The following is a 72,089-nucleotide window of genomic DNA, read 5'->3' as shown; positions in this document are numbered from 1 at the left end:
AAGCACCTTTGGTCTACGCCAAGCAGGCTGTGGCTCCAATTTCATGCTAATGTTTGAAGTGATTTGTGCTTGGCAAATACTCATTGAAATTCCCGAGAGGTCCCATCCTCCTCTTGACTATATGTTTGGGTATTGCCTCCAAAAACCACCAATGGGATTACCAAGCATGGGAATCTTATCTGTATCTTGTTGCAACTCCCTGGTGGGTGTGCGTATTGGATTATCCAATTCTTGAAGCTCATTGATGGAATCATTAATGGTGTCTTCCATAGAAAACTCAAGGGAGATTGGAGGGACATGTGGTCTTGGAGGAGAGGAAGACGTTATCGGGGAAAAGCTTGAGGTCGAAGCAAGTAGTGAATTCGAGAAGTTAGAAGTAGGGATGTTGGAGGAAAGTAGAGGGAGAGCAGGACAAATTGACTTAGCAACTTGATAATCATGAAGGGATGGATTGTCGTGTTGGAAAAAAGTTACGTGTAACTAGATGATAGGAGTTAGATTCTTGGATTAGGCGATAGTGTTGAGAGGCATGGGCAAAGAGGCATGGCAAGGAATATGAATTAGCATGGAATTCTGGAAAGGTATGGAGGATAGTACTGGAGTTAGATAGGGATGTTAGTAGATCAGAATAGAGAGTGGCAAGATAGGGGAGATTAGATTGAAGGTATACCATATATTCCTCTGGTAGATCCCTATCGCTTCTGGTAGGCATTGACAGCTTTAATTTTGGATTTTTCTGGGAGTTGTAACCCATGGAAGTTGCTGGTGACTGTTGCAATAAAGGTAGGAGTCCAGCTATTACCCAAAGAAGGGGGCTTCCCATCAAGCATTCATAATGTAGTATTGCATCAGCCTTTACCCATATGAGATTTGCATGTACTGAGAGATAGAACACATTTCTCTCGTCTTCATCATGTGCATGCATAGATCTTGGAGATTCTTTGTGCTTACTGTTCTGGTCCAATCAAGACCGCTTCCTTCAAGGTGATCCTCTTGCTGGAGGACTGCAACAAGCTCTTGGTATAATGTAGTGATGCCTTGTATCGAAAGATCTTGTGCTGACCCCTCCACATCATCATCGGCTTGACCTAGTAGTTGAATTTCCAACTTGGAAGTTATAGCTTTTTTATTTTGCCACTCCATGCACTTATCTTTATACTTACACAATGTGGAGGTGTATGCAAGCTTACAATGTGGAGGTGTATGCAAGCTTTAAACTATTAAATTGTTGAGCTGCTTTTGGATGCCCTGGAACTTGATCATTAAGCAGGCGGAATTGGAGTATCTCTTGTTCTTGAGTGTCCAGTTCTGCTTTGGTGTGCACAAGTATCTCCCTTGATTCCATGCCTTCCTTCTCTAGAGCTTGAATTTGATGTTTACCCTCTTTGAGGCTATTTTGCAACTCATTGTTTGTGTCTAATGTGGCATGGAGCTGATCCTCTTTAAGTAATAATCTTTCATTTAATTGCACCAATTCCTTTTTGATATTATCACAAGTGGCTTGCATATGGGAGAGGGATAACTCGACCTTTTCCTTTTGGTTCAAGGCCTCTGATAAAGTTGTAGGTGTTTATCTTGGAGAGAAACCATGGCTTGTAGGGCTTCCTCTCTACTTTCTGCTAGAGCATTGTGTGCAAGGAGTTGTTGCTGCATTTGTTTTGCCATGCTTTGCTTGAGCTTCATAATTTCAATCTCGGCACTTTGCACTTTGGATTGGAGTGATGGGAGCATCTGTCTTTCCATTTCTCTTTCCTACTCATCTGACACCATTGTAGCAAATAATTGAGACCATTTTTGTAACTGTTGGCTATGATGTTGTATGATCTGGAATGTGCTATGGCCTTGCTTGTATTGGTCATATAGTTGATTCCCATGTGCCTATGTGGAATTTTAATCTATGACTTGAACAAGAGTCTATTGTATGGTGCCACTAGAGACATTTAGGGGTTGTGACTCTAGAGTTGTGTTGTCAATATTGGTGACTGGTGATTCTTGGAGAGGTATGTTATTTGGCTCTTTTGCAAAGTCATTATGTGGAATGGTATCCTCTTGGATTTCCATGTTTGAGTCCTTCTGTTGCGGGAGCAAGACTGAACTGAGTTGTAGTATTCTTTGGCAGAGTTCCACATTGTCATTTTCTGGAGTCTGCTTGGATTGTTGCCCTTCCATGCTGTCCTTATTGAGAGTAGGTAGAGGGTCTAATTCCCATTCTGGCAATAATATTAATGCTTCAAAGTCCTCTATATCTTGTGTTGAGAGGGGTGTAGAGTCATCCTCTTGCTCTATTGCAAACCCAATTATTATGGGCACTGTAGATTTTGCCATTATGGGTAGTGGATACATAATTGGTTAGCAGCAAGGATATGTGTTGAGCCCAATCTTGTAGTTTTGCTCTACCAAGGAGTGTAAGAGTTTTTACTGACATATAGTTTTCTCACTCCTGAATGATTGAAAAAGTCAGCCAAAAACTTAGCTACCTCTTTGCATATGGGGTCCAGAATCCAAATGTTTCTTAGGATATTCTTCTTGTGCATCTGGAAATGAGAAAGACTCTTGCAAGTGGATCTACTGAGGTAGATTTGTAAGGTCTTTTCTTTATATGTTACTATTCCATACTTATCTTTCTCCAACTCTCTGCTTTTATATGAAATTATGAATTGACAAATGTATTCGGTCATAGCAGTTGTTGATGAGAAGGATTTTAGCTTCTTAAAAAGACTACCTAGTCCCTTTGACTGCAAGAAGTTGTAAGCATTAGGTGACATGGTGAATGTTGAGACTCATGGCCATACAAGCTGTATTGTTCCATCTGTTGCTAGTTCTTTGTTGGTCTGGTCCTCAAGGTGTTCTGCACCTGCATCTTGTATAGTCAATTGCTCTGGCTCAATTTCTCCTGCCTCTAGTATCCCTTGGTTCTGTGGCATTTCTTCTTGGCATGTTGCATTTATTTGCTCCTCAGTATCACTATCCAGAACCACTAGCCATGGTCGTTTTGGTGCTGACCTCTAGGTAGGTGAGTCTGCACCATGTCCTTTAGGTTGGTGATTTGAGGAGGGCTGTTGAGGTTGAGGCTTAGGCCGAGGCTTAGGCCATTTGGCCTGGTGTTGCTTTATTGATGGCATTGTAGACCTTTTTCACATCTTATTGGACTATCTTCACCCTGGCATTGCACATATGAATCAGGTTCCAATTTGACACAGTGCCAATATAGTGTCATGTGCCAAGAGTGGAGGATTACCAAAAAGCGAGCGGAGAAAAGCGAGCAGCCCCAAATAAGCGAGCAAGATTAAATAGGTTTCAAGCGAGCGAGAACCTCATCCAGCATCTTATTCCTCTCAATATCATTGGAACAATTGATGTGATCATAAGCAAATTAAACATATTCCAACAATGAAGGCATGCCTAAAACTCACAATTAACTTCTCTTTCGTCCCCATACTATCAATTTGAGTCGTTGTGGAGAGGTAGAGACACAACAATACATAAAATTTGCGATAAAAAAAGCAAACACTACTCAGATTGAACATCCACACAGCAAGATAATGATAGATCACAAGGTAGAATATATGACTGAAAATATGTAAACATGATCATGTGCTACATATACATATCATGTCTTTTATGCTTACAGAAGATCATCCATACATTCGATCCAAAAACATGGAAATAGAACTAACTATGTCAAAAGAAAAAAAACACATTTTCATCATAAGGATTAATTTTGCTTAGTGAAAATACCTATGTAATCTGGACAATACCATGCTTTAAAAAACTTAGGGAGCCAAAAAAAGATTTTAGCCCTCCATACTTCTATTATGACCAATGTTTGAATGATAGTTCTATCGGAACTAGAAATGAATGCATCTAACCACTATGTTGAGTGCTCATCCAGTATCATGTAGACTATTATGTTAAACTCAATACGTGACCACAAACTCAAGCATAAGAGGAGCATGATTCAAGTGAAATAATTGGCAAAGACACTCTGTAACTAGTATCCTACTGCATCTAATGGAAAATATGCACCAGGCATTAACAAGCTTCTATTTCCACCCGTATAAGCAAACTCGTATCCTGTAGTATGAAAAACTTTAAGGAAAACATTGCACTTAATGCATCAAATAAGCCAGTGACTACTCATCATGCACAATCGAACAATCATCAAGGAAATTCTAGTCAAGGAAGTTGAAGCAAAAAACTAAATATCTATTCGAATCTATGCCGTAGTGTATCCGCCAACCATGAGTAGCAAAAGAACCTATGAAAAAAGCAAAATAGGGATTATGCCACTCTACCATGATCACTTCCATGCTATAAATAAGGGAATACATAGTTGTTTTAGGGTACTTTTAGGGTTCATTCCCAACCACTAAAAAGAGAGCCAATGCTATCTATTTGTACTCATAAAATCTTTATGAACATTATCATGTTCAATATAAGGATAGCTCAATGGGTAGTCTTAAACAAATATAAATACTATTCGAATTTTAACCTTATGCAAAAGCTTTTTTTTTAACACAAAGTAAAACTTGATTATACATATAGATGGGAATCAGGTCACCATTGTAAGTATGTATTTAGTAATTAAGTTGAAAATATTCCCTTAGAAAAATAGCTCAATCAACATAGTACCCATATTATATATCCAAAATTTACAAGATCTCATTCATACCATTAGATTGTTTTCATCACTTGTCATGAGTACTAACCTCAATTGGCATTATGTATTTGGGTCAAAATAGTTTTTAGTATAGGATATAATGGAGCAATACATTATGTAATATCTAGTGATCATAGTTTCTAATATAGGATAAAATGGAGCATAGAGTAATGTTGTCATTCAAAAATGATAATATACCTTCCTTGACCATAAACAAGTATCATGCATTCATAAAAAAAGTTAGTCATAAACTGCAATATAATGTGCCCATAATGCATGTACATTAAATCTTCACATGTTAGAATGTGAGAAAGGGAATAATTTAACTATGAAATCAGGGATCAATGTAGGAAATGGTCTTCTATGCACACATATATGCTAAGGGTCCATCTAATACAATATTGGAAATTGATGTGAGTATAAGTGTATGCATCCATCGATGATGTATATGAGTGTATGCATCCATTTGTGATGTATATTGTTGTACTAATCCATGGTGCTTTACGGCTTGAGTTGTTTGTAGCGCAATTAATCACAACAATGTTGTATTTTTTAAAATAAAAATGCCATAAAAATTTCATGTTGCAAAACACACACAAAAAAATGGCATTTGTAGCATTAATCCAAGCATTTCCTACAAGCAATCTCCATCCCTCCCTTTCCTGCTTACTCTTTCGGCCACCTCCACCCTCTTGTTGCCCTTCAAGACTGCCTCTTGCCTCCTCGTCTCCTTGCTTCCTCACCTCCTCACCTCCTTGCTTCTTTGCCTTCTCACCTCCTTGCATCATGCTTGTTGCTGGCAATTCCAAGGCTATCTCTCCTCTCATTGGCCAGCTCCTCTACTCCTCATGTCATCCTTCTCCTCATTTTGGTGTCTCCAATGAATAGCTTGGGGGTCTTGTTTTTGGAGGGGGGAAGCATAAGAATGTCAACACCTTAATGTGCTGTCATTTTTCATGCTTTTGCCACCCAAAAACAAGACCTGCAAAGCCCTTGCTTAAGCTTGAATGAGCCTCTTGATTTTGGGCGTGTTAAGCCATTTTTGACCATGATACCCCCAATATCAAGAGGCTCATTCAAGCTTAAGCAAGCGCTTTGCAAGCATTGCAAGTCCAGTAAATGAAATCAATCAGATTAGAATTGGCAAACTCAATTTGGGAATGGTCAGAAATACTTTGTCTTTGAATAATTCCTTGGATCATGGGATGGGGTCCCATGAACTTGCTGCCTATGATGACAAATGGTTCTGCCCTTGACTTAAGGTGACGTGTGTAGTAGTAAAAGGATAGCCCTCATGGAATCTCTAAGGGGTCTTGATTTTGGCCATGATTTGCACATTCTAGCACTTGAGCCATACATCAATTTCCAACACTTGAGGCATATAGTGGCTTTGCCCACACAATGTTTCCAGCTACAATCCAAGCATCAAGCAATCTCATATTCTGTATCTAGAGACATCATGAGGGGTAGAGCCTCTTTTTGGTAGTCTCACTAGCAATATGTATTGAAAAAAAAATGTATTTAATTATTATATTCCTCCTTACTATATAAATGCTCTTAATGCATCCAAATTGTAGAACTACTTCAATACTACTTCTTAGTTATATTGTATAATAACCTCCATATGTATGCTCGTGAGACAACAAAAAAGAGACCTGGAAACCAAAAAATGATAGCGCATTGATGCGCTACCATTTTTGGGCTACTAGGCCTCTTTTTTAATGTCTTTTGAACATAAGAACAAGCACTTGTGTTCCTTACCTTTCTTTCCAATGGGGGTCTTGATTTTGGGGGTGTATGCCAAAAATTGATAAACAACATTATTTGATGCATATAGTTTTATTAAATCGATAAAATAGGCATGAAAACATCTAAATTGGCTCTTGCCATTTGATTTGATGTATGACATGACCCCATTTGGATTTGTAATTCCAAAGATACGGGGTCTTACTTTTAGGGCTTGAATGCCTAAAATAGGCAGTGCGTCAATGCATTGCCTATTTCATACATTTAGGCCTCAAAAGTAGGACCCCATGTAGGACCAAATGAGGTCCTACTTTTGAGGCCTAAATGCATGAAATAGGCAGCACATTGACAAGCTACCTATTTCAGGAATTCAGGTCCTAAAAGTAGGACCCCATATCTTTGGACTTACAAATCCCAATGGGATCATGTCCTATATCAAATCAAATGGCAAGAGCCAATTTAGATGTTTTTCATGCCTATTCTCTCCATCAATCAAAACTGTATGCATAAATATATACATCAAGATATGCATCAATATATGCATCAATATATACACATGTATGTATGTATGTATATATATATATATAGATACATACATACATACATACATACATCTGTGTGTGTACACACACACACACACACACACACACATATATATATATACACATATAGATATATATGTATGTATATACATACATATATACACACTTACATACATACAGCAAAATGGGGGTCTTGATTTTGGGGGGGGTATGCCAAAAATTGATAAACAACATTATTTGATGAATATACTTTTAGTTGATGGAGAAAATGGACATGAAAACCATCTAAATTGGATCTTGCTATTCAATTTGATATATGACATGACCCCATTCGGATATGCAAGTCCAAAGATACGGGGTCCTACTTTTAGGGCCTGAATGCCTAAAATAGGCAGCGTGTTCACGCGCTACCTATTTCATGCATTTAGGCCTCAAAAGTAGGACCCCATTGGCAACACAATGGGGTCCTACATTTGAGGCCTAAATGCATGAAATAGGCAGCGCGTTAACGCACTGCCTATTTTAGGCATTCAGACCCTAAAAGTAGCACCCCATATCTTTGGACTTACAAATCCAAATGGGGTCATGTGATATATCAAATCAAACTGCAAGAGCCAATTTAGATGATTTTCATGTCCATTTTCTCCATATATCAAAATTGTATGCATTAATATATACATCAATATATACAAATATGCATCAACATATACATACATACATATATATATATATATATGTATGTATGTATGTATGTATGTATGTATGTATGTATGTACATGCATATACATACATACATACATACATACATACAAACATCAAAAGTAAGACCCCATTGGTTTCCCATGTCATGCATTTTGTTGTCTCATGAGCATAAGAACAAGCACTTGTGTTCTTTACCTTTCTTTGCAATGGGGGTCTTGATTTTGGGGGGGTATGCCAAAAATTGATCAACAACATTATTTGATGAATATAGTTTTAGTTGATGGAGAAAATGGACATGAAAACCATCTAAATTGGATCTTGCCGTTCGATTTGATATATGACATGACCCCATTTGGATATGCAAGTCCAAAGATACGGGATACTACTTTTAGGGCCTGAATGCCTAAAATAGGCAGCGTGTTAACGCGCTATCTATTTCATGCATTTAGGCCTCAAAACTAGGACCCCATTGTGTTGCCAATGGGGTCCTACTTTTGAGGCCTAAATGCATGAAATAGGTAGCGCGTTAACGCGCTGCCTATTTTAGGCATTCAGACCCTAAAAGTAGGACCCCATATCTTTGGACTTACAAACCAAATGGGATCATGTCATATATCAATATATACATCAATACATACATACATACATACATACATACACACACACACACACACACACACACACACACACACACACATATAGATATATATGTATGTATATACATACATATATGCATACTTACATACATACATCAAAATTAGGACCCCATTGGTTGCCTATTTCATGCATTTTGTTGTCTCATGAGCATAAGAACAAGCACTTGTGTTCCTTGCCTTTCTTTTCAATGGGGGTCTTGATTTCAGGAGGGGTATTCCAAAAATTGATCAACAACATTATTTGATTAATATAGTTTTAGTTGATGGAGAAAATGGACATTAAAACCATCTAAATTGGATCTTGCCATTCGATTTGATATATGACATGACCCCATTCGGATATGCAAGTCCAAAGATACGGGGTGCTACTTTTAGGGTCTGAATGCCTAAAATAGGTAGCGCGTTAATGCGCTGCCTATTTCATGCATTTAGGCCTCAAAAGTAGGACCCCATTGTGTTGCCAATGGGGTCCTACTTTTGAGGCCTAAATGCATGAAATAGGCAGCGCGTTAACGCGCTGCCTATTTCAGGCATTCACGCCCTAAAAGTAGGACCCCATATCTTTGGACTTACAAATCCAAATGGGGTCATGTCATATATCAAATCAAACGGCAAGAGCCAATTTAGATGATTTTCATGTCCATTTTCTCCATATATCAAAATTGTATGCATCAATATATACATCCATTTATACATATATGCATCAACATATACATAAATATGCAACTAGGAAAGTGTGGGCTTATGCTATAGCTCGGAAGAGTGATGTGTTCCAGGCATTTCAAAAATGGCTGGCCTTGGTTGAGAATCAGTCAGGTAGAACGCTCAAATGCCTACGAACTGACAATGGTGGAGAGTATCTCTCTCATGACTTTCAGTATTTCTGTGATACACGTGGGATTAAGAGGGAGCTCACATCCCCTCGTACTCTAGAGCAAAATCCAGTTGCAGAAAAGATGAATCGTACCATTCAAGAAAGGTTGCAATGCATGCTTTCCAATGCAAGTCTTTCTGGTGGTTTTTGGGCTGAGGCAATGAAGACTGCAGTACATGTGATCAATAGATCACCTAGTAAGAGTTTGGATGGCGGTATTCCTGAAGAGGCATGGAGTGGCAAGAAGCCCTCTTACTCTCATTTGCGTATATTTGGGTGTGAGGCATATGCACATGTGCCAAAAGAGCTTCGAAAGAAGCTAGATCCTAAGCTTAGGAAATGCATCTTTCTGGGTTATGGTGAAAGTGGAGAGATGGGCTATCGTCTCTGGGATCCAGACGCAAAGAAGATCATACGCAGCCATGATGTGGTCTTCAATGAGAAGAAGATGCATAAGGCACCCATGAGGGATGTGGAAATGAGGAGAATCACTTTCCAGGATGTGAATCCACCTGCATATGTTGATAGACAGCAAGCTGTCCATGCACCAAATGAGAAATGGTACCACCAAGTACTCCCATAGGTATACAATCAAGGGTAGATGATGGATCATCTATTGGTGGAAATGATGAGCCAAATGTGGCTGATATGCAGGTGGGACAGCAAGCTGAAATGCCCTTGAGAAGATCATCTAGAGTGTCTAGGCCACCTGATAGGTTTGTTCCAGGGGTAGACTATGTGATGCTTACTGATTGCGGGGAGCCTTCTTGCTACAGAGAGGCTATGATGTGTGAGGATCAAAGCAAGTGGGAGTATGCTATGCAATATGCAATCAAAGATGAGTTCACTTATGAAGAATAAGACTTGGGACTTGGTTTCTTTGCCACATGGAAAGAAAGCATTGCCATGTAAATGGGTCTACAAAATGAAGGTCACAGGTGATGATATGCCTAGGTACAAGGCCCGTTTGGTTGCTAAAGGGTTCAAGCAAGAGAAGGGTGTGGACTTTGATGAGATATTCTCTCCAGTTGTGAAGATGACCACACTTAGATGCATGCTTGGACTAGTGGCAGCAGAGGATATGGAGCTTATGCAGATGGATGTCAAGACAGCTTTCTTGCATGGGGATTTGCATGAGGAAATTTACATGGTGCAGCCGGAAGGCTTTGAACAAAAAGGCAAAGAAAATTTAGTTTGCAAGCTGAAGAAGAGTCTCTATGGTCTTAAGCAAGCACCTAGAGAATGGTATCAGAAGTTTGATGCTTTCATTCGATCCCAGGGTTTTAGAAGGAGTGAAATTGATCACTGCCTCTACACTAAATGGGCTAAGGATAGTAGCCTGATAATCCTGGCACTATATGTGGATGATATGCTATTGGCTAGCAAGAATACTTATGAGCTAGATGCATCAAAGGCCAAGTTGCATGAGGCCTTTGATATGAAGGATTTGGGATTTGCAAGTCATATTCTTGGTATGCGCATCACGCGTGATCGGAGTAGGAAACTCCTTTGGCTTTCACAAAAAGAGTATGTTACAAAAGTATTGCAGCGTTTCAATATGGAGGGGGGGAAGGCAGTGAGTACTCCATTGCCTCCATATGTGAAACTGAGTCATACAGATAGTCCCAAATTAGATGACGAGAGGGCCATGATGGCCAAGGTTCCTTATGCATCAGCAGTTGGGAGTCTTATGTATGCTATGATAGCTACTAGACCAGACATTGCATTTGCAGTGGGAGTTGTTAGCCGGTATATGGCTAATCCAGGAAAGAGGCATTGGGAGGCAGTTAAGTGCATCATGAGGTACATGAAGGGTACCAAGGAGATGTGCATTTGCTTTAACATATGAGGAGGGGCACACTACACACATATGAAGTATACTTTAACATGAGAGTGGATCATTTGAGATGAGGAGGGACACAATACACACATACAAAGTGCACTTAGATGAGGAGTGTACTTTGGGGACTAAAAAGATCAAGGAGAGATCAGGAGGGGCACACTACACACATATGAAGTGTACTTTAACATGAGAGTGGATCATTTGAGATGAGGAGGGACACAATACACACATACAAAGTGCACTTTAAATCATTTGAAATCTCCTACTGGTCCATGACAATTTAATTTGAGAATAGTCCCCTCCATTACGGGGGTTTCCATTTTTCGAGCAAAAACCCCCGAGCGACAAGCAGACAAAAGGTGGGAGGGGTCAAAATATATAGGCTCAAGTCATTTTTGGGGAGCAAAAAATTCCAAATTATTTCAAGGAATATGTAAGTAAATATGAAACATTGATAAATAGATATAGATATAAATATACCTTTATATAATATACATATATAATGTCCAAGTGGTGACCTATTTCATGACTTTCAAAAATCCTTTCTTTTGCTTTCACCATTGCTTGGATCATAAAATTTTGAGCAAATATCCTCTTTACAGTTCCTGAGGATGACCTAGGAAAAATAAATAGTACCTTCTTAATAGACCTCCTAAGTGTATTTGGCCAGAGGAATATGGTTTGAAGAGCTTGTCCTAACCCTATTCCGCCGGCGAAATACCCTTGGAGAGCCTACGCAGAAGGGGTCATAACTTTTTCTCCTTAGCTCAGATTGAGGAGCTATAAAAAGGAAAAATGTTCAAAATTTCATGATCTATGAAATGGTAGGCTTGAAACTATACCTTTTATAGTTATAAAAGAGAAAAATTAAACATTTCAAGATGTATATGAGAGTTACAACTTCTCCATATTCATATTATGTTGGGAAGGAGTTCAATAGAGACCACGTTTCCTTAAAAGTACTTAGGTTTAGAGAATTGGGAATATTTTTAAAATCCTTGCCTTGCCTTTCCATATTTGATAATGCATTAGATATTAATTTATGATTGATTATAATGGCTTCAAGTATGAGGTTTCCAATATCTTTTTCCTACTCATCCAAGGACTATAGTATATATTATTACATGAGAGCTTCAAATATGGGATTGCTAAAGATTAGGGAAACTCTTTTAAATTGATTGAATTACCAAAATCCTCAAAAGAGAGTATGGTAGGGAGGTATTTATAGGAGTTTCTAAAGTGTTCACTATTTGTTCATATATAGATGATGTTCTCTAAAATGATGGTTATAATGAAAAATAAGTAAGTATATGGTTCCATAAATGAGAAATTAAGAAAGAATTGTATATTCCTTTGAGAAATATACAAGCATGGTTGGCATCAAAAATTATCGCTCAAACTTTTCTGCTTGTAGGTTCTTGCTCAGAAACTGTGCACATCCCTCCATTACTAAATGGCCGCATGGAGAATGGAGCATTACCCCCAAAGTTAGCAATCTCCCATTGGTGCACCTCCAAAATTTCCCCTCATGCATATTGATTCGTCAAATGTGTGTCCAAATTACTACATGCCCGAGAATGAACCCAAATTTTCAGCATGTGTCTTCCATGTGTTAGACCTCCCATACACAGGCTTGACTTATGTAATTACAATATATCAAACCATTTCCTTTAAATGGGAAACTTGCAAGGCCATTTTGTGGGCCATTTTTTACAAACACTCTTATAACCATAACTACTAATTTGAAAAACACACACAATATAGTAAAGTCTTAGAATAGGCTTGAAATATTCTACATGTTTCCAAATTCAAGGGAAAAGTTTTCACTTCAAAGAAAGCATTGTATTGTGGTTTGTAAACCTTCATGAAGTTGAATTCTTTACAAATTTATTGATTCATCCATTACCTCACCCCTTATTTGGATCAAATAATTGATACCAAAAGTAGAAGATGATAATCCCATGACAATGCACAATAATGGGGTGCTCAACTAGGTGGAAATAGAAGAAACAATACATTTTCTTATAGTAAAACACAACCTTGCTCCTTGAAAAATTATTTGCCGGCAAATGAAACACAACCCTCCTACACTACATCTCCAAAATTCCTTGATATCAATACAATAAGAGAATAAGGACAACTTAGGAGAACTAGCTTGTGGTCAAAATCAAAGAGTGAAAGAGTGAGAGGGTACAGGTGTGGGTGTGGTGGTGTTCATGTGGCCATGTTATGCTTAATTTGCTTGTAGGGAGGCATTACTATGGAAAATTTCTTACACCTTTTTCCATAGCCTTTTTTCTTGTTTTCTCTAAACGTTAGCCCCTTTACTTAGCCACGATTAGCTCTTTGATTACCATAATTAACAATAAGAATCACCTTTAATGAAGGAGACCTATTGTTAGTTTTGGGCTTAGTTCATGAACATCCAGTGAACTGACTGATCAAATGAGTATTTGTGTGTCATTTCTACATCTAGGGTAAAAATTAGTAGTCCTCTACATCTACCCCTCTACCCTTGCCTAAACCCCCCCCCCCCCCCCCCCCCCGCAAAAAAATAAAAGGGCCCCCACCCCTAATGTATCAGCTTATGCGTTCATCTTCAAAAAAACCCCTAGTGTACACTCACATGATATCGTAAGGTTCCCCTTGTGAATCCCCCAGGAGGATGAAAGAGTGGAAGGAAAAGACAGAAGTAAAGAGAAGAAAAGAGAGAAGGAAAAGAGAGAAATCATATGATTATGCATGAGCATATGAGCATATGCTCACACATAGGCATACACAAATGCATATGCATATCAAAAGAGAGAAAAGAGGATGAAAGAGAGGAAGAGAGGATGAAAGAGTGGAAGGAAAAGAGAGGAGAAAAGAGAAGGAAAAGAGAGAAGAAAAAGAGGAAAAAAGAGAGAAGTAAAGAGAGGAAAACTCATGCATAAGCATATGCACAAGGCATATGCTTATGAAAAGAGAAAAGAGGATGAAAGAGACAAGTAAAGAGAGAAGGAAAAGAGAGGAGAAAAGAGGGGATAAGAAAAGAAATAAGAGAGAAGGAAAAGAGAGGAAAATAGAGGGGAGGAAGAGGGAGGGAAAGAGGGCAGAAAGAGGGAGGAAAATAGAGAGGAGAAGAGAGGGGAAGAAGAGGAAATAAGAGAAGAGAGGGGAAGAGAGGGAAAGAGAGAAAAAGAGAAGAGAAGAGAATGTAAAAGGAAAAGAGAAAAAAGAGAATAGAGGAAATAAGAGTGGGGAGAAGAGAGGAGAAGAGAGGATAAGAGTTCCTACGCCCATCACTGCAACTAGCGTCGTAGCTACAAGCCAATGTAATCATGAAAAGAAAAATAGGAAAAGAGAGGAAGCACTTTCTTACCTGAAAATGATGTGTCCTGGCACTGGATAATCCCTCTCGAAAGAGGAGGTGTTTCGTGTACTGGCCCTATAAAAGAGAGGAAACATACCATTTTTTAGAGAACAAATTAGTGAAAGGAGGAGTTTGGAGGAGCAACTTTCCAATGGGATTGGATTGAGGGGACAAAGAGGAGCCTACAAACAAGGAGAAAGCACGAAAACAATAGGTATAGATTTCATACTCTTCTCTTTCATGATTGTTTTTTGTGTATTGTTTCTTCCTTTAAAGAAAGGAAAGGAGAGAAAAGGAGGAGAGAAACTTTAGAAAAAGGAAGTGAAAGTGAAAGTAGAGGAAGGGAAAGTAGAGAAATACCAAAAAAGGAAGAGGTGAGCCTTCTTTCTTTCACCAAATCTCGTTTTTGGTCCTTCAACTCTAAAAATCAAGCATGAAAATGAGCACATGGCCTTAGCAATGCAAGGAGAAATGTGCTTCAACACTCACAAAACAAAATCTCACCAAAAAAAAAACCTACATTGTTTAAATAGATACACCTTCTTGGAAAACATCTTTCATACAAGCAGAGAGGGAGAAGGGTGGAGAGGGAGCACAAGTGTTGGTAGAGGGGCTAGGTAGGGGTGACGAATGTGGGGAATAGGTTAGAGGAAAGTGAGGTCGTTGAATATAATGAAGGAGGAGAGTTTTTTGCTTTTCCCGCAACAAAATTGTGAAGGGCGACGGTGCGCAGGTTTCGGGTTGTAGCTTCCAGAGTCAATATATATCGACATTGCTTCATCGGTATATACCGACTCTGTATATCCTATAAGCATCGGTATATATCGATAGAATAGGGCATACCATCCGTATATACTGACAGTACATGGCATAAAAGCTCATAGGTGGCTATTTTTTGGATCTTGATGGATCTCCTTGCATTTTGTGTTGTGATTTTGGAGGTGTGCAAATGGAAAGGATGTGGAAGCTCGTCAGATGATGCGCCAATGCTCAGGAGCACGGATTGGCTTATAGAGAGGTTGTATTATCATTGCACTCATTGCAAGCGAGAAGTACAACATCAATGTCGTATTGTCACGCGCCACTTGTGGATGTATGGGGAGGAGCCCACACCAGTACCGACCATTGGTGGTGCACGTGGTGATGGATCATCGGTATTTCAATGCTATTTGAGTTCATTGATTAATATTGCATGTGTACTTTACACAAAACCTTGAGACATGATCTTATATTTACACGAAACCTTGAGACAGGATGAGGAGGGTGGTGAGAGGGCATGTATACCTTCACACTTTGAGCAAGAGGATAGTCTCCCGAATGTGCCAGATGATGACGAGGGTATGGTGGACATGATGGATTCTATTTTTAGGGACACTACATCACATGTACACGTGATCTCTAAGCCAATATGTGAGTTGCAATCAACATGGTTGTACGAAGGTGCTGGGATGTCAAAACTATGGGCTTGTCTCTCAATCTTGAATTTGCAAGCAAAGTATGGGTGGTCCGATACAAGTGTCTCGGCCTTAATGAGGTTAGCTCCTACATTAATTTATCTCATAATTTGGATCTTGATTGTTTTGAGAATCATCAAAGTTTCTCATTATTCAAAGCCTATGTATGTTTGAATTGCGATAGGTTGCTCCATAAGATGTTGCTTGCACAAATACCATGCCCACATCAAGAGATGAAGTGAAGAAGATGCTGACAATGGTGGGTATGGATTATGATACCATCCATGCTTGTCGTAATGATTATATTCTCTTTTGTCTTGTGAGCATGGAGATTTGGCTAGTTGTCTAGAGTGTGGGGAACAATGATATAAAGATGACTTGCAGTGTGAGCAGATCCCAGTAAAGGTCTTGAGACACTTTTCCATCATTGCTAGAATACAGTACATGTTCCGATGCAAATCCATAACAAAGTTGATGACTTGGCATGCTACACATTGGTCCACTAATGACACATTGAGGATTCCCGTAGATGGTGTGCTTGGAAGCACATAGACAATCAGTGGCCGGACTTTGCGAGGGAGCCACACAACTTACATCTTGGGCTCACCATGGAGGGCGTGAACCCTTTCGGGTTACGCTCGACATCTTGGTCGACATGGCCTATAGTCTTGGTGAATTACAATATCCCACCATTGCTAACAATAAAGAAGGGACACCTTATGCTTGCACTGCTTGTGCCAAGGAAGTACAAGGCAAAAAATATGGACATGTACATGGCACCTTTGATAGAGGAGTTATAGATATTATGGAGAGGAGTGCGGGTCTTTGATATTTCTAGAGCTCCTAGACATACCAATGACATTTTGTTCAAGGGAATCTTGATGTGGACCATGCATGACTACCCAAGATATGGAGAGTGCGCAGGTACGTGGTTGTGTCTTTACATGTATAATGATACTTTTATGACTCTCTTTCTAGCGTATGTATTATACTAACACATTCATGCACGCATGCAGGACTTGCAATAAGTGGGTACCATGCTTGTCCTGTTTGTGGGAAGGTTTGAGTGCACTTGCATGACACTCCAAACATATGAGAAAAATGGTTTATGAAGGTCATGCTCGATACCTTCCATTGGACCATCTCACGCATGGAGACTAGATTGATCCACCACCACCATATTTAAAGGCAAGTGACTGGATTCAGGCTTGGAGGGCAAATGTAGAGGATCCCCCTCTTGGTATGAAGAGGCTATCCATCTTTCACGAGCTTCCTTATTGGGGTTAGTTACAAATCAATCATCTCTTGGATCACATGCATATCTTTAAGAATGTGGGGGCTACTATTTAAGCACACTTGGTTGGTGACAAAGACTTGAGAGGAGTGTGACAAGACTTGCATGCTATGAATAGGATGCCCCCAAGTACATGTTTGTAAAGTTGTCCTCCCAAAAGCAACATCGATCCTCTCCAAGAGAGAGGAGGCAAAGGTCAAGGCAGACATTTTCTCTTTTTAAACACCGACAAGGTACATGCATTGCTTGAAAGGAGCATTTTCAAAGGACAATAAGCTTAGTGGACTCAAGTCCCATGATTGGCACAAGGTCTTACAGGTATTCAAAGCTGCAGGATTAGTGTACCGATAATTGTGATGTGTTAGTGTAATTATGATTATGTTATATTATTGATATGACTTATTTGTTGCTTGGATAGTTCATCCTCCCAATTACAGTGAAAGGGTGTTTACAAGAAGATGTTAGAAATGCTATATTCAAGATCAGTGGTATTGTGAGATATGCTTACTATCAACTCACATTGATTGCATTTTCTTCAATTTAAGTTGAATAATCTATAGAATCTTACATGGCACATGCAATAGGTGGATATATCAAAAAGAGATCTCCATATTAAGCATCAAGAAGGCTAGGGTGGACTCCATCGAAGCCGTATGCTTGATTGAGAAGCACTCCCTCGAGCATTAAGACAACTCAAGTGCACTTACTTGTGCACATAGTTGATGAGGTGGCCATTGCAGGTACCGTTCATAGTCGGTGCGGTGGATGTTTTTTCTCGAGCGGTTTATGAAAAGTTTGAAGGGATTTGTAAGGCAGAGAGCAAGACCGGAAGAAGTATGGCAGAGGGATGCCTTGTGCAAGAGTCATTAGTATATATCACGGAGTTTCTTGCATCCATAAATCCCGATATGCCGCAAGCTTGACATAACAAGGATGATGATCGCATTGTTGATGAGGTTCCCCAAGGAAAAGGGATTGAAAGAAAGATGAGCAAAGAGCAAATGGAGAAATTGAATAAGTTTTGTATCCTCAATAGCAAGGAGATGCACAAGTGGATTGAGAGAGATGAAGCGGCCAAAGCAGAAAGAATAAATGCAAGGATGAGATTCAGAGTCATGCACAGGTGATCACAACCATATCCAAGGGATCTCTCTCTTCTCCCCACTTACATGTCACTTGATTGGCTACAATTGGCTCTACGTAAAGCCGAACAAGATGGAGAGACAATAAACGAGCGCAAGCGAGAGTTATCATCTGGATGTATGATGCATGTAAGTTTTGACCTCTTGACGTAATTAAGTTATTTGTGGCAATATACGCTATGAAATAGATGCATCCTCATTGTTTTAATGATGCTCTTTTACAATACAAAAAGTATAGTGCATTATGGTCATATGGACGACATTTTCATGTGGAACACATTGATTCAAAGAGAGTCACATATGATTGTGGAGTCATGGCTAACTTCACAAAAGATAGCCGAGCAAGTGCTTCGACCAATCTTCTCTCCTCGCAATGGATTATTGTGGGACCATATGCGAAATCTATGAAATTGATTTCAGACGATTTAGTATTTTCATTCTTGATGTAAAATGGTTTAGAACTATTTACAATGGTCTCCATGCTATAGTGATGAAAGACAATAGTGGTTTCTTTGCGATAGACTCCACTAAACTCTGGACCCTGGACCGATGAAAGTGATACTTTTGTTCTTCCTAAGCATTGTGAGCACGTGCATACTAATGATCTAATTAACCGAATGCTTTTGTCTTTTAAGATCAATTGGTACATGTACTTTAGCATAAATTCATATAATTGATGGTATTTGACACCCATCTTCAATATAGGTGGGATTTCATCCGACGGATCGTTCTGATCCAAGATGGTGGTACGTGATCCAAGTTGCACCACAAAGTAAACAAGTTTTTGAAGATAGAGATGTGGATATGGAGATGCCACTACCAATGCCAGATCCAATTGATCCAGATGGATCTACCGAAGAAGATTAAGATCACAATATGAGCCAAGAGAAAGATGCACATAATGACATCGTATGGGAAGAATCACTCAACTTTATTGAAGAAGATCAAGTCTTAGGTGAATGTACGATGCTAGAGTACAATGATGATATAGGAGATCAACTCAGTATAGAGTTGGAGATAGACTTGTTTGGCGTGCAAGACTTGATGAAGCCGTTGATGTAAATGCTCTTGATTGTTTTTTTTCATCTCAAACTTGGACATGAATACATGAGCTTCAAACTTGATGTACATGCTCAAGTTGTATTTTTATTCTTTCAAAGGATCAAAAATGTATGAAAAGAATTTTTTCTTGTCATTGGGAAACACTCTCTTTAAAGGTCAGTATGGGGAAAAACACTCTTTGTAAAATGTCAGTATAGGAAAGTGTCTCAGAGTCATTATATACCAATATTTTACACTTTTGTAAAAGGTAGGTATATACATACCATTTACAAGTCTGGTAAATGTCAGTATATACCAACCTTTTTAAACCCACCGTACATACCAATGATTAGTGCACCGCACGTGCTAAACATCAGCACTTAATTGTCGGTACAAGGCCCATGCGTAGTAGTGTTATTTTATTGCCACCCATAAATTTCTATGTCCACGTGTCTCTTCATTTGCTACCTTTTCCATGCTTTGGCTACTCCGTGCAATGCTTTGCAGCCACGTATCGCATGCCAGGCTATTTTAGCCCTGGAATTTCTCCCCCGTTGACTATCACGTGGAAATTGCTCTGTGAACTTCTTTACTCGCTAGTCTTATGCCTGCGCATCATTGCAAGACTCTCCAAATGCGCTCTGGTTGATTGCACTATTCTGATTCTCTACCCTCTTTGGTAGTTGTTCGTCCACTGCTTGCTTCTGTGCCATCCCATGACCCTCTCATGACCATCACATTATATTATAGTCAGTCTTGAGTGTCGAGTTGCATTGTTTTGATTGGCTACTACTGTAGCTTTTTGTCGCTTCTATCATGTTCCAAAGTCCCCATTGCAATTTTGCTTCCGCAGCCCCCTATTTCATATCAACTTTTGCTACATGCTTTCTTGCTATGTGTTAGATCTTTTATGCCTTGTCATGGCCTAGGCATGTCAGTCACACTTTTCATAGTCTCATAACCTTCCAACATTTTGAGCTACTTGTTGCATCTCCTTCTTGGAGCATCATCATCTGTTGCACATGTATGGGCCTACTTGCACAGTGCATGACTCTGTGTAGGTCAGCATGGCATTTCTTTGCCTTTGATTCAATTTTTGTTGTGAGTATGAGTACTCTCCCTTTGAAATGTGTCTTCACTCCATCAACTTGGAGCGATCAACTTGGAAGTGCCTTCATTTCTTTGGTAGACCCCATACCCTACTACCACGTGGTAAATTCTTTATGCATTAAGATCATAGGTACTTAGAGGTAGGCTCTGATACCATGCCAAGATATTGACAAGCGGCACTTTTGGACTCGAGGGGGGGGGGGGGACACAGGGGGTTCTCTATTAAATAACCCTATATACCATATGCATTTTAAGGCCTATATTGCAAATCCTCGTATTTTAAAATTATCATGGATAAAACACACCCTTTTTCTATTCAATTTGTGAATACCCCCATTATATGATACTCTTTTGTTTGCAAAAAATGTGCAAATTTAAAGGGGATTTTAAAAAACTCATTCTATTAAACCCACGTGCTACTCATGAGTGACCCCCTCCCCCCTCAAGCTTCTGAGGGTGCCCCAACCCTCAACTACCTAGCCACTCCATGGACCTCCACCCATCACAATGGATCTTCGGTAGTGAAGTCCCTATCACACAATGCTTTATATGTCTTGCTAGTTGGGCACCCATTTTCCCTATGCGATTATTCCCTTTGCATATTTGGCACTTGTCATTCAATGGTGAAGGTTTATTAGCCCTCTCCTTTTTGCACACCATGCACTTAAGACCTTATCTTTGGCTTCCCTTTACAAAGAATTTCTTCATGAGAGCAATCCCCATGGCTTTCCATGTCTTTAGAGCTTCCCCTTGATTGCACATTTCAATAGTGGAGAGGTTAACCACAAGCCATATTACAGCATCATGGGCATTTTGCAACTTTTCTTGAGGGCATCTTATTTTGGGGGCCACTATTTGCAAACCCCATATAGCACATGCGATCAAGGGGTATTTAAAAAAACCCCTACCTATGGATTTTTATCACCTATATAAACCCCTTCTGTAAATTTTGAGATGATGAAATTAGCCTTTACGTATGAAAAGCTTCATTTTTTAAATTAAAGAACGCCTTAAGTATGTATATTTTATCTAACTTCACGAAGATATAAAACCCCTTCTGTTGATCGCATGTGCTACATTACATATTTCTTAGTGGGGCCCCCCGGGTATAACAGCGCCACATCCATAATTTTTTCCCTTACCATGGTTAGACCCAAATAAATTTCACATCACGTTTAGCCTTAGTCAAGGATTTAAACCTTGAGACCAAGTAGAATCCATGGGCTGATTCAAATTTATAGGAAGCACCATCTGACCATAGCCAATGTCATTTTAGTGTTTCTTGTCCATGGGGATCGTTTCTTATTAACCATTCCTAACGCAATAGAAAAGCATGCTGATCTAACAAGTTGTTTTGTTCCCTGTCGTCCAAAATGTAGAAATGGTACGTGTGGTGCACTTTCTTGAACTTTTGTGAGTCATCAAGTAGACTAGTATCAGTCATAGAAGAATCAAGCAGATGATTGTACATTATATTCACTAAGATTGTTATTTGCTTCATTCGAAATATACAATGTTAAGGGTTGAGATTCTTGCTAAGAGTTTTTAAGGGTTGAGATCCATTAGAAACTATGGATAAAGTGATTTATTATATGCTTTGAAGCTCAAAATAATGGAGTTCATAGTGTAATTTTGTTCGAAAAAAGATCCAAAGTTCTTGTTAAGAATATTTTGTGCATAACATAATGGTTGGAAACGAAAGAGGAATCGTGTTGCCAGCACTGCCTTTAAGGTAGTGCTAATTGAAATGTCTTGATCTTGCTAAGGTGATCCTAAGTAGAAGGACTAGAATTTCATGGATGCTTCCTTTGATTTTCTTGTGCACACTTCAAGCTTTTGAGTGAACCCTTTTTCTTTCAAGGTTTAAGGTAAAAGGCAATGCTTTTGGTCCACCCCATGCCTCCTTGTCTTGAGGAAATTACTCATAAATATGTAAGTGTAGCACATGGATTCAATAGGTGGAGTTTTTTCGCATCCAGAAAGGTATCACTTGAAAGAGGATATTCAAATATTGAATAGAAATTGGTGTGCTTTATTCATGATAAATTTACAATTAAGGGATTTTAGAAATAGGCCTTGAATGCATGTGATATATAGGGTTTATACAGAGTTCCCCCCCCCCCCCCCCTTCCCGCTTGTTACAACGGTAGCTCAAGTGGTTTGGGCCACATTTGAGCTAGATATTCTTGTTCAATTCCCTCAGGAAGTCTATTGCTGCTATTCAATGTAGGTTGTAGATGGTTGAGTGTGTGTGTGTGTGGGAGGGGGGAACTTAAATGAGCTAGTTACATTAAGTGGACTAAAGGTGTTATGTTATGGAGGGGAAACTCGTTCAAAATAGGAGTTTTGTTATCCCTAAGAAAAGACAATTAGAAATATGTGTGTGATCCCCTCCCCTTAGGTTGGTAATTTGTGGCCTTATAGTCACAACCTTTAGATGCTATATATGCTCACAACCTCAAGGGTCCCTACACTACTCGATTTGCCTCTTGACTTAAAGTCTTTATGAGATTCAATTTGTCGTAAGTTTTTTGGAAAGAGAAATTTAATTCCAAGGTCCCCCATTTTGTTTTCCACAAAACCATTGGGTTTCCCCATTGTTTTTCCACAAAACCAGGCAATGAGCTCTGGAGGCCAATGTTTTTGTGGGAGAATTTCACCTCCTCTATTCACCCCCTCTCCCATTTCAATTAATCAACCTCTCTTGCTCCCCCTCTTTTTTCCCAATTAACCTCATCAATTAATTTCCCCCGCCCCCCACCTCTTCTCCCTGCTCTCTTCTCCCTACTCTCTCTCCCTCTGCCCCTATCCTCCTCTCTTGCTTCCTCTCCACCTTCCTCTCCTGCTTTCTCTCCACTTTCCTCTCTTGCTTTCTCTCCTTTTTCCTCTCCACCTCCCCCTCTCCTCTCCTTCCCCCTCAACTCTCCTCAACCCTCTCTACCTCTTTCTCTGTGTCTCCCTCTCCCCCCCTTCCCCCTCATATACCCGCATAGAGGGAGGTTACAAAGTTTCTCGAATCAAGGGGCCCCACGGACAGCTTGATTAATCAACGCGCAGCTTGATTAATCACCTCTCAGCTTGATAGGCTGATTAAACCCCAGGGTACCTATTCAACAAACAATATGATATTTATTTTTTTTTGTTGAAAGTGGTTTACGCCACCTTTTTCAAGTCTGGATGTTTCGAGAAAACTGAGTGCGGGGTGTTGTGTGCATGGCGATGGCGACGGCGACGGCGCCCTTCCTTTCTAATCTCATCTTCTTCAGCACCACCTCTGCAATTTCCTTTGAGCTCTCATCCATCCAGTTTTCCTCCTTATCATGTCTTCCGTTTCTCCCCGTATCTGGCTTCCTTGCGTCGCTGCTTCGTTCGCCGTTTCCTACGTCTTCTGGGACTTCACCCGCAATAAGAGAATCTTCGGCGGTATGCACTTTCTTCCCTCCCTTGCTCCGATTTGCCTACGTTGAAAAGCATTCGCCAGGCCTGCTGCTTTTGTAAAAATGAAATACGCTCGTACATTGAAAGACAGTCCCAAAGTAAGCTACTGGGATCCCAAGTCTAAAAACACCATAATGTCACTCGCAATGGTACACGCCTCTCTCTCTCTCTCTCTCTCCCTCTCTCTCTCTCTCTCTCCTGCTCTCCCTCTCCTCCTTCTTCCCTCAAAGGAGAGGAAGGAATGATTATATAGTTAGAAAGACAATACTGCGAGCATGGCTCTTAAAACGTATGAACCCCTGATAAGTCTCCGTATTCAGATGACAAGAGATCATTGACTAGCTGCATGGGTTTTGTCCTCGTAGATCCTGTTAGGACTTCAGAGTCCATGAAGATAGCATATCATCTCTCTCTCTCTCTCTCTCTCTCTCACACACACACACACACACACTCTGTGCATGGTTGTATTCCTTGAGGCAGGTCCTTATTCGTGGCTAAATCCATGATCATGTTTTTGAGATGAACGCTGTTTAACAGGTAGCAGCGGTATTGTGGATAGACGTATTTTGATCTGAACGAGCGTGGTCTGTTATGGAAACAATAATTCAGTTGCTACAGGATTACGGGATCGGTAGCATAGAGAATGAGTAATGCACAGTGGTATGCAGTCTGTTGTTGTTGTAAGGATAAGTTCATACAAGGAATCCACCAGCTCAAGAGTGTAAGCAGGTAGATCCTTGCTTGGCTCTTCATTTTGGAGGAGGTAGTCCTTCAAGGATGCCGCCCCTTTATCACTTTGAAGGTGAAGTCGTATTCTTGAAACAACTGGTTTGAGTTCACGAATTGGCCAGTCAATGAGCACATACAACTCTGCTTTTGATGGAACCATCCTCGACGAGAACCACAAAGGAACGGCTCAAAAGATAATGCTTGCAATTCTTAGCGGAAAATACTAATGCTAGCCCCCTTTGTTCTTCCATGGCTGTTCCATGGAATAACATACTTGGGCTGACAGCATTTTGCATGAAAGCAAATGAAAGAGAGAACATTATCGCTTTTTTCCTTCTAGAGCAAAATTCTGGCCAATGAATTTCCAACATTGATATAGAAGATTTCCTTTCAAATTGAACATCGAAGAGTGGGTGTCATTGTCAAGGCTAGCTTCAAAGAATCAGAACTGGCTTGGATTTCAGGCATCCATATATGCAAGAAAAATCAAAGATGAATCTCTGATGATAGCTTACAAGACCCAGGAATCCACAGGTTTTTCATACCTTGGATTTTTTGTATCTTTTGTAAGTCTGGCTCAGACATTTTGATGAAATCATATGGCCAATCATCCTTCCTGTTCTGGTCTCTATATGAAACTTGGTGAATTTGGGCTGGGGTAGCTGTCTCCTTAAAAGGCCAAACCCGAAGAGGTACATATCGTCGCCTTCAAGATGGAGAGACTAGAGGAGACAAACTGAGTTTCCCTTGGCATCATGAGGGTCTTGAGAGCCTCAATCATCTCTCTGTCATCCTCGATGAGGGAATGTGGACCCATGCCTTTTCCATAGCTTTCTGCACCGAAGGGGTTTCCTATTTTAGCTTGGAAAGTTGATGGTAGAAAGAGGTGGTCATCTTCAAGATCTGCTGCAGGTCAGAATGGAGCTACATTGACACATCTTTGAACCTCTAGAGCTATGCCCGTATTGAGCTTGGACTAAGTGTGGCTTGAAGAATGGCCGTGTCATCTTGTCTGCTTGATGGACCCAACGGAGGCAAGCGGAAAGATACGAGTACTCAGCTTATTTGGCCTCCGTTTCTTGCAAGGTCAATCAGGCGCAAACAGGTCCAGAATAGAGCTGCCTCATCTTGTCTCTTAATCTTTAGAGTTGCGTCCTTTTTAAGCTCAAAGTTGTGGTCCTGAAAAGAATTGCTTTGTCATCTTAACCCTGTGCTTGATCTAACGAGTGTTTGAGGAATGATAAAAATGCTGCGCTCCTATAGTCTCCGTCTTTTGCATGGTCAATCCTATGGGTTGCCCGATTTCAAAAATTTAAAGCTACCAAATCCCCAATCCATTTCAACTCCAATCAATTGGGAATTACGAGATTTCTTGAAGAAAATTCCCGTGACCCATCCGATTGTCTGCTGCATCTTGACTACAGCTTGATTTATTTAGTTCTTTGCATGCTTGATTAAGCTTGGGGCTGCTCTATATATGCTGGTGCAGGGAAGCTGCTGGCGGCGGCAGGTTTGAGAGGAAGAAGCTTCTCGATGCAGGCTTCTCTGGTCCTCCAATTCACCACTACGACTTAGGTTAATTGCAGTATCCATGCAATTAACACTACGACTTAGGTTAATCCACCCTCGCCTACCCACGGACTTATGCTAATTATAATTTTCTCAGTATCATGGTGCCCTATTCGGGTGCGCTTGTATCTGTTTGGTAGCCATTGGGAATCTAGACCTTGCTCTCTTAACCTCTTGATGGAGCCCACTCCCTCTCATATGATGGGTTTGTCTATGCATGAGAGCTTAGGATGAAATCATTGTCCACATGACAACACAGGATCCACGTGGCTTAACCATCCTGTGGGTGGCCATCCTCAACTAGCCACTCTTGTATTATAGCTTGGTATACCTCCTTCCTTGATGAACACGCTTAGACTTTAGTCTTTGAGTTACATTGGGTGCACAGTTTGATGACTGTCATTGTCATATTCTGTTCTTGGTTCCATTCTAGCAGCCTCTCACCTTGCCTTCATGGGGGAATGTTGGAATATGAAGCCAAAGTGAGTCTAAAATGAGTGTTCTAGGTGGTCTAGGTGTGGTTTTATAGTCTAGTGAGTCCTAGACATGCCACGTGTCATATTGGGAGATATCCCATAGACACTGTGACTTTCTAGAGTCTAGTGGCACACTATATAGTGTTGTACTTGTCTATTGTCCAAAAACATCAGTCAACATCAAGCTATCTACATGTGAGTATTTTGGTTATCATTGCCTAGCACTTGTTTCTTTCCATTTTGCCTTCCATTATGCTTTCCATATTTCCATTCTGTTCCTAGTTAGCTTGGCATTCTCCTACCGCCATGTCTCTTCAGTGCTTAGGTGTGCTGAGGCACTATCAATCATTATTGGGATGACAATAGATTGAGTACTTCCACACACTTAATTGATGGAGTCTGCAAGCGAGGCTTGGAAGATATTATAGGGTTTGAATGAGACCAGAAATGTTAATCTCCAAAATCAGCTACTCTCGATGACATTGGGAGAGAGAATTTGTCAATGACCATCTATAGGGACAGTTGGGGGCATTCGTATTTCATTGTCAAAGGTGAATAATTCTTGGATTTATGAAAGACGAACTTCTGTGAAAGTATTTTCCAATATATTTTAAAAACAATCAAGGACGAAAAGTGGGGGCTCGAAGACGATTGGATTATGTCCTACTCTCAACCCTAAACAATGCCAACTAGGGATTGGCAGATGTTACATCAGTGACTCCACCGCCACCTTATGTGCTTGCCATGGTGTTCCTCAACAATTATTTACACAGCTTCAATAGGCTGGTGACTGCCCAAACAGCTGGATAAAGATAAAGGTCTATAAATTCACGGAGGTCTGACCTCTGTTGCTCTAGGAGGAAGCAAGGTTGAAGTTGCAGAATCCAAGTGGTGAAGAGAAGGAATCTACTGCTACAGGAAAGGGTAAAGGCAAACCCGGTAAAGTTAAGCCAAAAAACAAGGATTTTTTTAGTGGACGGAAACTCTTCTAATAATGACAGCAAGAAAAAGAGAAAATGCTGCTACTGTTATCAGCCTGGACATCCTGTGCAGGATTTAAGGAAGAAGAAGGCGGATCATTAAAAAAAACCTAAGAATGAAGAGTTCATTGAGTCAAAGACAACAATTTGGTAAGAGATTATTATGGATTTCCAATGCATGCTTTGTTCACAATGTTTGTCCGGATGGAGAGTTAAGGCCTTCCAGACATGTAGAGGGGAAAGTCTCAAGGTAGAGGCATTCAGAGCCATCTACGTGTCATATAAAATATTTGCAGAGTTTGAAATATTGTCAAATGCATGTAGCAAGGAGGTTTCTCCGAGGTGAATCACTTGCATGATGCTGAATGAGTAACATGGTAACCTTGGTGGTCAACAGGATTCAGACCTCAGTGGACCTTGATGAGAGTTTGATTTGGGAGACAGCTGGGAGAAAGGGATCAATTGGTAGAGAGCTATGTGGAGCAGCCACAAGGTTTTCACTTTACAGGTTCTGAGGCTCGGGGCTGCAGGTGCTGCTGGAGGGTGATCTGGTTGAAATAGATTTAGTCTTGGTATTTCGCAGGGTCTGCTCTGTGCCTAGATTATGAGGGATAGACCTCTTGGTGCCTGGGTATCCTGGAGTATTCATGACTTGGATCAGTGATTGCACTAGTGTTCCAGACAGAATCTGTTTGTTCATGTGCGATGCGGAGAGATATTGGAGGTGCGGGATTGTGAACCATATGATGAAGACATCCTCTATTTGTTCTTGAGGGCTTCTGCACAGGAACTGTTGGAGCAGTTCTTCGGCAGAGTGTCAGACCATGGTGTATCCTTGAGAGGGATGTTGGAATAAGGTCAATGTCCCACCTGTAAGCCCCCAAAGGAGGAGAGCAATGGGGCTTGACACCTATAGGCGTGCACAGGTAGAGGGAGTGAGGGAGACTGCCACGTGGAAAGTGAACAGGGTGCCATGTGGGCAGCCCTCTAGGATGCAGCCACGTGGGCTCCTGTGCAGGCATGCACAGGCCCAGGTACAGGCCTATGCATTGGGCAGATGGGCTGGCATGCAGCCAGCAGGAGGTGCCAGGAGGCCTCATATAGGCTACATGAATTGAGCAGCAGGTTGGCAAACCTGGCTGCTGTCTGGGTTACTTACAGACTGGGTTGGCAGCCCCTGGTCCGTGGTTTTTACAGATTTTCCAGGTCGGCAGTCTGTGGCAGGTTGGGTTGACCTGACCTGTTTGGGTTGGTTGGCTGGCTGGCTGGTTTGTCCAGTCAGCAGCTCTGGGTAGCCAGACAGGAGGCATTTATTACCTATATTGTAGGGGCGGTCCCTACTTCATTGAAGGTGCAGCTCTCAGCCAGTATTGAACTCTACAGTGCACATACCTACAGGCGTAAGTGAGCTCATGTGAGTGCAGGACGGAACAACAGGTGGAGCTCAACCTAGAGCAAGCTACTGAAGCCCACGAGAGGTACATGGTGATCCAGGAGGGGTTGTACTGCAGAGGGTTCAGCAAGCAGACCTTGTGTTGGTGGTAGACATCATATTCTCTGTAAGATCTGAAAGTGTTCTCTATCATTTCTTCTATCTGCACAAATCTATAAGCAAGATAAACTGAATGTTGTACTGTGGCACATCTTCTGCATCAGATGCCTTGCTTTCTCAGTTGGTGATCTCAAGGGCATTATTCTATCTCAATGTTGTGTTTAGCTATGCTATGTTCCAGACAAGTGTAGGTGTGTTTTCCAACATGAACTATTATATAATGTCCTGTGTAGAGAAATAGGAAGTCTACATTGTTTGATTTAGCAAGTGTACTTTTTAGTTGGAGAGTCATACAGAGTCCAATCTCTGTATGGATATCTAAGTGACTAACTTCTGTTGATATAGGTTCTGTGCCTCGGACTTACAATAGAGAATGGTGGGCAGAAACAGAAAGGAAGATGGACCATGGCTGGCCCCGTGTAGCAGGACCACCAGTTGTCATGAATCCTATAAGCAGACAAAATTATCGAGTGGTTGCAGACAAAGATACAGTCAAAGATATCGATCATATAGCAGAAGGGAGACCAATAGAGGCTAAATGATGAGACAAGCCTGAGGACTATGACTTCTATATTAGAAGACAGAACAAATAAGAGCAGCCTTCAAGTTCCTGTTGTAGGACTACACGATCATTTTTTATGGTTGATGCATATCAGAAAGGATGTATTTGTGTATAAGAAGCTTTTAAGCACAGTTCTGAAAAACTCATTGCTTTACCAGGTTTGAGGCTCTTTATCAAGCTCATCCTCCATGGTATTGCATAAAATACCTCTGCTCTGAGTTCTTGCCCTTGTCAGGACTTGTGTCCAGCCTTTTACTTCAATAGGAACACGTTGTAATTAAATACCTACAACTAGTCATTGAATTGACATCTTTATGCAATTGTGTCTTGGACTATAGTCTTTAGTCACTGATGATGTAGTAGCATGTGGTCCACCCGGCGTATTCACTCTATGTGTGGAAGCGATCATGGTTTTGAGTCTGTGCGAATGAAGATTTCATGTGTTGTGTTTGTCTTGACAATGCATAACCCTGTGCTTACGCTTAATATATCTTTCTACAATATCAGTGTACATGAAAACCTATTCTGTCTCTAGGTTACTCTCAGATTTCTGTGAATTGTATCCTACCTCCTTCCTCCTTTTAAGCAGATTTTGACGTGAAGTTTGTAGGGACCTGCATTACGTAATTTGTAGGGACCTGCATTACGTAATTTGTCTTCATCACATGAGAATCGTTGTGCAGACATAGTAGGGTTTACCATTACTATATGTGGAGACAGATGCTGTAGGCCATCCTCCTCGTGGAATTGGACAATTCTGCTTTGTGTCCCTGTTTAGGAATATCCACATGGACGTATATTAACGTTACACTTGTAGAGAGCTTCATCCTTTGACAATCCATTGAATTCAGTCTCTCTTTCCTTTGAAACATGCAGCCGATGCAAACCAGTATGCCTTTAGAATTATCTTCAACAACACTTGCATGTCATCCTTTGTACTAGCCATGGCAAACTCCATTCCCCATTCTTCCAGCAAAGGCTTTGGGAATACCTCAAGCATGAGCAAGTAGGCCAGTAATTAGCCCAAATTTAAGGCCGGATCCATCCTCTGCCTGTTTCTGTACATACGTCAGCATTGGTGAGTCCTACATACCTTACATTCTCACAGAATTCTCTGTGTACTTTATATTGCCTCGAAGTTCTTAGGAGAAAGATTGCTCAAGCATATCTTTCTTGTATTGCTAGCTTGCATTAGATTTTTGAGCATACGATTTTACCATGAAATGGTTCATCTTGATTTTTAAGAACTTTTGTAGAGCTAATATCTTTGTAAGGTGCCCTATGTAGTGTGCAAAAACATTCACGTTGTGAAATTGCCAATTCTCGACCTTTTTTTAAGAAAATTTATAAAGCCTATCCTTACCAATCTAAGATACTCAGCATGTTTAGATCTTTTGGTATGATTTAATATGTGAAAGAGGAATGATTATAAACTTAAATCCTTTCGAAGACACTATTGGTTAATTAACTTGACAAAGTGAAGCATAAGGCTTGGTAATGGACTTAAGTTTACCAACCTACTATTTTAAGATGATATGGTTTTGGCAGCCAACCACAGATCATGGAGGTTTTTTCTCAATGTATGGCAATATTTCTAGTTGAAAACAATTTTACATATTGTATCACAATGTAGTCTATGTAGAAGATGAAAGGAGCTTTAATAAGTTGCAATAAATGGGTAATAGTTTTCAATATCATGATATAATTTTGACAAATATGCAATCTTGAAACTCCAACAAAGTTTATTCGAAGTTTTAAAACATGGACATTTATTTCGTCACTATCTTAGAACATGTGCATTTCACTTCAAATATGCCAAATTTTCAACGAGTCCTATTTGGAACAAATGGCATCAATTCTTAGTCAGTCCATTCCTAGTATCACATATCAACACCAAATTCGTGCTTGAATGCATGACTTTTGGAAGCAACAAATCATCAACTTGAGTGATGCATTTTAGAAATCAAGATACAAGGGAAAAGAACTCGAGTAATGAGCTAAAGAGCCATCTCAAAATCTATGCAAAGGCATGACAATACTTTGCAACGGGCATGTGCATGAATGCACCTAATCAAAATCTCAATCCAACCCTAGTATCACATGTCAATGCTGAATTTGTGCATGAATTCATGAATTTTGAACGCAACAAATCAATAATATCTTGAACTTGAGTTCTTGGGGGGTGCACTACTAAGAATCCCTATGTATCACGTGTATTCAAGAGGTATTTAAAAGACCCCTCAACGAAAATATTCCCCTAATAAATCCAGCCCTCTTGAATTATGAACTAACATATTTGTTTCAAAATTTAACTAAAAAATCCCTCTTCTTGTTGTAATCTTGTTAAATTCTTACCTGAAGTTGAATTTTAAAACCCCTCCTTTTGAATGGACATAGTACACTAAAAATTTGTGAGGTGGACACATTTAAAATTGAGCTACAAGCGAAATGAAATTCAGTAAGAGCTAAAGCGCTCTCTCTGTTAAGTGGAAACCAACCTAGAATCCATGCGAATGCAATGGACATGTGGATGAATGCACCTAAACAAAGTATCAAGCTAAGAAACTTGTTAAACTCTAGTTGCTCCTCTCGAACTTGAAGTGTACTAAAAAATGTAAAATTTGGCAAATTTGTATTTATGATCCTATAAATACTCGAGTACTTTTCCAACAAGTTGTGCATCTAGTACCTACTCGGAGTCAGTCCTCACATACGGTTTCACATCATTACATTACCTAAAACCTTACGTTCATCAGCTCAGTGAGCAGACTTTAAAGAGTACAGAGGCATTGCAAATTGTTTCAGTGGGCAGATAGCATTCTTCCCACTTCATTTCACACACATGCCACCATTGTAAAGCCTATTTGACTATCTCACAGCATCGTGCACATCATTCAGCCTTGTAAAGCCTCTTGGCTATTCCCAACATCATTGCCACAAGCCTTGTAATACAGACCAGATTTTATATATTGCATTTCTATCTTCACCGACAATTCAGAGATTTCACTTGCCATAGTTAGTGTATTTGCAATTGATTCATATAGAGATTTTCATGACACTTTTGTGTACATTTCTTGCACCATGTCTACAACTAGCAACCTCAATCTGGAGGCATCTGCTAAGTTAGAAAACTCCAATTATGATACATGAAAATACCGAATGGAGACCATTCTTGTGCTTCAAGACAAATGGGAGTATGTCGATTAGTCTACACCTAGACCATTGGACGATCCAGCCAACCAGTAGCTCTACTCCACCTGTTGTCACAGCACTAGCAGCAGGATCTATAACGGGATCTACAGCTACACAAGCAACTTCTGCACTAGTAGCAGATTCTGCCATTGCTCGAGCTCAAGCAGAATGGGATAAGAAAGACAAGCATGCCTATCATCTGATCAAGCAGAATGTGCAAGATGCCATGCTAGGATAGCTCAACACAGTCAAGACATCAAAAGAAGCATGGGATATGTTTGCAGCTCTCTACAAGTCCAAGAACACATCTAGGATTCTCACACTGAGAAACCAGATCAACCAGAGTTTCCGCAATAGCGCGAAACCGGTCATGCTTATGTACTCCAGATAAAAGACCAACAATCAACTCGCACTAAGCAAGAGAAACTATGAACCTCGCAGAAATGGTTCAAGTCATTCTGAATGGACTAGGAGAGGGATACAAGAATCTAGTCCAGAGTATTGCCATCCAATGGTAAATTTTGACACTGGAAGAACTTCAATCCGTCCTACTTGGTGAAGAACTCAGGACTCAAGCTATTCAAGCATGAAAAGGTCATTCTAATGATCAGGCATTCACAGCTTCAGACACAAGTAGAGGCAGAGGCAGATCATACCAGAGAAGTGCTCATCATCAGCAACAAAATCAAAGTCTGTATCAACATCAGCATCAACATCATCCTCAGCAACATTAGAATCAGCAAAGAGGAATCATTCCAACCAAGGAAGATTCCAAGGACGAGGGAATGCATCCACCAATGTGTCAAACATCCAGTACAACTACTGTCACAAGTTTGGACACTATGAAAGAGAGTGCTACAAGAAGCAGTACAACCAAGGTAGTCAATCCAGTAGCAATCGAGGGAATTTTCGAGGCACAGGAAATCAGCGTGGTGGACATTCTAGTCACAGTCATTTTGCAAATGAATATGGTAATATGTTTCTTGCAAGAGAGGAAATGGATGAGAGTGATACAGTGTACCCAGACAGTACCCAGACACTGATTACAATCTCAAAGAGGATTTCAGCTATCAAGTCGACCAAGTGGAACAAGACGCTTGGTACATCGATAGTGGTGCATCATCTCACATGACAAATCATCAAGAATGGTTCACAGAAATGAAGCCATTAGAAGGACAAAAAAATGTCATCTACACAACAGACAATACACCGAATCCAATTCAAGGGACAGTTGTTATCCCTATGAACAGTTTCACTGGTACAAAAGGATTAGTGAAAGATGTGCTCTATGTTCGAAAGCTCAGCAAGAACCTCTTGTCTCAGTAGGTCAAATGACGGAACACAATTATCGAGTCATCTTCGACCGTGATGAATACACTATCAGAGACAAATCCAAAAGATGTCAGCTAGTAGCAAAAGGTGTTAAGGAAGGACGCTTATACAAAATGCTAGCTATAGTACCAGATAAGCATGCCATGTCAGCTCAACCGCAATAGATGCCACTATTTGCTGCAAAATGGCACAAAAGATATGGTCATGTCCACTTCAAGTACTCAATAGATCTCAGGAATCAGAATATGGCCATTTGGATTTCGAAGCTATAGTTTCTTAGAAAAGTTTGTGAAGCATGCTGTTTTGGCAAACAAAAGCAAACCAACTTTGTTAGAAGTACCTCTCGTGCACGAGGTATTCTTGATTTGATACATACTATGGGGTTATGCCCAGACCCACAACATCAATGCTTCACTTTACTACTTGACTTAATTCAAAGCCATGGTAGAAAACCAGATAGACAGAAAGACCAAAGTCATGAGATCAGACAGAGGAGGTGAATACATCTTTAGCATCATGAACTTTTGCAAAAGTCACGGCATACGAAGACAATTCACATGTGCAGATACTCCTCAGCAGAATGCAAGAGCTGAAAGGAAGAATGGCACTTTAGCAGACAGTGCTAGAGCAATGCTTAGTGAAAAGCATCTTCTGAATCAGTATTGGGCAGAAGCAATAGCCACTGCAAACTATTTGCTTAATCGGCTTCCTACCAAACCGATACAGGGTATGACTCCTTATGAAGCATTCACTAGACACAAGCCACACATTGGGCATCTCCGCATATTTGGTTGCATAGCATATGCCCACATACATGATGATCATCGCTAAAAATTGGATGCAAAGTCTCGCAAATGCATCATGGTTGGCTATAGTGAAGAAAGCAAAGCATATTAATTGTATGATCCCATCAACCGCAAAGCCATTATCTCTAGAGATGTAATCTTTGATGAGGAATCCGAATGGAAAACCTCATCTACACAGGAGATGGAAGCATCGACTTCACAGTCATCTATAGAACAGGTTGATGAAGAAGAGTAAGAATTGCCAGCAACACCCCAAGCAGAGCCACAGCAACTCAAACGGTCTACTAGGGAAAGCAGACGTCCAGCCAGATTGACATATGCTCAAAAAGGCAAAGCAATTCACGTGGAAACTATAAGAAAATAATACAACGTCTATGCTCAACAGATAACAGGATCTCGTATGCAAGAGAGAAAAGCAGATAGTATGGAGAATAAAAATTTTGATTACTGTAAAACTGATACAATAGATAGTGCTACCTCCCAGCCGTGTGCTCCTGTGTGAGAAGGTTCGATGGCATGCTAGAAACAGAAGAGGACGGAGGCTAGATGCTAAGGAATCAGGGTTGCTGTAGCCAGTGATGAATATGGGCTTCACGGGCTTGCTCTTATATAGCCACCAGTCATAGTCGGTTAGACCCAATCAACCCAGTCGGCCCAAAACGGCCGACTAGAGGTCGGTCCTAAAATAGGCCACTGACCACACGTTAGAACCGTGGCATAGAATAGAGCAACTAACCTATGGTTACTGTTCGGCCCAGAGCCATCCGGAATCATCTGGGGCTCCAAACGGGCCCGGAACCCAAGAGTGGGCTGCCCCGAGAAATGCTCCATCTACCCTCAGTGTGGTCAGTCATGGGATGCTTTCTCGCACTTGCATGTAGCCTAGTTGGTAGTGTGCCAGCTCTATCTGAAGTCGTCTAGCCATCAGGCCACACATGGACCCCATCTGGTGTCCAAACCAGGACCTACCGGATAACCGAGCTACTCAAATGCCTTCTCCTCATATGGGGGGCTTACAAGTAGAGTTAGCTGGTTCCCCCATAGTTACACGAGGGTGGAGCATTGATATCTAACACCCGCCCTCAATGTCCACCCGCAAGTGAACTTACTTTTTCAGCCCAATGCCAAGTCGATGAAGATGCCTCTCCAGCAAGTCTCTTCCAAGAGCTTTTGTGAAGATGTCCGCAGCATTCTCTGTAGTCAGACAGTACACCAAGTCGACTTCTCCATCCATGATGAGCTCGCATACAAAGTGATATTGAATCTCAATGTGTTTTGTGCGAGTGTGGAACATAGGGTTCTTTGCAAATGCCATGGAACTCTAATTATCACATGATAACTGTGTAGGCTTGTTCTACACTGCACCCATGTCCCCTAAAATCCTCCTCAACCACACTCCCTCACAAGAAGAAAAACATGCTGATTTGTACTCAGTCTCGGTAGAAGAAAGAGCAACTATGGGTTGCTTCTTGCTGACCCATGACACAGCTCAGATCCTAGTGAGAAACAGTAACCTGTCACTGATCTCGTGCTGTCCACATCTCCTGCCCAATCCGAGTCACAGAATTCGGTCAAGGTGTTGCCCTTGGTATAGGTGATGCCATAATGATGCAATTAACACCTGCATCCCTGCCCTCCAATGGTTCTCCTGGGGCTTATTGGAAAACCTGCTTAGTACACCAGTCACAAAGCTGATGTCCGGCCGCGTGTTGCACAAGGAAATTAAAGTGCCCACAAGCCTTCTTTACTTTGCTTCACCCACCAATGGTGGTGAATCCTCGTTTGAGAGCTTCGCATCAACCTCCATAGGGGTGCCAACTGTCTTGCACTCAGCCATGCCAAATGCCTTCAGTATCTCTCCCGCATACTTTAGCTATGAGATGAAGATCTGGTTTTGGCTCTTGCCAAACTTCAATGCCCAAACAAAAATGCATCAGTCTGAGGCCTGTCATTTCAAACTCTCTTTCTAGCAATTGCTTTGTCTGCGAGACCACCTCTTCATGGTTCCCTGTTATGACAAGGTCGTCCACATAAAGGACCACGATCATACACCTGCCTCCTTCTCTGTAGATATACAAATTTGCATCAGATGGGCTCCTCCTGAACCCGTTTTGCAGAAAGTAGCATCAATCTGCTGGCACCATGCTCGTGGGGCTTGTTTTAGCCCGCCATAAAGTGCCTTCTTCAGTTTACAAACTTTACCTTCTGAACTGGGGATCACAAAACCTGGTGGTTGTTCCACGTATACCTCAACCTTGAGATCTCCATTCAAAAAGGCGGATTTTACATCCATCTAAAACACGGGCCAACTTTCTTGTGTTGCTAAAGCCAAAACACTGTGAATTGTGGTTAATCGAGCTATGGGAGAAAAAGTATCCTGATAATCAAAACCATGTACTTGTACGAATCCTTTTGCCACAAGTCGAGCCTTGTACTTATCCAACGTGCCGTCGGACTTGTACTTGGTCTTGTACACCCACTTGGTGCCGATTACCTTGCGTTTTGGTGGTCAATCCACAAGAACCCAAGTGTTGTTATTTATTATGGAGCCATACTCCAACTGCATAGCCTCCATCCACCTATCATCACCCTGTGCTTCTTCAAGACACTTGGGTTCTTTAGCATGGATCACCTCTGTCATCAAAGCATAGTTGACCAAGTGTTTCTGTGCCCTTCTTTGCTCCTCTAATCTCTTGGACCAGCGGTGTTCGGATGGTTTCTCCTCAATGGCTGGAGGTTCTCTGCTGTCCAAAAGTTGCTTTACCCACTTCGGGAACGGCCGTTGCCGTTGTGGTTTTGCAGGTTTTTCTTCCTCTTCTTTATCTTGAATCCTCCCAAGCACCATTGGGGGAGTTCGGTCTGTTGTTGGTGGTTGTACTGGATGGATATCCTGGTCAAGTTCATCAGCATGGATCACCTCTGTCATCAAAGCGTAGTTGACCAAGTGTTCTTACGCCCTTCTTTGCTCCTCTAATCTCTTGGACCGCGACGGTGTTCGGATGGTTCCTCCTCAATGGCTGGAGGTTCTCTGCCATCCAAAAGTTGCTTTACCCACTTCGGGAATGGCCATTGCCATTGTGGTTTTGCAGGTTCTTCTTCCTCTTCTTTATCTTGAATCCTCCCAAGCACCGTTGGGGGAGTTCGGTCTACTGTTGGTGGTTGTACTGGATGGATATCCTGGTCTTGGTTGTCTGGGAAGGAAGCATCCTCCCCCAATTGATGCGACTGTTTTGAGAAGACCACATCGCGACTTACTATTACCTTCTTGGTAACAGGATTATAGAGACGGTAATCCTTCACCTCTTCACTGTAGCCCAAGAAAATACACTTTCGGGTCTTCGGTTCCCATTTGGTCCTATTAGCTTCAGGGACATGCACAAAACAATCACATCCAAAAACTCTGAAATGTGCAGCTGAAGGTTTCTTACCAGAAAAGGCATGTAGTAGAGTCATCCCATTCACAGCCTTCATGTAGCTATGATTCAGAATGTAAACTACCGTGTTACATGCTTTAGCCCAAAAAGTCTTTGGCAAATCTTTCCCTTTCATCATATTAGACTTGCCCATTTCACAGATGACGCGCATCTTGCGCTCTACTACTCCATTTTGTTGTGATGTATGTGGTGGGGGTTTCTGCCTCTTGATCCCGTGACTTTTGCAGTAACTTTTGAATTCACTTGATGTGAACTCACCACCTCTGTCTACTTCTTCACCTTCCTCCCCGTTTCTTTCTCGACCATTACATGCCATTCTCTCTGCTCCATTGAGATGGCCCCCAAAAGTGTGGATCTGTAAAGGATTATGCAGATTGTATGCTCGCAATCTATGCCTCCACAACTGGGGTGCTCCCTAAGACTGTGCATATAGCAGTGAACTCTTATCGGAGGTGTGACATCTCCTATCTGAGTCCTTGAATAAGATTAGCCTGGTCTCTAATAGCCCGTGCCTGCTCCTATAGGCAACGCACCTGCTCCTAGGTGAAGCGTGGCTGCTCCTGTGTGAAGCGTGGCTGCTCCATCTCTTGCTCTTGGATGCTATGTACCTCCATCAGCAAGTTCTCCCAAGCCTCAGATGGGTCAACTCGCTCGTGCCCTAACGAAAACTAAAAGAACTGTGGCATGAAAGTGTGGGGATGGGATTGGAGGTTGGGTGATGTGCTACTTCCCCTCCGAGACCTCCCACTTTGCTAGAGATATTCGAGGTAAGGATGAGACATCCCCATTTGCTGCACTTTATCAATCCATTGTTGACTTCTCTAGCCATAGAGAAGTCCTCCTAGTTGGGGACTTCAATGCAAGGACAGGAGCTCATTAGGTACCACTCCTCGATTTCAAGGATGATTCCACTCTACTGCCAAACATTGACCTTGAGGAGGAAGGTATGCTACGGGTCTCGACTGACACATGAGTGCCATTCACATCCTATGGGTAGGCCCTATTAGACCTCGAGAGAATGCATGATCTCATTATTTATAATGGTCTTGATAGATGGTCCTCATCGGATGGTTTCACGTGCTTTCCACATGGGGGAGGCTCCAATGTTGCAGACTACATCATGGGATCCCGTGCCTTCACATCTTGCATCACTGACTTTAGTGTAGCACCTCTCCCTCCAGGGGCTGATCATATCTATCTTTTCTTTAGCATTTCTACTCCCCGTCGTGCAACACTTTCCACCCCATTGATTTCTTACTCCAGCTACCATGATATATGCTTTGATCGCGAGATCACTCATCAACTTACTCTGGCCGTCTGTACATACTTCTCGCATACATTGACTTTATACCCCTATTAGAGGATCGTGCTGCCTAGTCACCTACTCACTACACGAGGCTGCTCTTCATGCTTATATCAAAATGGGTTGCCAAAGTGAACTAGCCAGACCTTTTAATAAACATACCAAAAAGTTACCCTAGTACCAAGAATACGAGGTGGTATTTACTTGCATGCAAAGTGGCACACCCATCCCACAAGTACTTGTTTGCATAACACACCTGGGAGCATCAAGCACCATTTTTGCCTCAGTGTGATGCACATCCGTAAAAAAACATGCTCCTAGGTGTGTTATCCAAACAAGTACTTATCGGATGGGTGTGCCACATTGCATGAAAATCACTACCACCTAGGTTGAGGTGCATGTAGAGTATTGTGCCCATTGGATATGCTTTGCATGGTCAATCACACATTATACACCGTTTTCTCCCTAGTGTTATGCGCAACCGTCAAAAAAAGCACTCCTAGGTGTGTTATGCAAGCAAGTACTTATGGGATGGGTGTGCCACCTTGTATGCGAGCAAATACCGCCTATTTTGAGGTGCGTGCAAAGTATTGTGCCCATTGGATAGGCTTTGCATTGTCGATCAAGCATTAAACACCGTTTTCGCCCTAGTGTGATGCATATCCGTAAGAAAACACGCTCCTAGGTGTGTAATCCAAACAAGTACTTATCGGGTGGGTGTGCCACATTGCATGAAACTCAATACTAAATTGTTTGAAATCAATTTCATAGATTTTGCATATGGTCCCACAATAATCCAACTGCGAGGAGGGAAGATTGGTATCAGAAGCACTTGCTCAGCTATCTTGTGTGAAGTTAGCCATGACTCCACAATCATATGTTACTCTCTTTGAATCGATGTGCTCCACCTGAAAATGTTATGCACCATCAGCCAAAAATGCGCTCCCAATGTTATACACGATTTTCCTCCTAATTTTGTGCACCACCGTCCAAAAACACACTCCCAGGTGTGTTATGTAAACAAGTACTTATGGGATGGGCACATGAAAATTATTGTGCCCACTAGATAGACTTTTCATTGTCGATCAAGCATTAAATACCGTTTTTGCCTCAATGTGATGCACATTTGTAAAAAAATACGCTCTTAGGTGTGTTATTTGAACAAGTACTTATCGAATGGGCTCACCACATTGCATGCAACTCAATACCACCTAGGTTGAGGTGCATGCAAAGTATTGTGCCAATTGGATATGCTTTGTATGGTTGATCAAGAATTAAACATCATTTTTGCCTTGGTGTCATGCACAACCATCAAAAAACATGGTCCTAGGTGTGTTATTTAAATAAGTACTTATCGAATGGGGGCGTCACTTTGCACACAAGTCAATACCACCTAGGTTGAGATGCATGCAAAGTATTGTGTCCATCGGATATGAACTGTATGGTCGATCATGCATTATACACCGTTTTCCTCCTAGTGTTATGCACCACCATCTAAAAATGCGCTCCCAGGTGTGTTATATGAACAAGTACGTATGGGATGGGTGTGCCACTTTGCACACAAGTAAATACCACCTAGTTTAAGGCATGTGCAAAGTATTGTGCCCATTGGATAGGCTTTGCATTATCAATCAAGCATTAAACACCATTTTTGCCTCAATGTGAGGCACATCCATAAAAAAACATGCTCCTAGGTGTGTTATCCAAACAAGTACTTATTGGATGGGCATGCCACATTGCATGCAACTCAATACTAAATTGTCTGAAATCAATTTCATATATTTCGTGTATGGTCCCACAATAATTCAACTACGAGGACAGAAGATTGGTATCAGAAGCAGTTGCTCGGCTATCTTGTGTGAAGTTAGCCATGACTCCACAATCATATGTGACTCTCTTTGAATCAATGTGCTCCACTAGAAAATGTCATCCATATGACCATAATGCACTTTACTTTTTGTACTACAAAAGAGCATCATTAAAACAATGAGGATGCATCTATTTTATAGTGTATATTGCCACAAATAATTACTTAATTACGTCAAGAGATAAGAAACTTACATGCATCATACATGGCGATGATAACTCTCACTCGCTCTCATTTATTGTCTCTCCATCATGTTCAGCTTTATGTAGAGCCAGTTGTAGCCAATCAAGTGAGGATACAGTGTTAATGTCATACTTCTTGCTTGCAATGAGTGCAATACGACCTCTCTGTAAGCCACTCCGCACGTTGGCGCATCATTTGACAAGATTCCACTCATCCCTTCCATCTACACACCCATAAAATCACAACACAAAATGATTACAATCCACTCAATATACAAAACATAGCCACCCATGAGCTTTTATGCCTCTTCCTAGATTTAGTGCCCTGTATTGTCAGTATATACTGACACCTCGAGAGTCATATTTTGGTAAGAGACGTTGGCTTAAGTAGGGTAAGAAAACATAGTGCATGCATGTGTGAAAGGAACGTGCATCATCATGATTGGGGTAATGAAGGCTTTTGCCTTCATTGGGGGTTGAAGGTTTAAGGAGTTTAAGAGTTAGACGGAGTTTCAAGGTTTAGAAGGGGGTTCCAAGGTTCAGAGAGAGGTTCAAGGGTTAGAAGGAGGATCCAAGGTTCAGGGTAGAGTACATGGTGGAGAACTCGTCTCCCTCGTAGATCATGGAGGTCAAGGGTTGAGGAACTAAGGGTTTAGGGGGAGCATAGGAGTGGGAGAGGAAGAAGGTGTAAGAGCATGGAGGGGAAGAGGAGAGAGGAAAAGGGAGGAGGAGAAGAGAGAGGAGGAGGAGGAGGGAGGAGGAGGAGGGAGGAGAAGAAGGGAGGAGGAGAAGGAGGAGGAGGGAGGAGGAGGAGAGGGAGAGGATGGGTTGCAAGGTTGGAGGAGAGGGGAGGAGGAGTTGAAAGGTTAGGACATGCTTTTGGACGTGGAGTGCAAAGAAACATGGACACTTGGAGACAATTGCTCGGAATACCAAAGTAGAACTCAACACAACGTCCCAAAGAGTGTGGGCTTCATTCCATTATGGTGTATTTATACAAGTTTGAGGGCTTCTCTCTCTACATGTAGGAATTGTAAGGCATTCTCTCTCTACATATAGTTCTTGCATATAGACATTGCATGTACGAGTTGCAAGTTGCTGTGAGGTGGAGGCTGAAAACAATTTTCCTCTTCTTAGTTGTGAAAGCCAAAAAGAACTCTCTCTTAGTACAAAAGGAATAGGTGAACCCTATATGTGGGTCTCAAACCAAACTCAGCTAACCTAGGTGGCATACTAACTGAGCCACTAACTAGAGTACATAAAGATAGCAGTCATCCAGCTATTATTCATGGGCGGTGTACCAACCGCATCTACAGCTAACAAGTCGGTGACATAAATGCATAATGATCACCTTGGCATATCATGAGTGGAGCTCGATGTCTCAACACTCCCCCTCGAGCTCAATCCCAATTCTTGCACACCAAGCATATCTCTGAACTTGCACAGCTTCTTTGTGCCCAATGCCTTCATGAATATGTCAGCTACCTGATCCTCTATGCTAACATAAACTAGATCAATAAAACCTACTAGAACCTTCTCTCGCACATAGTGATAATGCACCTCAATGTGCTTTGTTCTAGGATGATAGACTGGGTTATTTGCCAAGTGTATACTACTCATGTTGTCACAATAAATGACAACTGGCCCATCTAATCTATAGAGTGATGCATATCATAAAGTAGCTTATGCAACCAAGCTACCTCACATGCAGCCATTGCTACACCCATGTACTCAGCCTCTGTGCTTGACAAGGCAACTATAGGCTATTTCTTGCTGCTCCAAGTGACTACAGCACTCCCAAAAGAGTACACATATCCACCGGTAGATCGTCTATCAAAAATACTACCAACCCAATCAGCATCAATGTATCCATGCAATTGTCTCATAAAATAGTCCATACTACAATGTGGACTTCACATACTTTAGTATGCATCTAGCCGCATCCAAATGCGATTTCCTTTGAGCCTGCATAAACTGACTTACCAACCCAATATCATAGCTCAAATCTGGCCTGGTAATAGTCATATAAATCAAACTTCCTACTATGCATCTATACATAGTAGGGTCTTCTAGAAGCTGACTTGCATCTACACTCAACCTCACATTCTACTCCAAAGGAACTAAAATAGGCTTACAGCCTGTCATCCCATATTTGGACAACATGTCCAATCCATACTGCCTTTGCAAGAGCCATATCCCACTTGTGGATCTAATCACCTCAATGCCCAAGAAGTAACACAGCTCTCCCAAATCCTTCATCTCAAACTTCTGCTTCAATAGCATTTTCACATGAAGGATATCTTCATCACTATCACCTGTGATGATCAAATCATCAACATAAATGACAAGCAGCATAATACCTTTCTCTATTTTTCTCACATAAAGTGAGAAATCTGCCTTGGAAATCTAAAAGCCAATAGTAACAAGATACTGTCCTATCTTGTTAGACCATGCTTTGGGTGCTTGCTTCAAGCCATACAAGGCTTTCTTCAACCTGCAAACAAACTCAGGATAAACAACATGCACATAACAATAACCTGGTGGCTGCTCCATATAGACCTCTTCTTGCAAATCGCCATGCAAGAAAGCATTCTTTACATCCATCTGATGTAAAGACCATCCCTTTGATGTAGCCATAGCAATGACTACTCTTACGGTTGCCATCCTTGCAACCGGACTAAATGTTTCTTCATAATCAATGCCATAGGTATGTGCATACCCCTTGATAACTATTCTTGCCTTGTATCTGTTCACAGAACCATCTGCATTGTGCTTCACCTTATAAACCCCACTTGCAGCCAATTGCATTCTTGTCTTTAGGCAAAGGCGCCAATTACCATGTAGCATTTGCTTCCAAGGCATCCATTTCTTCATCCATGGCTTTCACCCATTTTTCTTTTCCCATGGCTTGCTCAAAAGAGGTGGGTTCTGGTTCTTGTATCACCTTGACCATATAGGCATAGTGAATGGCTATAAATCCACCATATTTCAGCCTATCCACAGGATACTTAACTATGGTAGACCTGCACAAAATAGGCTCACTACTAGGTGCTCTCAAAACATCCCTTGTCTTCCTTACTCTAGGTGTAACAATAGAAGGAATACCCAACTCACCATCAAGGCTCTATTCGCCACTGGATTCACCATCCACATAAGAGTGACCTACATTCACATCAACCATGGGCTGATCTACTTTCTCTTTTCCTTTTAGTGATACTTGCATACTACTATCTGCATTGCTTTGAGGAGATTCTCTTGATCTCAATCTGCCTGTCCACAGCGAAGTATGTGAACCACTGCTAGAGGACACTATAGGTCCACTAATATTTTGTGATTGCTGCTGTGACTTCTGTGCAGCATTACCATTTTGTGCATCTACATCATCAATCACATTTATTGGTTTATACCAGCTACATCTCATCAAAAACAACATCTCTGCTCACTGTAAACTTATGAGTAGAAGGGTTATAGCATCTATACCCTTTCTGCTACAGAGAATAACCAATAAAGATGCACTTCTTAGTTTTTGGATCCAACTTGGATCTCAACTCATCTGGCACATGAACATAGGCAATGCAACCAAAAACTTTCAAATGAGAAATATATGGTTTCCTACCAATATACCTCTCCTCTGGCGTCATGCCATGTATTGCTGCAGTGGGAGTCTTGTTCATTATGTAGACTGTTGTAGCAACTGCTTCAGCCCAATAATAATTTGGCAGGTCTTTTTCGTTGAGCATGGCACGAGATACCTCTCCAATATGCCTGTTTTTCCTTTCTGCAAGTCCATTTTGCTGTGGGGTATGACTGCATGAATATTGCTACTTTATGCCATGCTCCTGTAGGAACCTTGCAAACTCATTTGAGAGGTACTCTCCCCCTCCTTCTGACCTTAGGCATTTTATTTGCAAGCATGTTTCTTTTTCAACCATAGCTGAGGTGGTGGGCTCTTTCTTTGCATCCTCTTTAGTGGCGGCATTGTTTCTAAACCTGCATCCATGTTCATATGGTGTACCATTGATCATTAGATAAGTTGGCATGTAGGTATGACATTTGTGTGTGTTTGTGAGATATCTTATTTTTACACATGCTTTGAGAGTGTGGAATGAAAATGTGTGGCACAATTATTCATGCAATTGACATTGTGTCTAATCGAAAGCGTGTGAGTGCACATAACCTAGTAACTAGGTAGGGACTAACTATATGCTTTGTTGTTGTTGTTGGGATTTCATAGGGTAGCTAGGACTCAGGCATCACTTCTAAGCCCTAGGTTGAAATCGGTTGACGCTACCTACATGTGCGAAGATGTACATATGCAAGTGAGTGCTCCTGATACAATCTAATCATAACTAAGGAAGACTTGGGTTTCCCAAATCTTCATTTTTGTCAGGGATGGCTTGCGTGCTGAAGTAGTACTGCTTTAGTTAGCTCCCTTTATGGTTGTGTTGAATTAAACTCCATCCAATTGCACAACTCCGATGGGATTCATTTTTCTAACACGGTAGGGTCCTTGACCTAGATACTTGGGTTTTCCCTTGTGTACTTTGGCATTGTATAACAAGACCAAGTCACCTTCCTTGATGTCTTTGGCTTTAAGATTCCTATCAAACCATGCCTTTCTTCTGCATTTTTCTATCGTCATGGCATGGTAGGCGACTAATCTTGTCTCTATATGCTTCTCCAATTGATAAAGTCTTTCTTTCAAGGATGCATGATCTCCCATGTGTTCCCGTACTGCTATGCATAGGCTTGGTATTACAAATTCTAGTGGGACCATAGCTTCAAGGCTGTACACCAATTGAAAATCTGTATTCCCCATACTAACCTTGAGTATGGTTCGGTATGCCCATAAGGCTGCATTTAGTTTCTCTACCCAATCAGAACATTGTGGTTCTACTACCTTGGTGAGGATAATGCATAATATTTTGTTGCTGGATTCAGCCTGTCCATTCCCTTGGGGGTAGTAGGGTGTGCTTTTTCTATTGATTACCATAAATCCAGACAAGAGTTCTTAGATTACCACATTGACAAAATGTGTGCCTCTATCCGACACAATTTCAATGGGGCATCCGAATCAGGTGATCACATTCTCGTATAAGAATCTTGATGTGCTACTGGCATCTGCCTTTCTGACTACTTTAGCTTCAGCCCATTTGGTAAAGTAATTAGTGGCCTCAATGATGTAGCGTGCTTGTGTTCCCTTTGTTGGTTGCTGGATGAATGGGACCCACATAGTCAATCCCCCATTTTTCAAATGGTTTTTGTGCAACAACTATTGTTAGGGGATTAAAGTCCTTGTGTTGTGGTTTAGTAGTCCGTTGGCATACATCCCAGCCTTTGACATATTCATAGGCATCTACGAGGAGGACTTTTCTTGCTATGGTTTCCCCTTGGAAGTATCCTTGAAGTGTCCTCCTGCAATGCCTTCATGGACTTTGCTCAAGATTGGCATGATCTCATGAGGCATTCCAGATCTTCTTAAAACTTGGTCCTTGCCCATTTTGTACAGTTGTCCTACAATGAGTTCATAGCGTGCAACTTTTAAAATTAGTTTTATGGCATCCACTGCTTTCATTTCAGGGGGTGGTCTTCCTACCATTAAGTACCCAATGATATCTGCATACCAATCAGGAACAGCATCTATCTGAAATAGTGTGGCATCTGGCACGTCATCTTGTACTCCAATGGCTTCTTCTCCGAACTTGACATGAGACATGTGACTGGCAACGTAGTGTTGGGCACCTTTGTGGACCATAAATTTGAAGTTGAATTCTTGAAGCAAGAGGAGCCATCTGGTTATTCTTCCTATTATACACGGATGGTTCGCAAGATAAAGCATGGTCGGTGTAGAAGACAAAATCATTTTCCAATAGATAGTGCCAAAATTTCTTAACGCTATACACCATTGCTAGGGCTTCTCTTTTTGTGGTGGTATAGTTGATCTCCGCATCATTGAGTTGTCAACTGGCAAAGTAGAACGGGTAGTCTTTCTTATGTTCACCAAGTTGACAAAGCACACTCCCAATTGCATACTTGGATCTATCAATATCAACATGAAAATCAATATCCCAATTGGGAGATATAAGGATGGGGGTTGTGATTAGGCACCACTTTAAAAGCTCAAAGGCTTGGTTGCACTCCTTTGTCCATAAGAATTCCACTAATAGTTTGTAAAGTGGTCTGGCTATCATGGCATACAGTAAGATAAATCTTCTATAATAGCCAGCACGTCCCATAAAGACCTATACACCTTTGGAATTTGTAGGAGGAGGCAATTCCATGATGATTTTGATTTTGTCCATGTCAGTTGCAATTCCATGTTGAGAAACGATGTGTCCCAAAACAACTCCGTGGGTCACCATGAACTGGCATTTTATTGGATCTAGGGAGATACGATACTCCCTACATTTGATTAGAACTTCTTCAAGACATTTGAAGTGGTCTATTTTGTTTGAGTGGATGCACAAATCATCCAAGAATACTTGTAAAAACTTATTTAGAAATGACTTGAAAGCTGTGAACATGACTCACTGGAATGTGGTTGAGGCATTACAAAGGCCAAATGGCATGACTCTATAGGCAAATATACCTCATTCTGTACCAAATGTTGTTTTTTATTAGTCTACAGGAGCAATTTGCACTTGGTTATAGCCATTGAAGCCATCCAAGAAGCTATATATCTTGGAACCTACCACCTTTTCCAACACTATTTCTATTAAGGGTAGGGGATAGTGATCCCTAGTTGTGGCGGCATTCACATTCTTTAAGGTAACACATATTCTTAGCTTCTTGTTGCATTTAGGCATGATGATGATGGGTGAAACCCAATCAGTGTGCTCGATCTCATAAATGAATACGGCATCTAAGAGCTTTTCCAACTCGTCATAAACCATGGTACCATATTTTGTATTTGTTTGATAGGTCTACATACCTTAGGGTGGGCACCTTCCCTTATAGGTATTGTGTGTACTACCACTTCTAGTGAAATTGCTTTCATTTCCTTATATGACCATGTGAGGCAGTCTCAGTATTCCATGAGGAGCACTTTGAGCTTGGTTTCATCTTTCTATGGAAGCTATTTCCCAATGAAAACCATGTTTTCTTCATCCCCTTCAAGAGCGAGGTTTAGGCGAGGTTTATTGTTCAAGTTTTTGCCGGTCCCTCATAGATTGTAGTCTCTTTAATGCTATCGGGTTTCTTGAACTTAAGATTCTCTTAGTGGTCTTGGCATTGGTATGGGGACACTACCACTTGTATAATTCTTGAAGTACTGTAGCACTTCTCAAAGATCATCCTCTGATGGTGTTGAACTAGCGTGATAGGTGCTATGGGTATTGGGTGGCATAGTGTCATTAACCAATTTTTGAGGCTCTTGGGAACTTTATTTTTCTGAAGTCTCTTGATCGAGCTTCATCTACACGTGGCTTAATGCTTTCAAAACTTCTTACGTTGGGAGCTGTGGGGTAACTTTTCCACTGGTAAGTTGTTTCCAAGTAAGGGTTCATTAATTTTGCTGTGCATACTCCTTCGAGTCCATTAGGGGACCATTCAAGAGGAGGTGGCTCAAATTTTGAGGGAGCTGGCTTTGCAAGATACAATTTGACGATCCTTCTTTGGACTCGTTCGAATTCTTGAAGTGTTCTCGGCCTTGGCTTTGCGGCGATTTCCTCCTTCAGCTTTTTTGTGGGATCTCCTGTTGTTATTCAACTTTGGAGGTTCAACTTTGGAAAGCTCAACCGCCATTAGGGTATGCAGAATGGCTAAGAAATTTTTAAAGACTTGGTCTTCAAATTGAGCATTCTCAACCTCAATTTCAAGGTCCCAAGGAAAATCTAAGTCATTATTGGTATGGGTACCTTCTTTAGCTTCATTATTCCACTCGAGGTCAACCATAAAGAATGGCACCTCTAGATCAATTGGTTCTTCATGTGTGAGTGGAGGATCTACTTGTACGACCTTAGAATCTATCTACGAGAAGGTGGGGTCTAATGAATGGCAGTTGTCAATGGTTGCCAATGTTTGTATCCAATTATTAACATTGCTTTGTGTATCACCCGCTATGGCATGCTGTTGCAGGGAGCTGATTTTCTTGAGATCATCATTGAAGAGGTTGCATCCAACACTCTAGGCACAGTTGGTTTTATTGCTCCTGTCTGTGAAGATAGTGGGAGAGAGGGAAGGAGTCTCACTTGCAGCTTTCTCACATACACAGTGGAAGAATACACACACAGGTGGAGGCTGAAAATAGTTTTCCTCTTCTTAGTTGTGTAAGCCAAAAGAACTCTAGTACGAAGAAATAGAAGAACCCTATATGTGGGTCTCAAACCAAACTCAACTAACTAAGGTGGCATACTAACTGAGCCACAAACTAGAGTAGATAAGGATAGCTGTCATCCAGCTATTATTCATGGGCGGTGTACCAACCGCATCTGCAGCTAACAAGTCAGTGACATAAATACACAACGGTCACCCTGCCATATCACGAGTGGAGCTTGATATCTCAACACTCCCCCTCGAGCTCAATCCCAATTCTTGCACACACCAAGCAGGTCTCTGAACTTGCGCAGCTTCTCTGCGCCCAATGCCTTCGTGAATATGTCAGTGACCTGATCCTCTGTGCTGACATAAACTAGATCAATAAGACCTGGTAAAACCTTCTTCCGCACATAGTGATAATGCACCTCAATGTGCTTTGTTCTAGCATGATAGACTGGGTTATTTGCCAAGTGTATACTGCTCATGTTGTCACAATAAATGACAATTGGCCCATCTATAGACTGATGCATATCATAAAGTAGCTTATGCAACCAAGCTACCTCACATGCAGCCATTGCTGCACCCCCGGTACTCAGCCTCTGTGCTCGACAAGGCAACTGTAGGCTGTTTCTTACTCCTCTAGGTGACTGCAATGCTCCCAAAAGAGAACACATATCCACTGGTAGATCGTCTATCAGAAGTTCTACTAGCCCAATCAGCATCAGTGTATCCATGCAACTGTATCTGAACCCCAGCCTCATAAAATAGTCCATACTGCAATGTGGACTTCACATACCTTAGTATGCATCTAGCCGCATCCAAATGCGGTTTCTTGGAGCCTGCATAAACTGACTTACCAATCCAACAACATAGCTTAAATCTGGCCTGGTAATAGTCATATAAATCAAACTTCCTATTATGCGTCTGTACATAGTAGGGTCTTCCATAAGCTCACCTGCATCGGTGCTCAGCTTCACATTTTGCTCCAAAGGAACTGAAATAGGCTTATAGCCTGTCATCCCATATTTGGACAGCATGTTCAATCCATAATGCCTCTGCAAGACCTGCATCCCACTTGGTGATCTAATCACCTCAATGCCCAAGAAATAACGCAGCTCTCCCAAATCCTTCATCTCAAACTTCTGCTTCAATAGCATTTTCACATGAAGGATATCTTCATCACTATCACCTGTGATGATCAAATCATCAACATAAATGACAAGCAGCATAATCCCTTTCTCTGTTTTTCTCACATAGAGTGAGAAATCTGCCTTGGAAATGTGAAAGCCAATAGTGACAAGATACTGTCCTATCTTGTCAGACCATGCTCTAGGTGCTTACTTCAAGCCATACAAGGCTTTCTTCAACCTGCAAACAAACTCAGGATAAACAACATGCACATAACAATAACCTAGTGGCTGCTCCATATAGACCTCTTCTTGCAAATCGCCATGCAAGAAGGCATTCTTTACATCCATCTGATGTAAAGACCATCCCTTTGATGCAACCATGGCAATGACTGCTCTTACAGTTGCCATCCTTGCAACCGGACTGAATATTTCTTCATAATCAATGCCATATGTCAGTGCATATCCCTTGACAACTAATCTTGCCTTGTATCTATTCACAGAACCATCTGCATTGTGCTTGATCTTATAATACAGACAATTGCATTCTTGTCTTTAGGCAAAGGCACCGATTCCCATGTAGCATTTGCTTCCAAGGCATCCATTTCTTCATCCATGGCTTTCTCCCATTTTTCATTTCCCATGGCTTGCTCAAAAGAAGTGGGTTATGGTTCCTATATCACTTTGACCATATATGCATAGTGAATGGCTGTAAATCCATCATATTTCAGCCTATCCATAGGATACCTAGCTCTGGTAGACTTGTGCAAAATAGGCTCACTTCTAGGTGCTCTCAAAACATCCCTGATCTTCCTTACTCCAGGTGTAACAACAAAAGGAATACCCAACTCATCATCAATGCTCTGTTCTGAGCCATTGGATTCACCATCCACATAAGAGTGACCTGCATTCACATCAAACATGGGCTGATCTACCTTCTCTTTTCCTTTTCGTGATACCTGGGTACCACTATCTGCATTGCTTTGAGGAGATTTTGCTTATCTCAATCTGCCTGTCCATGGCGAAGTATGTGAACCACTGCTAGAGGACACTGCAGGTCCACTGATATTTTGTGATTGCTGCTGTAAATTATGTGCAGCATTACCATTTTGTGCATCTACATCAATCATCACATTTACTGGTTTATACTAGCTACTCATCTCATCAAAAACATCTCTGCTCACTGTAAACTTACGAGTAGAAGGGTTATAGCATCTATACCCTTTTTGCTGCAGAGAATAACCAATAAAGGCGTACTTCTCAGCTTTTGGATCCAACTTGGACCTCAACTCATCTGGCACATGAACATAGGCAATGCAACCAAAATTTTTCAAATGAGAAATGTCTGGTTTCCTACCAGTATACCTCTCCTCTGGCGTCATGCCATGTATTGCTGCAGTGGGAGTCCTGTTCATTATGTAAACTGCTATAGCAATTGCTTCAGCCCAATAATAATCTGGTAGATCTTTTTCATTTAGCATGGCCCAAGATACCTCTCCAATATGCCTGTTTTTCCTTTCTGCAAGTCCATTTTGTTGTGGGGTATGACTGCATGAATATTGCTGCTTTATGCCATGCTCCTACAGGAACCTTGCAAACTCATTTGAGAGGTACTCTCCCCCTCCATCTGACCTTAGGCATTTTATTTGCAGGCCTGTTTCTTTTTCAACCATAGCTTTAAAAGCTTTGAAGTGCCCAAACACTTCACTTTTCTTTTTCATAAAATACACCCAAACTTTTCTGCTGAAGTCATCAATAAAAGTGACAAAATAGTGATAGCCTCCAATAGATGTAGCTTTAGTAGTCCACACATCAGAGTGGATTAATTCCAATGGCTTTTTACTCTCTTAAACATGCCTAGGAAATGGTTTCCTTGCCTGTTTTCCAAATTGACAGGCTTCACAAACCTTATGCATTTCTGCAACCTTGAATTTAGGCAATCCTGCAACAATATTTTGGGCTTGCATTGATTTAAGTCACTGTATATAACACCTATTTCATTAATTTTGGACTTTTTGTGTTGTTTTTGGACGAAGCCCAAAAATCCTTCCCAAATGAAAACTTTACTTTGTGAAAATATCCTTCCCAAATCAAAATTTTACTTTCTGAAAATATTCTTCCCAAATCAAAAGTTCACTTTGTGGCACTATCATATTCACATAAAATTATTATTTTTTCAATCTATACTTTTGCACCATCATGCAAGAATTTGAAATAATCCTATATTAGAAATTCTAGCTATATCTAAGTTATTTGTTAATTTAATTATTTTTAATATTTTTCCTTGACGTTTTTCCTTGATGTGATAAATTTATAAATCCATGAAAGGAGACTTAAATATTTCATGAAAATAACATTGTCACTCGCAATATGCACAAAATTTTTAAAACTTTTAATAAATAGAAAAAAGACATGATGCCATAAGACCCAAGTTTTGTATTGAACCAAAGAGGTATAATAGCAATTATAGCTATTATTATATGATTACATTGAGAGACGTTGCTCTCAGCTAGAATCTTTATATCCAAAATGATATAGATTGAACATATGTTTACAATTTAAATTGTTGCTCTTAAAGAGCCTCAATTCGTGCCATCTGCATAATTTGACTCCCCATTGTCTTATTGCTCAATGTCACGACAGTCCCTTGCCAAGTGCCATCTGCATAATTTGACTCCCACTTGTCTTGCCAAGCCTTGCCCCTTGGGTGCATTGACTCCCCATTGTCTTATTGCTCAATGCGATAGTCCCTTGCCAGGTGCCATCTGCATTAACTCCCTATTGTCTTGCCAAGCCTTGACCCTTGGGTGACATCCAGTGCAAAATACAGGTGCCATCTGCATTAACTCCCACAAGTTATCTTGCCAATCCTTGCCCCTTGGGTGCATTGACTCCCCATTGTCTTATTGCTTAATGTGATAGTCCCTTGCCAGGTGCCATCTGCATTAACTCCCTATTGTCTTGGCAAGCCTTGACCCTTGGGTGACATCCAGTGCATATTTTGACTCTCATTTGACATAGGAGGTGATGACTCTGATTATAATTGTTTTGGATTGGCTTCTTGCCTAGTACCCAAATAAAATCCTTCAATGGACTTCAATACAAAGCTTTAATCATGGACATTCTTCATTTGTGCTGTCTCCTTCTACTTCCTCCATGGCAAGCATCCTTAAAAATTCGTGTATATGCAAAATAGTTTGCTGTGGTATTTTTATTTTTCCTTCTACCTCATATCCCATGCGCTTCTTTGATTTCTTTGCCCTTGAATGCCAAGACACTATGATTGTCTCTATCGAAACTTGAGAGACTGCTTCATCATTTGGGACCCACTCCTTCATTATACAATTAGTATACAATGTGTTGTTATCCATATTCTCCTTCCTGCCCTTTGGCTCATACCATACTGTTGTAAATGTTGTAGCTCTCCCTTGGTCATCTCTTTGCACATCAACTACTTTTGCAACCCAAAACTTCACATTCTCATATTCATCATCCGATGCCCGAACCACAACAAAACAATCGACCTCTATATCTACTTGTGGCATAAACTCTCTCTTCTTCGGTCCACAATATGGACGTGGGAGTAATGATACAAATTCATTTTCAAAGATTGGAGCTGGGCGCAAATCGTTATGAACATTTGGCCAAAACATATTGCATTCTTCCTTGACATCCTTTGAGCCTCGCATTCTCTCAAGGTCCTTTATTAAATTTCGTGTCTTGTTAATTACAGTGGTAGTGTGTTCTCTCCAAGTAGGCTTCGAATCAAGATATCTCCGGAGCATTTCCTCTTTGTATGTAATAAATGCTTTTAATCCTTCTATTTCACAGTTAGACCTCTCATTGAATTCTTGTATAGGAGCCCATGTTGGATACCTTTCCTTGCTGGGAATTGAAGTTAAGACACTGTAAGGTTCTTCAAGTTCCCATTTTGTATCATGAGAATACTGTTGCCATTGCATTACGGGTTTTTCATCTTTTAAAAAAAAATGAAAGTAGTGTGGATTGGTATGACCTGTCAATGCATCACCACCCATTTGTATGAAAGGTAGAATGAAGCTCTTCCAATCATACATTCTTTCGAGCCTCTCACATACTATACTTTCCTTACAATCACCAACTTGCCTGCCACATCTTCTTACCAAGTCATCTATTGTCTCCATGTCCTTGCATTTAAGCTCCCTTGAGACTGTGCTAAAAACCTGATTGATATCCTCATGTGTATGCCCAACATACAAAAATCCACATTCGACCTCATTGAAGATTCGATGAGCAACTAGCATGGAGCAGAATGCAAACATGAGTACATTCTTATTTTCTCGCCAGCAATTATCAGCTTGTATTCTCAAAGTCGGTGGTAGGCGACCTTTTTCTGCATGTACATTGCGAATTGCCTTCATAATAGATGTTACAACTTGATTGCTATCATGTAGATGCAAGGAATCAATCCATATATCTACAAAGAACTTAATTCCATGCACTAACACTCCACATAGATGTGTCTTTAGAAAGTGCTTTCCTTGTAATTTAGGTGGAGTGGCAACAAAACGAGGCAATGTTGTTGTATTCTGATCCATGCCATCTACAATAAGGCACATGTAGTCATCGGGATGCGAAATAGCTTGCTCCTTCCAAAATGCATATTTTTGTCTGGAATGTCGAATAAGGTCATGATGAGATTTTTGGTTTTTTTTGTATAATTCCCTTTGATTTGGACATGTTGCACTCTCAATTGCTCGCTTTAAATCATCACAGACATTGCACTTTGACATTTTTTGCCTCCTTGGGATTTTAACATATCCAAAGTTCTTCTTCCAAAGAGTATACAAAGTATGAGAAGAAGCTACGGCATCCCCTCTTTGCCTTTGCTTTTCTACAATAGAGTCAAATACTTCGAGCTTTGTCAAGCCCATTGGAAGGTGCATTTCAGTGATCGCGTCATTGTTAGGGAGTTTGGTAGATATATGGGGTTGAGGTAAAGCATTTTCATGTATGAAGTCTTGCAAAATTGCTGCTGCCCTGACAGTTGAGATTCTTGATTTGGACCTTCCTCTATTACCGTGAATGCTAAATTTGTTGCTGCCCTTTGCCTTGGTGACTAAATCCCAATATGTACCATGGGATAATCCAGTAATATTGTGATATGCCTTATTGCAAATCCTTTTTCCATTTACAAGAGGTTTTACCTTTTGTCTTGAACTTAGCCTTTTATTGCCATTTTGAAGAAAGCAAGAGAGACTTGTGAGAAGGTATTCATTTCTTTCACTTCCTCTTCTTTGCCACACGTGTCCTCTACATTCCCTGATGTCTGCAAGATCAATGAAGCGCATACATCTTTGCTTGCAACATATATATCCCAATGCATTTAACATGTTCTCCTCCTTCATTACTCTCTTCCTCTTTGGTTGCTTTTGTGGATCTGCCTGGATTCGCTTTCTCTTCATGCATATGTATGACCGTTTTCGTTCCTCGTGCATGTTGTTATCTGTATTTATGCACTTCTTCTCCTCACATTTGTTTGTAACCAAGCATCCATGATTGGTCGTTGCATCCTTGTCCATATCACAATCAAAGTTAAATATTGAATAATCCTCTGTTGATCTCATCCTCGTTTTTAACATACTCTTAGGACCATTCAATGAATTCAATATTCTACGAGAGTATTGAGAACCTTGAAACTCTTCCACTCCTGAGAGAACATCACTCATTGGGACATCTTGCATGGCTTTCACAAATCCACAAGCTTGATTAACACCAGGTTTGTTAATATGCATGAACTCATCCACACTTGACAAGACATCGCTATTGAAACCTTTGCCCTTCTCACTGTGCAAGAATTCATCCACCCCAGATAAGGCTTCGCTTCTAAAATCATTTTGTTTCTCGGAACCAATGAACTCATCCACTTCAGATAAGATGTCACTTCTATAATTGAGTATATTGAAATCATCCACATTTGAAGTGATAGAGCCTGGCACATGGGCACGCTTTTTAGGTCCTTTGATATTGTAGTATACCTTGTCTTTATCATTGAAAACCACATGCCTCTTTCTCATGTTTAAAAATTGCATGCTCCATCTCATATTCTTGCCTACCTCATAGTAGGGATCACATAAGGATGTTATGTTATCAACCATACCATCATCAGTGACTTTTAGAATCCTCATCTATGCAAATGACCATTGCTCCACTTGTTCAAATCCCAATACTTCACCTTCTGCTACAGTCTTATTTGCAAATGATCTCATTTGTAAAATGTCCCCTATAGTAAAATCCAAGGTGGTGCACTTTGTATTCTTGATAATGTGTGTTGCATAAGTCTCATCTTTGTCCCATGCTATAAATGATTTGTTGGATGTATTGTAGGGCATAACATCTCCAAGTGTTTCCATATCTCCACATTTATACTTTAGCTCAACATGTGCGCTAAGAATCTTTGATACAGTAACTACCACCTTATCTTCGCCAAGTCTTCGGAAGTGGCAAACTGAATTGGGATCACTATCATGGATTGTAGCAAATGCAACTACTTCTCTTTTGCTACATAAAATCACATCCATCCCTGGAACAAAATCTATAGCCATCTCCTTTGTGAGAGTCCTCTGCAGTAGCAACAATTACATAAATATTAGTCTCTTTTTAATAATCTACTCATTTATTATAATTTTTAATTAGTACTTAATTTATTGGTGGGAGAAGTTATCTGATCAAGTACTCATCAGATGGATACATCAAGTTATCCTTTGCATGGTCGATCGAGCATTAAATACTATTTTTGCTCTAGTGTCATGCACATCCGTAAAAAAACATGAGCTTGCTAGGTATGTTATCCAATCAAGCACTTATGGGATGGGTGTGCCACTTTGCATGTAAGTCAATTCCACCTCGTTGAAGGTGTGTGCAAATTATTGTGCCCATCGGATATGCTTTGCATTGTCGATCAAGCATAAAACACTGTTTTTGCCGTAGTGTCATGCACAACCATGAAAAAACACGGTCCTAAGTGTGTTAATCAAACAAGTACTTATTGGATGGGGGCTCCACTTTTCACGCAAGTCTGTTTCAACTAGGTTGAGATGCGTGCAAAGTATTATCACCATCGGATATGCTCTGCATGGTCGATTATGCATTATACAACGTTCTTCCCATAGTGATATGCACATCCGCAAAAAAACATGCCCTTAGGTATGTTATCTGACCAAGTACTTATCGGATGGGTGTGCCTCTTTAACAAAATTTCAATACCACCTAGGTTAAGGCTTAGAAAAAGTATTTTTCCCATCGGATATGCTTTGCATGGTCGATCGAGCATTAAATACTATTTTTGCTCTAGTGTCATGCACATCCGTAAAAAAAACACGCTGCTAGGTGTGTTATCCGATCAAGTACTTATGCAATGGGAATGCCACCTTGCATGTAAGTCAATTCCACCTGGTTGAAAGTGTGTGTAAAGTATTGTGCCCATCGGATATGCTTTGCATTGTGGATCAAGCATAAAACACCGTTTTTGCCTTAGTGTCATGCACAACCATATAAAAACACAGCCCTAGGTGTGTTATTCAAACAAGTACTTATCGAATGGGGGCTCCACTTTGCACGCAAGTCTGTTTCAACTACGTTGAGGTGCGTACAAAGTATTGTCACCATCGGATATGCTTTGCATGGTTGATCATGCATTATACACCATTTTTTCCCGAGTGATATACACATCCGCAAAAAAACACGCCCTTAGGTGTGTTATGTGACCAAGTACTTATCGGATGGGTGTGCCTCTTTGAGAACATTTCAATACCACCTAGGTTGAGGCGTACAAAAAGTGTTGTGCCCATCGGATATCCTTTGCATGGTCGATCGAGCATTAAATACTATTTTTGCTCTAGTGTCATGCACATCTGTAAAAAAACATGCTGCTAGGTATGTTATCCGATCAAGCACTTATGGGATGAGCGTGCCACTTTGCATGTAAGTCAATTCCACCTAGTTGAAGGTGTGTGCAAAGTATTGTGCCCATCGGATATGCCTTGCATTGTTGATCAAGCATAAAATACCATTTTTGCCTTAGTGTCATGCACAACCATGAAAAAACACGGTCCTAGGTGTGTTATTCAAACAAGTACTTATCGGATCGGGGCTCCACTTTGCACGCAAGTCCATTTCAACTATGTTGAGGTGTGTGCAAAGTATTGTCACCATCGGATATGCTTTGCATGGTCGATCACGCATTATACACCATTTTTTCCCGAGTGATATGCACATCCGTAAAAAACACGCCCTTAGGTGTGTTATCTAACCAAGTACTTATCAGATGGGTGTGCCTCTTTGAGAACATTCCAATACCACCTAGGTTGAGGCATACAAAAAGTGTTGTGCCCATCGGATATCCTTTGCATGATCGATCGAGCAATAAATACTATTTTTACTCTAGTGTCATGCACATCCGTAAAAAAACACGCTGCTAGGTATGTTATCCGATCAAGCACTTATGGGATGGGAGTGCCACTTTGCATGTAAGTCAATTCCACCTAGTTGAAGGTGTGTGCAAAGTATTGTGCCCATCGGATATGCTTTGCATTGTCGATCAAGCATAAAACACCGTTTTTGCCTTAGTGTCATACACAACCATGAAAAAACATGGTCCTAAGTGTGTTAATTAAACAATTACTTATCGGATGGGGGCTCCACTTTGCACGCAAGTCCATTTTAACTAAATTGAGGTGTGTGCAAAGTATTGTCACCATCGGATATGATTTGCATGGTCGATCACGCATTATACACCATTTTTTCCCTAGTGATATGCACATCCACAAAAAAACACACCCTTAGGTGTGTTATCTGACCAAGTACTTATCGGATGGGTGTACCTCTTTGAGAACATTTCAATACCACCTAGATTGCGGTGTAGGAAAAGTGTTGTGCCCATCGGATATCCTTTGCATGGTCGATCGAGCATTAAATACTATTTTTGCTCTAGTGTCATACACATCCGTAAAAAAAACACGCTGCTAGGTATGTTATCTGATCAAGCATTTATGGGATGGGTGTGCCACTTTGCATGTAAGTCAATTACACCTAGTTGAAGGTGTGTGCAAAGTATTGTGCCCATTGGATATGCTTTGCATTGTCGATCAAGCATAAAACACCGTCTTTGCCTTAGTGTCATGCACAACCATGAAAAAAACACGGTCCTAAGTGTGTTAATCAAATAAGTACTTATCAGATGGAGGCTCCAATTTGCACACAAGTCCGTTTCAACTAGGTTGAGATGCGTGCAAAGTATTGTCACCATCGGATGTGCTCTGCATGGTCGATTACGCTTATACAATGTTTTCCCATAGTGATATGCACATCCGCAAAAAAACATGCCCTTAGGTATGTTATCTGACCAAGTACTTATCGGATGGGTGTGCCTCTTTGAGAACATTTTAATATCACCTAGGTTAAGGTATAGGAAAAGTATTGTGCCCATCGGATATGCTTTGCATGGTCGATCGAGCATTAAATACCATTTTTGCCTTAGTGTCATGCACATTCGTAAAAAAACACGCTGCTAGGTGTGTTATCTGATCAAGTACTTATGCGATGGGAATGCCACTTTGCATATAAGTCAATTCCACCTAGTTGAAGGTGTGTGCAAAGTATTGTGCCCATCGAATATGCTTTGCATTATCGATCAAGCATAAAACACCGTTTTTGCCTTTGTGTCATGCACAACCATATAAAAACACGACCGTAGGTGTGTTATTCAAATAAGTACTTATCAGATGGGGGCTCCACTTTACACGCAAGTCTGTTTCAACTACTTTGAGTTGCGTGCAAAGTATTGTCACCATCGGATATGCTTTGCATGGTCGATCATGCATCATACACCATTTTTCCCCTAGTGATATGGACATCCGCAAAAAAACACACCCTTAGGTGTGTTATCTGACCAAGTACTTATCGGATGGGTGTGCCTCTTTGAGAACATTTCAATACCACCTAGGTTGAGGCGTACAAAAAGTGTTGTGCCCATCAAATATCCTTTGCATGGTCGATCGAGCATTAAATACTATTTTTGCTCTAGTGTCATGCACATCTGTAAAAAAACATGCTGCTAGGTATGTTATCCGATCAAGCACTTATGGGATGGGTGTGCCACTTTGCATGTAAGTCAATTCCACCTAGTTGAAGGTGTGTGCAAAGTATTGTGCCCATCGGATATGCTTTGCATTGTCGAACAAGCATTAAACACTGTTTTAGCCTTAGTGTCATGCACAACCGTCAAAAAACGCGGTCCTAGATGTGTTATTTCACTAAGTACTTATGGGATGGGCAGGCCACTTTGCATGTAAGTCAATAATACCTAGGTTGAGATGTGTGCAAAGTATTGTGACGATCGCATATGCATTGCATTGTCGATTAAGCATAAATCAGCGTTTTTGCCTTAGTGTCATGGACAACAACCAATAAAAAACATGGTTCTAGGTGTGATATTCTAAAAAGTAATTATTGAATGGATGTTCCACTTTGCATGGAATACCATACCACCACTTTTGAGGCACGTGCAAAGTATTGTGCCCATCGGATATGCTTTACATGGTAGATTGAGTATTAAATACCATTTTTGGCCTTGGTGTCATGTACAACCGTCAAAAAACACGATCGTAGGTGTATTTCAAACAAGTACTTATCGGATGGGGATGCCACTTTGCGCACAAGTCAATACTGCCTAGGTTGAGGAACGTGCAAAGTCTTGTGTCCATTGGATATGCTTTGCATAGTCGATCTCACATTATACACCATTTTGTTCCTAGTGTTATGCACAATCATCATAAAAATACGTTTGTAGGTGTGTTATCCGAACAAGTACTTATGGGATGGGTGCACCACTTTGTATGCAAGTCAATGCGACCTAGGTTGAGGCATGTACAAAGTTTTGTGCCCATCAGAGAAATGTAGATGCGATAATATTAGAAAATTCTCGGTATGTGTATATGTGTGTATGTGTGGCAAACAATTTTGATACAACAAAGTAAACACCTAGTGCACAAATTATGCACTTCATACCTTGAGTAAATAAGCTTGTTGATGAGGATAAATACGCCCTTGAATAAAAGCACAATTGTTGTATGACCACAATAGGATCGCTTTGACACCTGTGATTTTGCCCAAATGTAAGTTTGCAAATAGTATAAAAAATCATATAATAATATATTAATAGTTTGCATATGTGTATAGCAAGTGAGTAATGGGAAGTGAAAGTGGGAGTGAGGAGGGAGGAGTGGAATGGGAGAGGGAAGTAATAGGGGTGTATGATAATAAGTATAAAAAATAGTATAATAATATATTAATAGTTTTCAAATGGCAAGTGAGTAATGGGAAGTGGAAGCGAGAGTGGGGAGGGAAGAATGGAATGGGAGAGGGGAAGGTAATAGGGGAGTAGGATAATAAGGGAGTGAAATGAGTGAGGGGAGTTAATAGGGGATGAAAAAGAGGAAGGTGAGATGGGGAAATATGGGATTTTGGGAAATGGGAGGAGTATGGGACTTGGTGGAAATGTGGGATGGGAGTGGTGGCAATGGGGGAGGAAGAAGAAATGGATGGGGGGAGGGCTAATGGAAGTTTGGGATGAGGGATGGGGGTCCAATGGGAGAGGGGGAGTAATGGGAGCCAATGGGAGAGGGGATAAATGAAAAGCCAATAGTAGAGAGGGGAGGAATGGAAAGCCAATAGGAGAGGAGGAGGAAAACCTAATTTTTCTTATATATAGTCTTCCTTCTTCATTCATTCTCCCCTCATTTCATTCATTGAAGCAAGAAAGCAAGGACGATCAAGAAAGCAAGGAAGGAAGAGCAAGAAAGCAAGAAAGAGCAAACTTACAAACTTTTTTCAGGTACTTGCAAATTTTTTTGATTAATTCTTTATCTAGATTTTTTTTTTAAAATTTGAAGAGAGAGGAACTAGAGAGAGAAAGGTTCCTGTCAGGAGAAGAGGAGAAGGAGAGGATGAAGGGGCAGGAGGGAAGGGAGGAGGAGGGGAGGGAGAGGCAGGGGCGGGGTCGAGGGGGGGAAGGGGGGGCTGACGCCCCACTCCAGGGGGAAGGGGGGTGGGGGGGAAGGGGGTGGGGCCTGGCAGCCATGGCCGCCAGACCCCCTCCAAGGGGGGAAGGGGGGATGGGGGGGTGGAGGGGGAAGGGGGTGGGAGGGGGGCGGGGAGCTGGCGGGGGGGGGGGGGGGGGAAGGGGGAAGGGTGGGGGCTGGTGGCCGCAGCCGCCAGCCCCGTGGAGGGGGGAAGGGGGGGGGCTAGTGCCCCCCTCCAGGGGGAAGGGGGGCAGGGGGGAGGGGGGGCTGGCGGCCACGGCCGCCAGACCCCCTGGAGGGGGGGAAGGGGGGATGGGGGGGTTGAGGGGGCAGGAGGTGGGAGGGGGGCAGGGGGCTGGCGGGAGGGGGGAAGGGGGGAGGGGGGGAAGGGGGGAGGGGGAAGGGGGGGAAGGTGGAAGGGGGGAGGGGGGAGGGGGGAGGGGCGGAAGGTGGAAGGGGGGAGGGGGGCGGGGGGCTGGCGGGGGGAAGGGGGGATGGGGGGTGGAGGGGGAAGGGAGTGGGAGGGAGGGCTGGCGGCCGCGGTCACCAGACCCCCCTGACGGGGGGAAGGGGGGGGCAAGGGGGGAAGGGGAGGGGGGGGAGGGGTCGAGGGGGGCAAAGGGGGGGAGGGGTTTTGGCAGTGGAGGGAGGGGGGGGGAGGGGAGGGGAGGGGACGAGGGGAGGGCGGGGGGGAGGGCCGTCAGGGGGAAGTGGGGGGGGCGAGGTGGGAAGGGGAGGGGGGGAGCAAGAGGGGAGGGGAGGGAGGGGAGGGGTCGAGGGGGGGAGAGGGGGCGAGGGGTTTTGGCAGCGGAGGGAGGGGAGGGGAGGAGGGGAGGGCAGGGAGTCGAGGGAGGGAGGGAGGGAGGGGAGCGGAAGGAGAGAGAGGAGAGAGAGAGAGAGGGAGAGGAGAGGAGGGAGCCGAAGGAGAGAGAGGGGAGAGGAGAGAGGGGAGTGAGAGAGAGAGTGAGGGGAGGGAGAGAGAAAGAGAGAGAGAGAGTGAGGGGGGTTTGCTACTCATGGTTGGCGGATACACCACGGCATAGATCCGAATAGATATTTGGTTTTTTGCTTCAACTTGCTTGACTAGACTTTCCTTGATGATTGTTTGATTGTGCATGATGAGTAGTCACTGGCTTAATTGATGCATTAAGTGCAATGTTTTCCTTAAAGTTTCTCATACTACAGGATATGATTTTGCTTATAGGGGTGGAAATAGAAGCTTGTTAATGCCTGGTGCATATTTTCCGTTAGATGCAGCAGGATACTAGTTACAGAGTGTCTTTGCCAATTATTTCACTTGAATCATGCTCCTCTTATGCTTGAGTTTGTGGTCACGTATTGAGTTTAACATAATAGTCTACAAGATACTGGATGAGCACTCAACATAGTGGTTAGATGCATTCATTTCTAGTTCCGATAGAACTATCATTCAGACATTGGTCATAATAGAAGTATGGAGGGCTAAAATCCTTTTTTGGCTCCCTAAGTTTTTTAAAGCATGGTATTGTCCAGATTACATAGGTATTTTCACTAAGCAAAATTAATCCTTATGATGAAAATGTGTTCTTTTTTCTTTTGACATAGTTAGTTCTGTTTCCATGTTTTTGGATCGAATGTATGGATGATCTTCTGCAAGCATAAAAGACATGATATGTATATGTAGCACATGATCATGTTTACATATTTTCAGTCATATATTCTACCTTGTGATCTATCATTATCTTGCTGTGTGGATGTTCAATCTGAGTAGTGTTTGCTTTTTTTATCACAAATTTTATGTATTGTTGTGTCTCTACCTCTCCACAATGACTCAAATTGATAGTATGGGGATGAAAGAGAAGTTAATTGTGAGTTTCAGGCATGCCTTCATTGTTGGAATATGTTTAATTTGCTTATGATCACATCAATTGTTCCAATGATATTGAGAGGAATAAGATGCTGGATGAGGTTCTCGCTCGCTTGAAACCTATTTAATCTTGCTCGCTTATTTGGGGCTGCTCGCTTTTCTCCGCTCGCTTTTTGGTAGTCCTCGGAATAGTTGTGGGTGGAGAGTTGCCTACAACTGCATGTTGATTTTCAAAGAAATTTTCTAACTTAAGCCACAGATCTCATCGGAAGACTCTTTGGAGCTCAAATATTAATAGGAGGATATACAATTGTTTAGGGCTGAAATCATTCGAGACCTAATTACTGCCATTAGAATACAATGTGCAACTGAAGCAATATCAGAGCTTGCATTTAAGGAACAGGAGACTGAGTCTACTGTGAAAGCACTGCACACTATAGAAGAAGTAGAGACTCAGTGTACACCTAAAGCACCACAGCCTCCACTAGAAGCATCAGAAGAGTTGCCACAGCCTCCGCTTGCATTTAAGGAAGAGGATATTGAGTCTACTCTGAAAGCACTACATACTACAGAAGAAGTAGAGACTGAGTGTACATCTAGAGCACCACAGCCTCCATTGGAAGCATCAGAAGAGTTGCCACAGTCTCCACTAGAAGCATCAGAAGAGTTGTGATGCAAGTATGATGTTGTGTTTGTATATATGCATGAGGAGCATATTCTCATGATGTTGTTTACTCCATGAATATTATGGTTGACATTTATTTGTTGCAATGTATGAATCATGATGTAGTTTTTGTTGATTATACACCAATGTCTGACTTATTACTTAAGTGACATTTAGTCATGATATTCATATATTTATTTCATGCACACAATTTTATGATATGAATGTGTGATGATGTGATTATTAGGAAATATAACCTTTTGTGATGAGAATTTTGATATGAATATGTGATGATGTAATATTTGTAATATATTTCATGGCAAAGTATCAATTCCCAATGGTCCACTCACTTAAAGTACAGCATTCCCAATGCTCTGCAAAATTTTATTCAATTGGACAATCTCCACTCACTTAAAGTAGAGCATTTCCAATGCTTCTCTCACTTTATTCCAACCCTTATCCTTATCATAGCGAACACATTGTGCCTTAGTACACTTGTAATCTTCCATCGTAGTCCTTCCACAAACACTCTCTTATTTCTTACATCCTAGTCCTTCTGATTAACGTGTATTCATCTTTCACTTTATGTCTTCCCTCACTTTCTATCACTCTTGAAGGAGGGGCAGCTCACTGTGCATCCCTCGCTATTTCTCTCTTACTCTCCTTCTCCCACTTTCCCTCTAAGACAATGACTAGTTACTACCCAACTTCATTTACTGAACTCAAATTCTGTCTTAGATCTCTTTTGTATGGACCAATGAAGGGAAAATCATTCGAGAAGGATATGTTACGCACATGGCTGCTTGATTTGAACTCAGCAGAAGAGGTGAATATCCTTAGCTTTCTTTTTCACTTCTTTTAATCACGTACTTCTTATGCGAACGAGTTAAATTTTCGTACAAGATATGGCGGTGGCTAGAAGCTGTATTGAAAAAAATGGTGAAGATGAGGAAAGCCAAGAGAGAAAAGAAGAGTTGTTGAATGCTTACAAGTCAGCGGAAGATTCGAAACAAGTTGTGAGGAGAGTCTGTGAGGAGATTTGCGATGCCAGCCCTAGTTACGCATGGCCTGCAAGTTTAAAGTCTGCTTGTTTTCATGAAGCCAATGCCATAGTAGGCACTTTCGAGGACATATGCTCTCTCTAATGACTTAATAGTCAAGTGATGGAAATTTAAAGTAACTGTGAAATTTAATTCCATAGACTTATGTGTTTTCTAAAGTAACTGTGATAGACAAGAAATGAAACTACAGTTCCACAAAGACTTTTTAGTTCTCTAATGTAAAGTTGTAATAGACAAGAGAGACAAAGATGACATCTTCTAGGCTGAGATAATGGAAGGTGTTTTTTAACAACATATGGCTTTGAGTTATATGATCTACTTCTTATACAAATGTGTCATGCTTTTTTTTAAATGTACTCTAGTTTTTTTTCTAATTTGACTTTTTAAAATCTTACTTTTTATCTCTTTTAACAACATGAAGTCCTCTTTTTTTAATGTACTCTAGTTTTAATAACATGTCATGTCATTTTGCTTTTTTTAAATCTTACTTTTTGACTCAAAGTTTTGTTTTATAAGAGCCTCTTTTTTTGAAATGCTTTATCCAAAATTATCTCACAAAATGAATTTGGACAGTGCACTAGTCCAAAATTAATGAAATAGGTGTTATATTAACATGACCAATGCATTTATGCTAGATATCAATATCTGCAACTACACCGGTCCCATGTGCAAACATTGCTGCACTCAATTCAGGCATGTCCGCATTTAACATAAACATCCTGCCTTTCTTCTTTCCTTTTGCTATCAAGGGACCATTATTTTTCATATCCTCAACAAAGCATCCATGAGGATTAAATCTGACCTGCAAGCCCTGCTCAACCATTTGACCAACAGAAACCAGGTTCTTGGTGATGTTCTGAAATACATCAAACAGGTATTTCTTTTTCCCATCCTACATAGACAAAGGAATTTTACCAATCTACACAATAGGATGTGTAGTATCATCACCAGTCTCCACAAATCCTAGTTTTTCCATTTTCCTTGCATCCCGCATCCACTCTGCATGACCTGTCATGTGGTTTGATGCACCTGAGTCAACATACCACACATCATTTCGTTCTTCTGCACTTGTCACAGAATTGTTCATGTGCTGCACCACAAATAGATGCTCATTTCTGTCATCACCCTGTCTACTAGAAGATGCATAATTGCCTTGCTGCAATTTTCCATTCATAATGTCATTCTGCTTTTTGTAGCAGTCCTTAGCCATATGACCATTTTACCACAGTAGTAGCATTCAACACTGTTGTTTGCATTTTGGCCTCTTTGCCATCCACCACGGCCTCTTTGCCTCCCCTTGCCTCTAGAGTTACCACGTCCTCCTCCATAGGACTGGTTTTCTTGAGTTTACTGCATATTCTGATTTCTACCACGGCCTGCAGATCCAGCCTGCAGATCGGCCTCCTCTACCTCTGCCTCTACCTCTTCCAGCATTTGATTAGAAGACAGTTTCTTTTGAAGTTCCTCCTGAAGAAGATGCACCCCCATTTCTCTGCTCTTCAGAAATTAGAAGAGCAAACAACTCTTCAAAATTAGGAAATTTTTCACAGACGGCAATGGATGTCCGGAACTGTGCATAATCCTTTCCTAGACCATTCAAGGTCACAGAAACTAGATCATCATCTTCCACTGGCGACCCAATGGAAGCAAGCGCATCTGCAATTTTCTTCACCTTCATGTGGTAGTCATTGATGCTCAAATTTTCTCTCTGCACATTGTGCAACTCCTATTTGAGCTACATTTTCCTAGCTTGCATATTTGTGCTATACATTTTTGCCAAAGTATCCCATGCCTCCTTTGGCGTACTTGCATCCTAAATGTGCACAATCATAGAATCCGAAATACTAATAGACAACCAGTACATAACTTTTCTGGCTCTCTCATGCCATCCTTTAAATGCCTACATTTCCTGTTGATTGGGAACATTAGGAAGAACTGGTTCTTCTTCATTTCCTGTAATGAACTCCCAATAGCCTTTTCCCATAATGAAATTTGTCATTCTAAACTTCCATGCCTGGAAGTTGTTCTTGTCAAGCTTTTCAATGACAATCTGTGAAAGAGAATCAGATGCCATTACAGAACACTGCAAAATATTCTGTCACTGCAAAAAAACGCAGCTTTTGCCTCACACGGGCAGATCTGCAAAACTCACGAAAGTGGTATTTGACCACACAGTCACTTCCTAGTGACGATTTTGCATCAACAGGCAACTAGCATGATTCTGCAACTCCCAATATCTCTGCACACAGGCATACGGTGCAATTTCTATGGGAACTTTTCACCGACCAGCAGAGCAGTCATCGCACAACAAAAATAGGGCCTTTTTCTGAGTGCCTGCGAAGAACTTCTGCCTTCAAAACGGGCCTCGAAATGGCCTCAAATCAAAAAAATAAAGTCACCAAGGGCTTTTCCCTTTCTACAACATATACTGCCCTCTCGCCACACCACGAAGGGCGTCTCAATCTGAGACAGTGCACTCTTCCCAAACTCGAAAAAGGAAAGCAACACTGGTCCTCTTACTAGGACACCGTGAACTTGGTTTTTTTTCTTGAGCTCCTTACCACGAACAAGGCTCTGATACCATGTGAAGATAATGGGAGAGAGGGAAGGAGTCTCACTTGCAGCTTTCTCACATACACAGTGGGGGAATACACACACAGGTGGAGGCTGAAAACAGTTTTCCTCTTCTTAGTTATGTAAGCCAAAAGAACTCTAGTATGAAGAAATAGAAGAACCCTATATGTGGGTCTCAAACCAAACTCAACTAACTAAGGTGGCATACTAACTGAGCCACAAACTAGAGTAGATAAGGATAGCTATCATCCAGCTATTATTCATGGGCGGTGTACCAACCACATCTGTAGCTAACAAGTCGGTGACATAAATACACAACGGTCACCTTGGCATATCACGAGTGGAGCTCGATATCTCAACACTGTCCCCACATTTGCCCTGACTACAGTGTCATGATTTTGGATTGTCAGTCTATCAGTTCCCCAATCATGGAGGACTGATGCTTCACACAACCAAGGACGCCCCAATAAGATTTGATAGGATTTCTTGGGGAGATCCAAGATTGTGAATTGAAGGGAAAAGCGGACTCCTGTGACTTTTGTTGACACGCCATTCACTATTCCCAAGGGTTTTTCTCATGAATCATCGACAAGGCGTATGTTGAAATTAGTCTTGTGCATTGGTGGCAGACCCCATTCATCGTAGAGCTCCTTGGATAGGACATTTACACCTACTCCACCATCCACTATGGCTCTGACTTCATCATATGCCTTATGGATCAAAGGTATAGTGATGTTGCATATGTCATCTCTCTCACCCATCTGCACAGGGATATCTTCTATGTCTTCGATAGGTGGAGGGAGATTTGTGAGTTCAATCCAACCTTTGAAACTCTCCCAGAGATTGGGGCAATTCCATGATAGGATTCCAATGGGAATTGACACAAGGCAACTTAGAATGCTAGAGAGTGTGGCTCCTTCAAGTTGGCATGGCAGTACATTATGTTGTGGCTTTTGTTGTTGGAATAGAGGCTCGAGCACATTATCAATACTCGATGGGTCCAAGTCAAGGATTGGATCTTGTGTTTGCTTCTCAGCCTCAAATTGAGCTTGTTTCTTTTGTACCCATTGTTGAGGTGCCTGAAATCAAGCCTTCTTCACTTCTACATTTGGGTATGGAGCTTCTTTTATTTGAGGCTCAGGAGCTGATGTGGATGAGCTTGATTGCTCATTGCTCGGCGGAGGTAGAGGCTCTTGTGCTTTCTTTTGAAGAAGTCATCTTGATTGAATTGGAATATTAGGGTCCTTGGTCCTCTTTTTGTTGGCATGTAATTACATTCACAGGTTGTGATATTATGCTTGCCGGCCCCAGACTTTGATGGTCCACCCCAATTATGCCAATTGGGACGTCAGGCTTAGCCTCAATGTGTTGTGGGACATTATTTTTCATGGGAAAATCCATATAGGCATGGCCTATGCCACAATCTCTATAGAGTGGTTGGAAAGTAGTGAGGCTACCACGATGAGGGCACCTTGCGATCCGATGATTAATCTCTCCACAACTGTAGCACTTGATTGGCGCTCAATATGTGTTGGGTTGAACTTGATTCGCATACACTGGTATTAAACCTTCTACACCTTCCACAGAGTACACTGGGTACTCAACTTCATACTTGAATGGCAAATCTACTTCCTTGGCTTGAAGTTGTTGTACTGGAACTATTGGAGGAGCTGGATTTGGCGCTCTTGGATATGGTCATGGATTTGGATTCCTAAGTAATTCCAGGACTTGTGTCCGGATGGGAACAAGATTCAACCTCGGAGCTAGGGGCACTTGTGCAAGTGGCAGTTACCTGTACACTGCTATGGGTGCCAGTTGGTATTGTTGAGGTCGAGGTGGGTTGTTGTGCATGTTTGAAGATGCAACTATTTTCATCATGGCCATCGACTACGCAGATATGGCACCACAACCTTGGCAATGGATTTGCTTGTGCAATGATCCTAGCTCTTAGGACCAGGCATTCATTTGCTATATGATTGGCCATGAAATGTGGACACCATACATTTTCTTGTCGTGGATAAGTCTGAGGTGGCGGCTGAGACATGTGAAGCTTTTGTTCCATGGCTTGCATCATTTCTTCTTTTAGCTTCATGGTCAGGCCTCTAGGCGATCTTCATTAGACCTTTTGGCAATGGACTTGGATTTTTCCTTTCCAGAGTGGTTATCTCATGCACTGGATCTTCCATCATCACTGTTGGTGTCAGAGTCGGTCATGCCATCCTCGATGTCAATGGCTACCGCATGAGTAGCACGCATGAGTAGCACTTAATGTTTCGTAACTACTAATCTTTTTCATGTCTTTGCGGATTTTTTTCCTTAGGCCTGCAATGAACCAAGCCATGAGGTACTTAGCATCAGGGCATGGGTCACATTTGGCAATTAATCATTTCATCTTGCCCAGGTATGTGCGTACATCTTCTCGGCGACCTTATTCAAGCTTGCTTAGTTGGAGAGTGGGATCATCTTGTAGTCTCTCCACATTAGGAAAAAAGGGATCTCATTTTGGGGCCTTTTACGGTTTGGAAAAATAAGCTCTCAACCAATCAATAGAGGGCCAACGTAACATTGGAAATTCACAAAAATAAGAGAAAATAGAAAAAAGAAACAATACTTTATGTAGGTACAAGCGTGCTACATTAATGTGGAGATTGGTTTTTTATTCTC

The 72,089-nt window shown here is 41.3% G+C and overlaps 1 protein-coding gene across 1 annotated transcript; it reads left to right on the top strand.

The window, feature by feature from the left end:
• Positions 1 to 23,617: 23,617 nt before the first annotated feature.
• On the top strand, positions 23,618 to 30,004 carry LOC147889075 (uncharacterized). The gene is made up of 2 exons (XM_087392930.1): positions 23,618 to 23,839; positions 29,506 to 30,004. The coding sequence occupies exons 1-2, from the start codon at positions 23,737 to 23,739 to the stop codon at positions 29,700 to 29,702; spliced, it is 300 nt and encodes a 99-aa protein (XP_087249056.1). The 5' UTR covers positions 23,618 to 23,736; the 3' UTR covers positions 29,703 to 30,004.
• Positions 30,005 to 72,089: the final 42,085 nt, after the last annotated feature.

Source organism: Dipteris shenzhenensis, chromosome 21 (genome assembly GCF_047967505.1).
Source record: "Dipteris shenzhenensis isolate YYH24624 ecotype China chromosome 21, Dip_SZ_1.0, whole genome shotgun sequence".
Classification (NCBI taxonomy): Eukaryota; Viridiplantae; Streptophyta; class Polypodiopsida; order Gleicheniales; family Dipteridaceae; genus Dipteris; species Dipteris shenzhenensis.
Note: the sequence above shows the minus strand (reverse complement) of the source record. Positions and strands in the feature narration are given on the sequence as shown.

Excerpts from the sequence above, each read along its gene's own strand:
- LOC147889075 (XM_087392930.1), top strand. The coding sequence starts at position 23,737 with ATGTCTTCCGTTTCTCCCCGTATCTGGCTTCCTTGCGTCGCTGCTTCG. Across the intron at positions 23,840-29,505 it reads CAATAAGAGAATCTTCGGCG|GTTCTGTGCCTCGGACTTAC; the intron begins GTATGCACTTTC and ends CTGTTGATATAG.